A 72,089-nucleotide genomic window follows, 5' to 3' on the forward strand; every position below is an offset into this window, starting at 1 on the left:
ATTTGGTGGGTTTGGGGATTTGGGCCAGCTCAGGTGGCCACCATTCATTGTTCCAGAGGGTATCCTTGCCTTTCCTTAAGATGAGTACTTCTTTCTTGTAAGTGTTGAATTTGAGTCAGTTGTTCTTCATCCAGATGGCCGCATTTTTCATGCATCTTTAGAACTTGTCCTTGGGGGTCGTTGGTCAGGGAGAGGATGAGTTAGGTGTTGTAGGCATAGGAAATGATGTTGAGTTCTTGGCTCTTTAAAATGTTGGCCAGGGGTGTTGTGTATATGTCAAAGAGATTTAGGCGGAAGGATGAGCCTTGAGGTACACTGCAGCTGATGCTCTTGGGGAGTGAGGAGTAAGGACCTTCTGCATCTTCCTGTGAGGTAGGATGCGACCCACTTGAGAGCAGCTCCTTGGATTCTGATCTGGTGGAGTCTGTTGATCAGTGTGTAGTGGTATATGGTGTCGAAAGTTGCTGAGAGTTCGATGAGGATGAGGGCTGCCTGTTTTTCCATGGTCTAGCAGCATCCTGATGTCGTCCATGGATGCGGCTATCTCTGTCTTGGTGCTGTGGTTTGCCCTGAAGTCGGATTGGGAGGATTCCAGAAGGCTGTGGTTCTCTAGATGTCTACTGAGCTGGATGTTGATGACTTTCTCGATGACCTTGACTGGAAAAGAAGCAGGGAGATGGGTTGCTAGTTCTTAGATTCTCCTGGGTCTGTGGATGGTTTCTTCAGCAGCGGCTTCATGTCGGCATGTTTCCATTTCTGGGGAAATTGGGCTGTGGTAATAGAGGAGTTGAGGACCTTGGTGAGTTCTTTTCTTATGGACTGATTGCCGAGATTGAAAGTATGGTGTGGGCAGGGGTCTGCTGGGGCTCCTGAATGGATGACCTCATGATGGCCGCCGTTTCTTTCTCAGTAAAGGTTTTCCATGAGGTTAGCTGGTGTGGGTGTGCATTCGTCGGCGTGATGCGGTTGATACTGTCCTCAGCGGGGGTTGAGGTGTAAAGTCTTGATAAAAAAAGCCTGAGAGGGTGTCGCAGAGAGCTTGCGAGGGTGTGATGTTGTTTTCAGTTGTAGACGAGTTGGTGAACTCCTTGACTGTGTTGAAAAGTTCCTTGCTTTTGTTGGAGCTGCCCTTGTTGCAGGTGGCAAGGGCAGTCTTCTTGGTGTTCTTCAAGAGGTGTGGTATATGTTGAAGGCGTCTTTAAGGTGTTTTAGGTCCTCAAGGGTCTTGCTGGTGGGCGATCTTCTTTCCTTCTGTCTGCAGTCATGCTTCTGGTCTTTCAGTTCTGCCATGAACCGGATGGGGTGTTGTGTTTGTTTCTTGGGGTTGGTGGGTTTCTTGGGTGCGACTTTGTCAGCGTTTGCACCTCTGCACTCTGCCCCTCACTCTCTTCGCTATTGCTCTCAAGTTTCCTAAAATACCTCAGCTCCTCCTCACTCATTGAGGAGTTGTAGTCCACACCAATGACCTTGCAGCCGTGGTGCGAGGACCAAATGATGAAGGATGTCACCTTCGGGTGAGTGAGGGCTCCCTTTCTGAAAGAGGTTCTCTCCTGCACAACAGTTAAAACACCCACACTGCCACAAGATTGTGGACAGTTACTCTCTGTGTCCAAGGTTGGCCAATCTTTCTAGGAAGTCAGCTTTGTTGTCATCGTCGGTGTTCTCAAGGTGGAAGTTGAGGTCTCCTAGGAAGATGTACAGATTTGAGTCGATGGTGATAGGGGCGATGAAGTTGGGGATAGCGTTACAGAAGGCAGTGTGGGGTCCTGGAGGCCTGTAGGCGAGGGTGCCTCTGACTGTGGTTTTGCTGTTTGCTCTGAGTTGGAAGTTTTGGTGCTCCATGAAGGAGGTGGAGCCGTCTGCGGTGGTAGAGCATTCAAAGGTCCTCTTTGTAGATTATGGCGATGCCGCTGATGTTTATGTTGGATTGGTCCCAGTGTAGACGAGTTGGTGAACTCCTTGACTGTGTTGAAAAGTTCCTTGCTTTTGTTGGAGCTGCCCTTGTTGCAGGTGGCTAGGGCAGTCTTCTTGGTGTTCTTCAAGAGGTGTGGTATATGTTGAAGGCGTCTTTAAGGTGTTTTAGGTCCTCAAGGGTCTTGCTGGTGGGCGATCTTCTTTCCTTCTGTCTGCAGTCATGCTTCTGGTCTTTCAGTTCTGCCATGAACCGGATGGGGTGTTGTGTTTGTTTCTTGGGGTTGGTGGGTTTCTTGGGTGCGACTTTGTCAGCGTTTGCACCTCTGCACTCTGCCCCTCACTCTCTTCGCTATTGCTCTCAAGTTTCCTAAAATACCTCAGCTCCTCCTCACTCATTGAGGAGTTGTAGTCCACACCAATGACCTTGCAGCCGTGGTGCGAGGACCAAATGATGCAAGATGTCACCTTCGGGTGAGTGAGGGCTCCCTTTCTGAAAGAGGTTCTCTCCTGCACAACAGTTACAACACCCACACTGCCACAAGATTGTGGACAGTTACTCTCTGTGTCCAAGGTTGGCCAATTTTTCTAGGAAGTCAGCTTTGTTGTCATCGTCGGTGTTCTCAAGGTGGAAGTTGAGGTCTCCTAGGAAGATGTACAGATTTGAGTCGATGGTGATAGGGGCGATGAAGTTGGGGATAGCGTTACAGAAGGCAGTGTGGGGTCCAGGAGGCCTGTAGGCGAGGGTGCCTCTGACTGTGGTTTTGCTGTTTGCTCTGAGTTGGAAGTTTTGGTGCTCCATGAAGGAGGTGGAGCCGTCTGCGGTGGTAGAGCATTCAAAGGTCCTCTTTGTAGATTATGGCGATGCCTCTGATGTTTATGTTGGATTGGTCCCAGTGTGCAATTTTGTATCCAATGGGGGTAGCTGTGGCGATGTTCGGAGTGATGAAGATGGCGCCTGGGGGTGCGGGTCGTGATGGTGTCCCAGATTTCTGTAGCATTTTTTCCGAGTGAGCATGTGCTGTTTAGCAAGAAGTCGATCTTTCCAGAGGTGTTGGCTCTGTCCTTTTTGGATGGTGTTTGTGACATGGTGTGGTTGATGGGCTTGGCATGGGTGGTATCCTCAGTGATGCCGGTGAAGTGGCAGTTCTGGTAGGAAAAAGGGCGTTCGGTGGTCCTGGGGAGGCATGGGTGCAGTTGTTGTTGTCCTGGAGTCCGAGGTTCATGGCTCAAAGTCCATCTGAGGTGAAGCGGTGGTGGTCTGTGGGGGTAAGGTTTCTAGTGCTAGGCATGATCCTTGCACGTGTGCGGCGAACCCTCTGCATGAGTCCATTGCATGGTCGTTTTGTGGTCTTCATGATAGATGGAATCAGGGCTCTAGGGGGAGTAAGGGAGTTGCGGTGGACCTCTGCGGGAGGTACATGGCATAGCGGAGGGAGGGGCAGGAGGAGAGAGTTAGGGGTACTATTGGGACTTGGGGTCGGATGAAGGGGGCACCGATTGTTGTTCAGTGCAGTGGAGGAAAAAGGCAGGGCTGGGGATTGCAGGCAGCGGGTTGCTGAGAAAACCAGTGCCAGACAGGCAGAGAGTCAGATACTGGGTGCAGAAAAGATGGGAAGGCAAGGAAAATTACCTGGAAATTACAGTGAAAGTGGGCTGGCCAAGCCCAGCTGGGTCACCCCTCTTTCTGATCCTAGGGCTCCAACTGGACAAAGTCACATAACTGCTAGAGTTAGGACTCCCATTAGACCAGGTCACCTATCTGCTAGGATTAAGGCTTGACCAGGTCATCTGATTGTTAGGGCTAAGACTCCCTTTAGATTCAAGGGCTAAGGTTCTCATTGTACCAGGACACTTGACTTATATAGTAAGGGCTTCCATTTGACCCAGAAGTTGGGTTTCTATTGGACTAGGTCACCTGATTGGACCTAAATCAGATGGCAACTAGGGCTTATCCTCTTACTTAAACAGAAACTTTAGGGTGTCCAGCCTGGACATCTAGGAAAAAAGAAATAGGTTAAGGGCACTGCTTGCATGGGGGTTATAAGAGACTTGAAAGGTTCTGTTTCGCCCTCTCCAGACCTCAGGTAAACAGATGTCCACCATTACAGGGGATAGATGTTACAGGCTATAGAAAACTCGTAGTCCTGGGTATAATCCAATGACACTTGCCAGGAGGAACTTAAAGATTTGTGCAATGTGTGAGTACATGATCACTAGATTCTTAGGTGACTCTTCCCCCTCCGACCTCTTGCCTTTCCATTCAGCCCACTATGCAGCCCTGCAGCTGCACCACAGCTGCTACCTACAAACAGCATACCCAACCATACCCACCTTTCCAACCTCTGGGTACTCTAACCCACAAGACCAACTTCCAATTATACCTCAGGTTACATTGAGAGCAGCACCCCATTGACCCCCTAGCCAATCTCTCTCGGCCTCCATTCTCTCCTACAGCCAGCCGCTTATCTTTGAGACATTCTCATGACAAGAGGAAAAAGACCTATCAGCTAAGCTGCCCCCACTGCAGTGTGAATTCCATGTGCAAGAGCCATCTGAATATATTTGACCTACTATCAGAAACGGCACAGAACAAACTCCCATCAAAGAAACATCGCTCAGCAAATATTCATCACCTACATGACATGAAGTAATCACACTTGAATATGGCCTCTTCATAAATCATATTGGTAAGATTGAAAGAGCCTAGCTGTGATCCACAAGAAATTCCTACAAATATGTTGTATTGAAGGCTTCACCATGAACAACTGTGAATCACTGCTGGTAAGACGTGGCCCCCCTCCACAATGTGCTTGTTCCTTCTTCTTGATCTACAGATTACCTCTGAGCAACAAAAGGTTTGCGGACATCTTACTAGACACAGTGACTAAAACCCTACTAAGCTATTCCAGAATATATGTCCCACAAAACCTCAACAGTTGGGTAGATCAGAAGGATTTAACAACAGCAGCTGACATTTTTTCCAAAATGTAGGCCTTCAACCTCATGCAAATTGTATTGGCGCCAACTCTCTCTGCCAGTCACTTAATGGACATCATATTTGCCCCCAGGACATTCCTCAATCATTGGCAACTCATGAGTCATCTGGCATAACCCCCACATCATTACCTTCATAATTCACATAGATATTTATAGCAACACCCGAATACAACAGCACATATAAATAACAACTCCACATATAGATGATGAAATGATGAAAAAAATTGGCTCTCCTAACATTTAACTCTTGTCTCAAAACAACGGCAATCAATATACAACCATTCTGGATCTAGTAGCTCAGTCGACTAATTCCAGGGGCCTGTGTTTGACCTCATGGTCACAGGTTCAAATCCCAGTGGGTCCACTCAGCCTTTCATCCATCTGAGGTCGATAACATGAGTACCATTGAGCTGGGTAACAACGTACATCTGTTATTCAGCGCCAAGATATCTGTAGTGGTGAATGTGCGCTTTACAAATACACATGTTATGTTATGTTACAAGACATACCAACCTTCTAGAACTGAATCTCCACTATATTAGACCGGCACTCAGACACCACTAAAGGTCACTGCCAGGGTTACCCCATGGTGAAGAAGATCAAATGGCTTAATGAAAAGATGAAAAAAACTCAGCATCCTACAATGCGAAAGAAAGGGATGAAAATTACACACTCCTATTGGTACTCTATAACAGAACCTACGGAGCAGCCACCATAAACATATTACATTACTCCACATTAATAATTGAAGCTGATTGCCCATCAAAGGAACTCCACAAGATTTTAACAGAATTCTTCAAGCCGGAGTGCAAGATCACAGATAGCCCATGATCAGAAGACTTCTGCAACAAACTCTCCATAAACCTAATTTAAAAAATTTAAATCATATCAAAAGTCCATAAGAATAAAACTGCTAATGCTCATCCTACACATGATAGCATCACCATTAAGAAGGACACCGCCAATCTCCCGTTTTTCGCCACCTTTTATGGCATCTATGAAAAACAATTCTACAGCATTATTATAACAAGCAAGTCATCAGAGTCAACTTCAGACTCAACCCACCAAAAAACGTAAAACATTTCATTCGCACAACCTGTGCAGGAGAAGTAGCTAGAAGCATACTAAACAAATCATTTGAACTAGGCTATGTCCCACCTGAGCTAAATGCCTCTTACAATAGTCCACTCTTCAAGGACAAGAATCTTGACCCATAAAATCCAGCAAACTACAGGCCAATCTCCATTGGCTCATTCATCGGTAAACTATATGAGAAAAAACTATTTTTACTCTCTCTAATTTTACTGAGGAAAATAACTCAATGTCAGATCCCCTTCTGGAATCAGACCAGGTAGAAGCATGGAGTCAGCTACGATATCGATATGAGATAATCTAAAACTCACATTTGACAAGAGTGAAGTGACTGACTATTGCTTCTTGGCTGATCTGCAGCATTAAATACTGTTCATCAACAGAAACTAAAACAGATGCTATCATCTTGGAGTATGCTAATCTTTCTTACAATGGATTGACTCCTATTTTGAAGATAGAGAGAGCTTGATTTTTCTGCTACCTTTTATATCCACCTAACACCCAACCCTATGGCAACCTTTGGTGGTCATTCATCTCTCCTCTCCTACTCAACATCTACGTTATCCCTTTATGGGACCTCATCAAACTGTTTAACCTTACATTTTACAACTATGCAGATGATATGCAAATCTTTCGATTTAAGCCAGCAGATCTCTACAAGCCAACATTTGGTGATTGCCTCTGTCCCTTAGAAGCATGAATGCTGATTAATCATTTAAAGCTCAACACTGCAAAGAAAGAGATCATGGCATGTTGACAATGGCACAAACACCAGCCTACAGACCTAATGGCCCATGGAACTAAATGCACTGCTAGCTACATCAATAGAAGTGAGAAACCTAGCAGGAATAATGGAATCAGATCTATCCCAGATAACTCATGCAAGTCATGTACAAAGGAGCACTTACTACGCAATGAAAATGCTGCAACACATCTTCCTGCATCTTATAAACCAGAAAAAAACCACAACCTATCCTTTCTCTTGTGAACTTCAAGAAAGAATCAACTTTTTGCCTTCGCCTTTCTGTTTTCTGAAATAATTGTTGTTGGCTTTTAGGACTCTGGCACTTAACCACTGCTAATGTGTTTTACTCTCTACTTTGAGCATGATAGAACTGGCTTACACCCAACTGGCGTACTTAATTTACTTGTGAGTCCCATAGTAAAGAGGCACTGCATGTACAGAGAGCCTGTAAATGAATTGCTGATAGTGGGCCTGCAGCACTTATTGTGCCAGTCATTTAAGTAGCCATTTAAACATGTTTCAAGGCTGTCATTGCAACCTGTGTGTGCAGTTTTAAAATGCCTTGTAGACCACACAAAATAAACCTTCTGTCAGGCCCAAACCTTCCTTTTTAATACATATAAGTCACCTCCAGGATAGGCCCTCAACAGCCCAGATGGCAGGGTGCAATGTATTTAAAAAGTTGGACATGTACTTTTAAGTTTGACATGTACTGGTAGTGAAAATCTCTTAAATTTGTTTTCACTACTGCAAGGCCTACCTCACCCACAGTATAAAACTGGGGTACTTGTGTTACAATTAATAAGATGTAACTTCCAATTGTCAGCAGGTGACAAGTTGAGTTGTATTTTTGCTTTTATTTAATTATTAAAATGTACTCTATTTTTCTAATTTAGTGTGGGTTTTTTCTTGTGTTGTGTTTTCATTTTATTTCTGTTTGAAATATTGCATAAATACTTTACTCATTACCTCTAAGTTAAGCTTGACTGCTCTGTGCCAAGCTACCAGAGGGTTGAGCACAGGTTAATTTGAGGTTTGCTTGTAACTTCACCCTGACAAGGATTATGGTTTCTGTTTGAAAATGGTGTCACCCACCTCAACCAGTAACCACATTTCCAACAACTATGATAACAGTTTATTCCTTCGACCCTTTTTTTCATTAAAAGCAAAATTCTTAAATTCATAATGCGCAGTAAGACTCCACCTTCAACTTCAGCTCTGATAATGCACGACTCCAGTCCTCCAAACATCGTGATCTGTGGATAGATCATCAATGTTCAAAGCATTTGCATCATCCCCAGAGCGTTGCAAGGAATATGACTGCCATAAATGCATATTACATTTAAATAAAACAAAGAAACGCTCCAGGCTAGCACTGCAGATTGTCATACCGCCTTAAAATGAAAAATCCATAGGAGGATCCACTCTCTCAGTGCAAGCTGCCAATCACTGGAATGTCAGTCAAGATTAGAAGCATCCAGGAGAATTTAAAAATCATTCAGGAGAGAGGACAATTGATGATTGTTCCCCAGATGATTACATCAACCACTGATCCTGGGATATAACCCAGCATGATAATCCTCTTGGCAGTATAAGCATGGTCCATAGCTATGCAACAGTCCCAACCAGCACACCACGCAAGAAGGCAGACAGCGGTACTCAGCCCAAACTGGGATGTTTCATTCAACATTGAGCTCAATATCCAGATGCAATTTAATAACCACCACATTCCAACCAATAGATATGCCTCTGCAATCAATAGTAGAAGTACTCCTTGTCAACCGTAGCACCCTTTCACTTTTCAAAGATATATTGAAGAAGTCCTGCCTACGGCCTATCTCTAGCGACAAGACAGAGTACAGTAACTGTAGCATTGTGATGGTGCTACCAGTATCTATTAAATAAAACCCATGTCACCATACAATATCACATACCAACTCCCCATCTGATCCCTCAACTGCAATGGGGCAAACATATAATGTAAAACAGAATATGTTGAAACTTGCTGACAATTGGGTGGAACCGATAAAGGCCATATCAGGTTGCTAAATCAACCTCAGAGAGATCTGCTAAGACCAAAGAGTTATGCCTCAAATTGCTGGTCACAGAAGGACTCCAACATAGTCTACTCTGTGGGTCCCCAATATTCACACAGTCGGAGTAACAACATCCTATAATGACAAAAAGGTGGATGATAACGCAATGCATCTAGGCACATGTCTTCACTTAGCTCATCATATTGGCATTCATTTAAGGTTGTAACACCTTCCATTCAGTTAGATCTCTGATTCCATCTCACATTTTATTTACACTTGTTACCTCTCACGGATAAGATCTATAACACATCCTCCTGCCACAGCCGACACAGGAAATCAGACTGAGAGCATAAAGATAAGCTACTAACATGATAAAGGGACCTAGAGAGCTAACCAGAGCTGCCAGAATAACACATATTTTAGACATATCTGTCTATCTCTCAAATTTCTTCATCCATCCTACCGATGAGCGCTTCAACCAATAACAGTTAACCACACCTCCATGGTTATCATGCACAGCATGGAAACAATCCCCACATAGGCTCAAGCAAAGACGACAATCTTCAAGGCACACATCCACATTGTGTAGTGTGCTACCCAAGTGGTTAAGAGCTTCATTGCTCCAGAGAGGAGTAGTTAGCGCTATGCAAATGCTGTAATAGGACGCAGTACAGCAGAAGCACATAAACATTCTTGTTACACATTATGGCCTCCAGAAACCTCCTTTGATAATACTATGGTGAAAGGTACTTGTACCAGGCACTGGCTCAATTTACTGCTAAGGAAACAAATAGCGGGGGTCAGGATCGTTTTTGATCCCGGCATGTGTTTCACTTTACTGCTCTGTTCAGGAAGATTTTTGCAGTCAATCAGGGCTGTTTTAAGGATTTTGGGGGCCCTGGGCCAAATGTATTTTGGTGGCCTCTCTTCACAACAGCTTTGAATTTATGATTCAGTTTAAGCTCTTTCATGCCCTCTTTGGCCAGGTCACTGACAATGTACAGACAGGTGCAGTAGTTTAAATTCTAAAGGTATTTACATCTAATAATCAGAGATAGTGACAGGTGTTTACAATATTACAACACAGTAGCAGATCACTAATGTTACTGCAAATAATCTCTGAAACACCCTCCCATTTCTCAAATGTGAGGTCCTATTGTCATCTAAAATAAAGTTTTTTTATAGATGTTGCATGAAACAAACACATTTCTCTGCAAAATGTCTGTAATAGACTCTCACATCACCCACATTAAAATACATTAAAGTAAAATGGTATACAATCTGTTTAAGAATTATTCAAGGTCAACAGGGCAAGACGTTCAGCAGAACAGACCTGGCTCTATCAGCCCAAACCCCCCCCCCCCCCCCCAATGGCTGCCCATCCCTTAGAACGTCTCTGGTTTCAATTCTGCTTTGAAGTGGATGTTAGAGTCTAGCGAAACAAAATCCAGCAAATAAAATCGATTGCATTCATTTTTCATTTCCATGAAGTTGGCAGGAGAAAGCCAGCATTGTTTCCAGAAGTTTTCTTTTAGAGCAATGGACCTGAACAGAGCTCGCTAGGATTAGGCCTATCCCGAGCAGATGCTTTGAAGAAATCCTGGCCAGCTGTGTTAACACATTTAATCCCTTTCTGCAGAATGTGCTGCAAATCCCATTCTAGGGCTTCGTGTACAGTGATTAAAAATAATAGAACTTGTTACATTGCGGCGGAAGCCGTAATGTAGTCAACTAGGTACAAATGAAAAAAAATATGCCCGCCCGCCTATTCCCGTTTGCGTGCCACCACATAGACACAGAGAAACAAGTGCTGAACATATTAATCCATCTCTGATATGTCCTAGTAATTAATTCTCAAAATCCAATTAAGAAAATTATTGTCATGTGCAACTGGAATGTGTCCTATTCTAAGAGTCCTCTCATTATTTGAGTACTGCGGTTTGTGCACACTCTGACAATAGATGGCATTTTATACTTTCGCTGTCAAGTGGTTTAAACCCTTTCTTCCTCCTTGGAGGTGTTGTTCACTCAGATAGGAAGGGAATTGAAAACCTTCCTGCTTCAGAGGACTGTCGTGGGGTTCCGAATTCACTGGGAAAGGACTGATGTAACAACATACCCTATATATTAAGCCCCCTCATCCCTAATCCACTTCTGCAAATTCCTGCTATCCAGTGCTTAATTTGTGCCGGTGGTTGCATGTGATGGGCATCAGGAATCATTTTAAGACTTTCACAGAGAGCAACAGGGAGAAAGGGAGAAAATAAAGAAAACGGAGGAAGTGAAGGGAATTAGCAACAAGGAGAGAAATCGAAAATCAAAAAGAACCTGCAAGGGTTTAATAAAGAGACAGGTGACCTATTAACAAAATCATTTTTAGCCAAAGCGACACCTCGACTATTCCTACCAGGAGCTGACAGAGAGATTCCTGGTGGGCTTCTTTCCCAGGAGTGCGGGGAAGCCTGCAGTAGTACATTCCATTCAAGGGGTGGTAAGTTGGGATTCAAAGATGCTGTTTGACTTCTAAGTTTGAGAACGCCCACATCATATACATTTTCTAGACATTCACAAACTTCGATCTGATCACGTCCCACTCTAGGAAAGATCAGGAATTTCATCTATGCTCAAACTAGGTGTTAATGTCCCACCAGGATAGGAAGGGGCATGCATTACCCCCAGATTTGCTGGGACCTAGGAGAAGAGCTTTCTCCACGAGGAAAAATGTTTTCCAAGTGGACAAAAAAGTAATCGTGCATTTTCACTGGAGGCTCAACTTTTCCTGTGCATAATTGTATGCTACTTATAAGTCAACATGGGGAGATTTAAGGCATTAGCCATGCCTTAAGACATTTTCAGTTGTATGTCTGTAATCCTGTGCCTGGTGTAAATTTCCAGGCATGTTAACTTATGTGTAGGTTACGTTGGTCTCTTGCTGTCGCCATTAACATTAAATCAGTTTTAAAAACTGAGAATTCGTCTGTTTAATTGCCTTCAGTGCTAAGCTGCATAAGCTATCCTACCTAAACTACATTTAAAGGCACAGTTACAAACCTTTTGCCCTGGGTTTGTGTCAAAGAAGTTACGCAAACCTGCGCAAAATGTTTTCGTTAGATTTACTTTCCAGCACAAAACTTGTTTTGCGATGAAAAGAGAGTAAAATAAAGCTGCACAAAGTGCTGATCTGCATTTCTATGCCTCAGAGGGGTATTACGCGGGTGGCAGATAGGCATCCCCATTCTACCACCCTTGATTTTTTTATGTAAAACCCTATCTACTAACAAAAGTTGACTGGGTTTTGTGCAAAAAAATAATGCCACTTTGAAACAGCCATTAAAAGGAGAAATACTTTTATGTCTCCTTTTTTGTGACTTTGCAGGTGTATTGCACTGTACAATGCACATGCAAAGTAGGAAATGTTTTATAGTGTGTCTAGACATAGCATTTTGTGCTGAAAGGGTACCTTTCCAGTACAAAACCTATGCAAGACTTGTGCAGACACCCTTGCACAATGGTGCAATGGTGAGTGCATGGCACCCTTCAGCCTGATTGTGCGCTGGAGATAGAGCAAGTGGAGCATAACTCTGAAGATATGATGCTTTCTTCCTCTCTCCCTATCACACAGCCCAGCAACTTTGGGTGCTGCACTATGTTGTATGGCAGTGTCATAATTCTGGCACAAAGTGTTTTATGGGAGTGTTAGACCTGGCACCTTGGCGTGGGTCTCCCTTCCATTTTTGCTGTTGCCTTATGTGCTTTTGCTGGTGTTAGATGCTCAGGGCACTGTGCCACTGCTGTCCAGTGCCACAGTGCAAGTGCTCCCTATGGTAAATTGATGTATGAATTTGTGATTCCATGATTGGTTGATTTGGTTTACCTGTCAGACCCTAGTACAGTGCACCAGGAATACCCAGGGCTTGTAAATTTAAATGCTGCTGGTGGGCTTGCAGCACTGGTTGTGTCACCCACATAAGCAGCCTGTAAAAGTGTGTCTAAGGTCTGCCATTGCAGAGCCTGCATGCAGTCGGGTACTGTCATGCTGACTGGGCAAGTGCACCCACTTGCCAGTCCCTAAACCTTCCCTTTTCTTCATATCAGACACCCCTATGGTAGGCCCTAGGGCAGGGTGCATTGTAAGGATAAGGAAGAACATGCCCTGGTGTGTGTGGCATTGTTCTAATAGTGAATTACAGCCATTTTAATTTTTCACTATTGCAAGGCTACCTGTTCTCCATAGGCCAGAATGGGCAGTTTGGTTATTACATTTTATAATCCTAACTGACTCAGGGAACATGGTAGAAATTCGAATTTAGTATGCCTGAACTCAGAATGATAAAATACATCTTTTAGTGAAGTTGGTTTTAACATTCTGTGTTTGAAAATACCACTTTTAGAAAGTAGGCATTTTCTTGTCTAACCATTCAAACCTGCCTCTGCTAGGCTGTGTATTCCTTGTCTGGAGTTTGAGTGACAGGGCTGGGGAATTCCAGGAGACAAGGTGAGGTGGCCCAGTGGTGAATAGAGAGATCTGCATCTAGATGGGTGGGAGGAGTAGCACCTGGGACCTTCCCTCCACAATGCTGGCTCCACCTCCTGTGGTGCGTCTGATGTCTCTGCCCTGCACTCTGAAAGGAAAGAAGGAGTCAGGTAAACAAAGTGCTCCAGGGCTGACCAGAACCGGTTTGAACAAGGCAAAGGCTCCTCTGCCCTCAGAGGACAAAGAATTTTGGGGTATAAATATTGGGACCCTGATCCCAAGAATTTTGATCACTTTGGGAGAACAAGAAGAAACCTCTGCTGAGGAAAGGAACCAAGAAGAAACTGAGGAGAGACTATCCCTGAAACTGGGGGATTGGCCTGCAGGGGTTGCCTACTGCCAAATAGAGGAGAAAGGAACTTTGTGTGTACTTTTGCTCAACTTGTGAAGGATCTCCAAGGGCTCAGAAAAGAGCTTGCCTCCTGCTGAAGTCTCAGGGACAACAGACTTCACCCCCCAGCTCCCCAGAGTTCTTTGGAAGTGCCTGCTGCTGTTTTGGGCCTTCTGATGGACTGCGTGTCACAAGGAGATGGAAGCATGACTCAAGAAGGAGAAGCATGCCGCCCTCGGAGCCGCTGTCGTCGCATCGCGTAAAGTGGTGTCGCCACTGCATTTGTCGCATCGAGCGGAAGCGTCTCGCATCATCGAAGAAGTGTCTCGCAAAGCCCAAGGAGCGTGTCGCCATTGCAGCCATCGTAGCTGACGCATTGCACCGCATCAAGAGAAGAGTCTTGTATTGAGGAATAAGCGTGTCGCCATCGCAGCCATCGTAGCTGACGCATTGCACCGCATCAAGAAAAGCGCCTCGCATCCACGGAGAAGCGTGCCGCCGTCAGAGCTGTTGTCGTCGCATCGCGTAAAGTGTGTCGCCGCTGCAAGCTATCGCATCGAGCGGAAGCATTTTGCAATGTCGGAGAAGAGTGTCACCGCCAAAGCCGCTGTCGTTGCATCGCATAGAGTGGTGTCGCTGCTGCAGCTGACGCATCAAATCGATTCTTCTTGCAACAACGGAGAAGCGTGCCACTTCTGGAAGATCTTCACGTCTTTATTTCTTTGCACCAAAATCTTCAACGCATCAACATTGTTGCAACACTTTCGTTGCAACGATGTCGCATCTAAAAGGTACATTGACTTAAAGTGTTGCATTTAAGAACTAAAGAGAACTAAGCTAAATTCCACCATCTTAAATAACAGTATTGGGGATTTTTGTTGTTTATGGTCTTGTGGTAAATCTATATAAAGAATATTTATTTTTGATATAAAACCTGTGTGGTGTCCATCTGTAGTGTTGTCACTTGATTACTGTATGTGTTCACAAATGCTTTACACACTGACTCTGAGATAAGCCTGTCTGCTCATGCCAAGCTACCAAGGGGGTGAGCAGGGGTTATTTTAGGAGTGTACCCCCTTACCCTAACTAGAGGAGAGGGTCCCTATTTGTTACAAGTGCATACCTTTGCCAACTAGAGACCCCCAAGTCTAACAGGGAGAAAACAGTAGGTTAATACTGATAAAAACTGCATAATTGTTGCAACAAACATTGGGTAATAATCACAAAGAATTGGCGTAGGGCAGCGCCACAAGTCATTTTGCAGCGCTTGCCATACGCCACTTCAAAGGGACAGAAATGCACCGTGTTTACAACATACAATGCATTCTGCAGCACAGGTGGACAGAGAAATCTAACCATTTATCATTACGCCTGCTCTGGGGAGGCGTATGTTTTTGGCGCTGCCCAAGATTCATGCTATGGGGGTCATTACGATGGCGGAAGGACCGCTACCGCCAGCCATGCAGTGGCAGCCCTTACGCCATTGGACCACGTTTTGCCCACTGCCACACTTCGATGGCGGGGGACCTAGACTGCGACCGTGGCAGACGCAAAGACCGTCTGCCACGGAACCGCCACAGGCAATTGTTCCAATTGCCTGGCAGAGCGGTCTGCATCCATTAAATGGTGGCGGTGCCTAGCAGGCACTGTCCATCAAATTAGGATGCTGTCTTCAGCCAGCCTTTCCGTGGCAGTTAAACCGCCAATGAAAGGCTGGTGGAGATTGGCTTTGGGGGCCCGTTGCGGGCCCCCTTGTGTCTGGGGGTGGTGTTTGTGCACTGGGGGGTACCCATGGTACCCCTACATTTCACTGCACTAAGTGGCAGGCACTGTGTGGTGCCTGCCACGTAGTGCAGTGAAATGCACAACATGCATTTTGAACATCACGGCGGGTGCTGCAGTCAGCAGTACCCGCCGCAATGTTAAAGTGCAAAATGTTGCCGTCATGGTGGCAGTCGCATCCTAATTGGGTATGTGTGACCGTCGCATGTATTGTGGACGGTCCCGGTCACCACCGTCCGCCATCGTAATCGGCTCCTATGTTGTAAATTTGGAGCAATGTCAAAATCAATGGGTGTTGCATGGGAACACCTACAGCAACACCCATGGCACGCCTCCCTGCCGCAATGTAAGGCAATGCAGCAGCTTGCGCTTGCTGACCTTACACCTTATCTACAAGGCCATGAAAAGACACACAGGGTGGCTTTGGTTGACCTTGTAGATATGGGCCTGCACTGTGCACCACCGGAGAATCAAAAAAATTGATGCTACGGTGGCTGGCGAAAGGGCCTTGTAAATTTGGCCCATTGTTTGCCTTGGTAGTCACTGACATGTTGGACCATCGGCCATATTATGCAATTGCACCATTGTTAGTCCTGTCAGCCTTAGGGTGGTCTGCCCCCAAACATTTTGCCTGTTTGGCTTCAATTTTGCTGATCTTTTTTCGTTATTTTAGAACTCTGAGCATTTACCACTGCTAACCAGCTCTAAACTGCATGTGTTTTCTCCCGAAATGTGGTTTGATTGACTGATCCACAAATGGCATATTTAACCTACTTATAAGTCTCTAGCAAAAGTGCACAATTTGTGCTCAGGGCCTGTAGGTTAAATACTACTAGTGGGCCTGTAGCACTGACTGTGCCACCCGCTTAAGTAGCCCTTTAAAACATGTCTAAGGCCTGCCACTTCAGGGCCTGTATGTGCAATTTACCCTGCCATGTAGACTTGGCATTTAAAAACCCTTGTAAAGCCTTAAACCCCCCCATTTTTTGCTGACTGATACTGGTAGTAACTGACTCTGACTGTGCCCTGGGCTTTGCTAACTAGGTCCAGGACTAGTGCTATGTTTAAGCACATACATGTAATAGGGTACTCTAGGTATTAGGGCATTACAATTGGTATTAGGGTATTACACTAGGTATTAGGGTATTAAATTTGCCCAACAGACCCTGTAAGTCCCTAATATATAGTAGGGCAAGGGGGTTTAATCTACCTATAATACTGTACTAGATAATAGGCCGTGGAGGTTTAAAAGTCCAACAGATGTTATTCACTTTGCGTGTGTGGACTGCTGACGGTCTGGCTGTCATTTTAAAAGCAGCTTTACCTTGCAGAACAGCTTTTAAAAGTACATTAATTGCAAAATCAACTTTGGAGCTTTGGGCACTGTAAAGTGCTACCCTACACTAGTTTTACATATCAGGTACCCACAAGCTCTTCCCTAGGTGTCTCAGTGGTGGGGGTAATGTAACTAAAAGCAGGGTCCTTACAAAAGAGGGTTTTTAAACCCTGATGAGGGTAAACTGCCCGTTATTTTTCCTCAGTGTAGTAAATTCCCTGCAAACTCTACTTTGGTGCTGTGAGATCTGTGAAGTATTAATCTACCTTATGTTTGCCAATTAGACACCCCCCAAGGTCTCCCCTAGGTGGTGAAGAGGTTGGGGGTCATGTAACTATAAGCAGGGCCTTATAAAGGAGGTAGGGAATAAAATATCATTCAAAGACTTAGATGAATGGAATGGGTGAATCTAACAAATTGCTGTTTGAATTTATCATAACTTGTACAAAAAATAAATTATAAGACTTTCTTGTCTGCAAGCCAAAACCAGCCTTCCTGCAGTGTCCCCTGAGTGATCAGCTCTAACAGGATTAGCCAGGCTTCATTGATTAGGTGATAAGTGGCCTGGGTGAGCAGAGGTTATCTGATGACTTCTGCTCTGCAGTAGCACAGAAATGTCAGTGCAGGTGGGTGGGCCATAAATCATGTGAGCAAGGGGAGATTATGGAAATGAGCCACACTCTGAGTTTGATTTGGAAAGGTCTTACGCCTCTGCTGAGATTTCACCTATATTGGACTTTGAAATAATAGTGCTTCCTGGGACAAGATTATGCCACACTGTGGAGGAAGTGGTCATGTGTTTGGTAGGCCCCCCCTGTGTTCCATTGGTCAAGGGCGCCCCCTGTTTGATGCCCAGAAACCAAGAATAAATATGTGAAAGCTGCATACCCTCTCAGTTCTGATGCCAGTAACTACTACAGAAAGGAGTACTTTCCTGTTGGAATCTGTTGCCAGTATTCTAAATTACTGCGCCTGCTGCACCCTCTGGTACTACAGCACTGGGGACTTTGCCTTGCAAGAAGAAGTAAGGAGTTGACTCCCTGCAAGTTACAGGTTAACAGAGCTTGCCTGCATGATCTCCAGCAAGAGTCCCTCTCCTGGAGTGCGTCCAGTGGACTTTTGAAGGATTTGGCAAGGTGCATTGTGGGAAATGCAATCCACACCTCCCAAGGACCATCTAGGAGATTCCCTTGCATTTGTGTTCTGGGCACTTGGAACCTACAAGCAGACCTTCTGGAAGGACTTCCAGGCGTTTGGAGAAGTTTGTAGAAGTTTGGTGAAAAGGCTCCATAAAGTGACCGACACGACCGCAAGAGTCAAGCCAACTACCTTCAACTGCGACTCAGCCAGGATTTCAGGTTCGTCCCGCTGAAAGCCTGTGAGCTCCAGACTTCTAGGATTTGACCGGGGCCTCACAGAAAGTCAAGCCAGTGAAACCACTTCAAATCTATCCTGCTGTAGAGGGTTTGGTGCATCGGAAGAAAAAGCTCCAGAAAAGTTTCCAAGTGTGAAGGTAATATCTTTACCGTGGCTTCACGCTTAGTGTAGTCGACAAGGGCTCCATCGCGGTCGGCCTGAAACTTTGACCTGGTACCGGTCAAGCATGACTATATGTCCTAATTTGGCTCTATTGGTTTCTAAGCAGTAGACAGTGTTACCTCTTTACAAATTCATATCTCCAGTTCCCTACATTGGATTTTTGTTGTTGTGGTGTCATTTGAAACATACAATTATTTCCTAGTCTTTTAACTTGGTATGAGATTTTTATTTTGTTCCATGTCTTACTTATTTGCTGTATTGGTGTTTTCAAACGATTTACATGCCTGTCTCCTAGGTTAAGTCTTATTGCTTGGTGTCAGCTGACAAGTGTTGAGCAAGGGACTAATTTACAGAGACCGTTTCCATGGCCCAGTACCATGTCAGTGGCCTTGTTACTGGTGGAAGGTGCATACTATCAACCACCTTCCAACAACCGTTATCTCTTAACTGGGTTTAGGTTAAATCATGTGCAGCTTTTACTTTGTGCTCCCGGGGTCAGGGCTGGTGTTTTGTAAACTATTGCTATTTGTCTTCCACTGAAGACACATTGCACTGTATCCTATTTTGTAGATGTATGCCCCCTTTGTAGTAAATGCATTCTCCCCTTCGCTTAAAAATATGAATTTCAAACAAGCAAGACTGGCCCTGGTTTCTTTGCAAATGTTACCCTCTCATATTTGTTTCTCTATTGCTGTTTTTTTAAGCGGTGCTATTAGTTCGAAGTCTGTTTGGGTCATTTAATTAATTTTAATTTTTTATTGATCTGTACATGTTTGTTCCTCCTCGCTTGTTGGGAGTCTGTATTATTTTGCTATGAATGAAATGTGAATTGCTTATGAGTTCTAGTATTTTTTTTAATTTATTTGTGTTTTGCTGCTCGTTCTTTTATGGTTTTACGCTAAACCGAAATAAAGAATTAGACTGACTGACCAACTGCAAATGTCATTGCCGTGTTCAAGGGGTATTGATGGTTTTGTATTTTTAGACTCACAAGCACGCAGTTTATTACTGGACACACAGATAACAGCTAACAGAAAGAGGATACGTTTCAGGGAGTTAGTTGCCCTCTGTGAGGCTGCCTCTAGTTGTGGTTCCAGCTGTTATTCTCACAAACAACCCGTTCACTAGTAGGTATACTATATTGTCAACCATGTACTTCGTATATATTTGTAAATGTATGCACAGAATTTAGAAGTGCAAGTTAAGGGTGTTTTACTTTTAAAAGTAAGAGCACTGCCATGATTTATTGAGTGTTGTTATGGACTTTACTGAGTTCTGTCATTCCTGCTCTCATCACAGCTCTGAGGGAGCTTTGGACTGCTCTGCTCTCGCCACTTTCAGAATCAATTGATAAAGGGGTACACTTGGTTTTCAATTTGGGGTGACAATAGTACAGGTACCCCTGGGCAGCAGTGGTAAACTGCCTAAAGAATACAACTGAGGCGGAGTAACCCGTGGATATCACATGCCCCCCCTAATCAATGTTTGGGTTCACGTTACACCATTCCTGTCATCCATACTTTGATCAAAAGCTGAATAATGTGCAGCCATTGTTTTTTTTTTTTTTTGGGGAGCTGCACATTTCACACGACCACCGTATTAGAAGTTTTATGTTACACAAAATGTATGCACATCGTCTACTAGCTGATCCCTGTCATGTCATGTACATAATTTAAATCAGTTATTGAATTGCTTTGGTATTGTTTTATTGTGAATTGCTTCCTATGCCTGGACTCAGTAAGTCGGGCTGTATTTGCATCCCCTCTCTTCCCATTGTCCAATCCAACCTTTAAATCAGCCAGGCTGTCATTGCAATGTATTGGTACATCGGCCACTGCCGCCTGAGTCTACAGCTCTGGAAGTTGTCATGCTTCCCAGGCACCAATACTTTCTTTCAGCTACGTCTGCGCAAGAGTAGACAGAAAGAGAAAATGTATTTGAAGAGGAAAAAAAAGCCTGTCTAATTTCAAAATGTGGGTGCTTCAAGAAGTGCCTGCTACTTGCAGAAAACGAATGTGCCTCAGATTCAAACTGTCCATAAACATGCGAATTAAGGAACACGCCATTTAGCATGCCAAAGAGGCAACCTCTGACAGAAATGGAGACAAGCAATATCTGTTTTTCTTACCTAACTACGGCAGTTGGAGGAATTTCATTAGGCCTGGGCTAAATTTCCGTTAATTTGACATTTTCGCGTTCCGCGGAGAGCGCGAAAATGTCAAAATTTGCGCATTCCGCAGCTTAGCGATAATTTGTTTCTTGCTCGCGCTGTAAAATAATACATTCTTGCGCGCGCGCGATCGCCTTACCTGAATCCCCGCGTTCGCCGACAAGTTTTCCCGATCCGGTCGCGTTCTCCACGAGATTCTTGGATTGTTGGTAGCCATTTGCGCTGTCTCGCGACAGTTCGCGCCCGCAGTAATGTCATTGGTCGCGCGATCACGTCTTTCTTCTCGCGATCATGCACCGCGAGAAGAGTGAAAACAAGATGGCCGCGCCCGCGAGCAACCGCATGGGTAAGTTGGCGAGCCGCGACCACGCAGAAAATACCGTGAACGGGCGGGAAAAAAACTTCCGCATCTTTGCGATATTTCCGCGTGTTTGCGGAGATTTTTAACATTTTCGCGATAATTTGCGAAAGTCACTTTCGCAAATTCCTCCCACCCCTAAATTTCATAGTATCTTTTAGGCCATGTTTTTTCACCCAGATGCGCAACGTATGATAATGACTGATAATAGAGATTCCTTTCAAGCAAAAATACACATATCTAATACTGATGCTATCCATCCAGAGTGCAGGAAAAGGCGACAACGGGCAAGATACTAACACCTGTCCTGTCCTGTAGGTTTGGTAAGAAGCATAGCAGGCGGTGGAGTGTAACCTGAATTTATCTCTTTTCACAGTAGAAATTGTGCAGCCGGTTTCTTCCTTCTCTCTGGGAGTGTAGTAAAATTAATTTTATTTGCTTGTTTTATCATTTAAACTGCCTCCATAGTTGTCACCTGAGACCAATAAAAGGTTCCCCTCCCACAAAACAGAAAACAGTCTTAAACTAAATACAAAAATAACAAATAAAATAAAACACTTATTTTATCAAAATAAATCAGTACAATGTACTATCTTATTCTTAGCTAAATGTTCATTGGAATGCAAAGTTTGCCCATTGTGCTGTGCTTTTACAGATTTCACAAATGCTTTTTACTATATTGATAGATCTGTTTTATGGTCCAAATCAAGCATATCCCTTTTAACAACATCCTATCAAATAAACCTATAAATACATGTCAGACAGGGTTGCATATTGGCATTTACACTTACACTTGGCACCTTGCCCACCTACACTTTTTAATATATAGTTCAACGATATAAATATTGTATTACTCCAGGCAAGGACTTTTCCATCAACTCTAGGCATGCTGAATATCAGGGCCTCATATAATGCTGAGGATATTTTATTGCGCTGGCATCCAAAGCTTGTTGAATGTGCTATCAATTTATGTTTGCACAAATGTTCTAAATAAGAATAAATATAACAAAGTCAAATTTTTCGGCTTCCTGCATCTATATTGCTGAGTGAACAATGCCTCAGTTAGAGACATCTAAAAGGCTAGTACAAGTAGCTTCCAAAACAGAAGAAAGGAAGATTTTCTTTTTTCTGCATTCTTGTAATTTTTGTTTACCAATATTATGGTGAACTCCAACACTTTATTAGTTATTATCATAATTCCAATTATTAGTTTCCTGGGCCATAGATGTTCCACACGCAGAGTGTAAAGATGTGTGCAGTCAAGTTTAATGTATAAGTAGGCCTCATTTGTATATAACGTGCACAGCTTGTTTGGAAAATCCCTGCCAGTTACCTCGCACCATCTATGAAACTATCTACATACCTTGTATGCTTTACTTAATGCTTAATAATGACAGGCATTCTGTTATTAAGAAATTATAATTTATTCATTATCCAATTGTAGCGTTTACTACACTACATCAATGTATTTAGATACACTAGATGTATGGAATATTTAAATGGAAAGGCTCTAGGAGCATAAAACTTGGATCAATGATTTTTGAACAGGCGGGCTCGGCATCGAGCCTGCCGCCATTATGGCGGTCACGCCGATCCCCCGATAGTCAGGGAGGGAGGGGTCTGCCGCGCACAATAGTGACGCGGCCCCCGACCTCCACAAGGGGTCACCCAATCCGCATGCGTTGCGGCCTGAACCGGAAGCACTTCAAGTGCTTCCGGGTCAGGTGGCGTCCTCGCAACATAAGGAGTAGACCGGTCTAAACTGGTCTGCCCCATCTCCGGCAATAAAAGGGGCAGCGGAGCAGAGAGGCTTTCTCTTCGCTCCACTGCCCCTTTTGCTAGACACAACACCTTTTTTGTCTGGTCTGGGCCGGGGAGGCCCGTTTAACTTTTTGTTTTCTTTTTCAGGTAGCGTGGAAGGTGGTGTGTAGGAGAAGAGGAGCGGTTTTGTTTTTTCTCTCCCTGCAGGTTTGGCTGATCGTTGTTGTGGCAGCGGGCGGTGCAAGAGCAGCAGGAGAAGAGACGCCAGCTGAGCGTCAGCAGGACGGAATCAGCTGTTTCACAAGGAAGTGCGGGCGGCGGCCCAGACTGCAATGGCCATGGAGCCTGCATCATCAAGGAGCGCTACGCTGGGTACCGGAGCCGCCCAGGATCCTCTCGCAACGCGGTGGAGTGTATCGGTGGTCAGCGGGAACCCAGTAGAGTGCGCATTGGATGCTGCCTGAAATAAGCGGTATTGTAAGTGGAAGGCACGTTTCATTTATTTACGTTTGGGTGGCATTTGCGCACTTTAAGCAATTCGGGTAGCGCTGAGTGAAATATCGGGCATCACGGTTTAGCGGGGGCGTCAGCTGTGTTTTTGTGTGAGCTCCCGGGGCGCGATCGGTTAGCGCAGGGTGATTTAAAAAGCGGTACTTTCCCTGAGCATCAGCTGTGTGGGTGTGACGATCGCATTGGGAGCAGTTAGGTCACGGGCACAGCAGCCGGGAGAGGTTGTTTGGCGTTGTTTTGGGGGTGTACATTGGGTTTCTGAGGGGAGCTGGGAAGAGCTTCAATCAATCAATCATCAATCATAGGCATTTATAAAGCGCACTACTCACCCGGAGGGTCTCAAGGCGCTGGGGGGGGGGGTCCGCTACTGCTCGAACAACCAGGTCTTGAGCTTCTTCCTGAAGGAGAGGTGGTCTTGGGTCAGGCGTAGTTCGGTGGGGAGGGCGTTCCAAGTCTTGGCGGCCAGGTGGGAGAAGGATCTACCTCCTGTTGTCGCTCTGTGGATGCGGGGGATGGCTGCGAGGGCGAGACTGGTCGAGCGGAGGTGGTGTTTGGGAGCGTAGAAGTTGAGGCGGCTGTTGAGGTAGGTCGGGCCTTGGTTGTGTAGGGCTTTGTGTGCGTGGGTGAGGAGCCGGAAGGTGATTCTTTTGTTGATCGGGAGCCAGTGCAGGTCTCTCAGGTGTCTGGAGATGTGAGATCGTCTGGGGACGTCGAGGATGAGTCTCGCCGAGGCGTTCTGGATCCGCTGGAGTCTCTTCTGGAGCTTGGCGGTGGTACCGGCGTAGAGTGCGTTGCCGTAGTCCAGTCGACTGGTGACAAGGGCCTGGGTGACTGTTTTCCTGGTCTCGGTGGGGATCCACCGGAAGATCTTACGTAGCATGCGCAGGATGTTGAAACAGGACGAGGAGACGGCGTTGACTTGTCTGGTCATGGAGAGGGAGGAGTCCAGGATGAAGCCCAGGTTGCGTGCGTGGTCTGTTGGTTTGAGTGCGTTGCCCAGGGCGGGGGGCCACCAGGAGTCGTCCCAGGCGGAGGGTGAGGAGCCCAGGATGAGGACTTCCGTCTTGTCTGTGTTCAGTTTCAGGCGGCTGGTCGTCATCCACTCGGCCACGTTTTTCATCCCTTCGTGTAGGTTGGCTCTGGCGGTGGCGGGGTCGTTGGTCAGGGAGAGGATCAGCTGGGTGTCATCGGCGTAGGAGATGATGTTCAGGTTGTGTTGGCGTGCGATGGCCGCAAGGGGGCTCATGTAGACATTGAAGAGGGTGGGGCTGAGCGAGGAGCCCTGAGGGACGCCGCAGGTGACTTCCGTGGCTTCTGATCTGAACGGGGGCAGGCGGACTCTCTGTGTCCTTCCGGTGAGGAAGGAGATGATCCATTCCAGTGCCTTCTCCTTGATCCCGACGTTGCTGAGGCACTGCACTAGGGTGCGGTGGCAGACAGTGTCGAATGCCGTGGAGAGGTCCAGGAGGATGAGGGCCGCTGTTTCTCCGTTGTCCAGCAGGGTTCGGATGTCGTCTGTGGCAGCGATGAGGGCGGTCTCGGTGCTGTGGTTGGCCCGGAAGCCTGACTGGGAAGGGTCGAGGGAACCAGTCGTCTCGAGGAAGGCTGCCAGTTGCTTGTTGATGGTCTTCTCGATGACTTTGGCTGGAAACGGGAGGAGCGAGATGGGGCGGTAGTTCTTGAGTTCGGTGGGGTCCGCCGTTGGTTTCTTTAGTAGAGCGCTGAGTTCGGCGTGCTTCCAGCTCTCAGGGAAGGTGGCGGTGTTGAGGGAGGTGTTGATGATGTCCCGCAGGTGGGGTGCGATGACAGCGTCGGCCTTGTTGAAGATGTGGTGAGGGCAGGGGTCGGTTGGGGAACCGGAGTGGATGGAGTTCATCGTGCTGATGGTGTCTTCGAGGTTGATCGGTGTCCAGGCGTTGAGGGTGGTGGTGGGGGGCGTTGGTTTGGTCGTGGGGAGCGTTGGTTGTGTTCTGAAGCTGTTGTGTATGTCAGCGATCTTGTTGTGGAAGTAGGAGGCGAGGGAGTTGCAGAGGTCTTGCGATGGGGTGATGTCGTTGGTTCCGGCGTTGGGGTTGGAGAGCTCTCTGACGATGTTGAAGAGTTCCTTGCTGTTGTGTGCGTTGTTGTCCAACCGGTCCTTGAATGCTGTTTTCTTGGTGGCGTGGATCAGTTGATGGTGCCTTCGGGTGGCGAGCTTGAGGGTAGTCATGTTGTCCGGCGTTGGGTCTCTTCTCCATGCTTTCTCGAGGGCTCGGCAGTTCTTCTTGGAGCTCTTGAGTTCGTCGGTGAACCAAGGGGCCTTCTTGCTTCCGGGTCTGCTGGGTGGGGTCCTCAGAGGGGCGAGCTCGTCCGCGCAGGTGGAGATCCATTTCGTGAGGTTGTCGGCGGCTTGGCTGGGGTTCGGTGAGCTGGCGGGAGGGTGCTGGCTCAGGGATGTGGTGAGTTGTTCGGCTGTGATCTTGTTCCAGCTTCTTCGTGCGGCCTGTTGCTGGTGGTGGTGGACCGTGGTTCTTTTGAAGGTGAAGTGGATGCAGCTGTGGTCCGTCCAGTGGAGTCCAGTGGCGTGGCTGAAGGAGATGTCTTTGCTGGACGAGAAGATGGCGTCGAGTGTGTGTCCGGCGAGGTGGGTGGGGGTGGTCACCAGCTGCTTGAGTCCGAGGGTGGCGAGGTTGTCAAGCAGGGTGGTGGTGTTGCGGTCGTTGTTGTTCTCCAGGTGGAAGTCCCCGAGGAGGATGTAGTCGGCCGAGGGGAGGGCGTGCGGGCTGATGAAGTCGGCGATGTCTTCGCTGAATTGAGTGCGTGGTCCCGGGGGTCGGTAGATCAGGGTGCCTCTGAGGGTGGTCTTGGGGTCGGTGTGGATCTGGAAGTGCAGGTGTTCGGCGGATGTCAGGGTGTTGTCGGCGTTGGTCGAGATACGGATGGTGTCTCTGTGGATGATGGTGATGCCTCCTCCAGTCTGGTTGTCGCGGTCTCTCCGGATGATCTTGTAGCCCTCTGGGACGGCGATGGCGATGTCGGGCGCTGAGGAGTCGTTCATCCAGGTTTCCGTGAGGAAGGCAACGTCAGGAGCTGTGGTGTCGAGGAGGTTCCAGAGTTGAACGGCGTGTCTGTGGACGGAGCGGGTGTTGAGCAGGATGCACTTGAGGTGGTTGCTGCTGGTGTTTGGCTTGGCGGGTGCTGGTGGGCGGCAGGTCCGGATGCAGGTGAACTTGCAGGTGAGGCAGCTGAAGGGTCCGTGGGTGCGTCTCGGGGTGGCTCGGTAGCACCCGGGGGTTCGGCCGGTGTTGAGTGCGTCGAGGGTGGCGGCATCGTAAGTCCGGCGGGTGGGCTGGGGTCTGCGGAGGCCAGGGGTCCTGGCACTGGGCGCGGTCCAGGTGCGGACGGGCGCAGACGGGCTTACCTTTGGCGCACCTTCGGCGCTCATTCGGTGCTCCCGCTGCGCGCGTCCGCTGCGCGGTCGCTCTGGGGGCGTCATAAGAGGGGAGCCGGGAGGGAGGGTCTGTGGGGAGGAGCTTGTTTTTCTCCCCTTTTTCCCTTCCTGATTGTGCTACAGGTATCAAGAGAGACACAGGAAAGGAGGAACCCAGACAACGGTTGGCTGTTTTGCGATAAAGGCATTGATGGCAGGACTTGTTGGGGGGCAGCACCGGCAAGCTGCATTACCATCGCCTCCAGGGGCCACGCGGGTTGGAGTTTCACTCACCTGTCCCACTAGATTAGCTGGTGGGAAGTGGCTCCGGTTGCGTGGGTGCAGGGCTGGCTGGTGGCTGCTACACTGCCAGGTAAGGGTTTGGGTATCCCAAACCAAGGGTCAGAGGGTTTGACCGTTGAGGTTCAGTTGAGGTCTTGGGGGCGTGTTTAAAGCAAAAAATGGTCCATAAGGCAAAGCGAGGTGAACAGCGCTCTCGCATGGAGGCGTTTATGGAAAGAATGTTGCAGGAAATGGCAGTGATGGGGCGAGCAATCACAGAGCTACGGGAGAAGACTGAGGGGCTTGATGGGGCATCAGGGAGCAGGCCCAGGCGACGGATAGTTCCCCCTAAGCCTTACTCGCGGCCATTGGCCAAGAGGAAGAGAGCCAAGAAGGGGAGGGGTGGGGCAGAGGGTCATGGACAGGGGGGATACCCCCTCAATCAGTGGCACCTGCAGCAATTATGCCAAGGGTGCCATCACCTGTGCCATCCCCGGAACCGGCGGCACCTACCCCAATACTACCTAGTGGGCCGTCACCTGTGCCATCCCCGGCGCCTGCTAATAGTAATACGTCACCACAGCCCTCTCCTGTCCCTCAAGGGGTAAACCAGAGTGGGTCAACTCAGCCCAACTAGAGATGGTGGCCAATTTGGCGGCATTACTGCCATGGTTAGAAAAAGTGGGGAACTGGTCTCCTGCTGCGGGAATGTCTGGGAGTGAAGGGGATGCGACAGAGAAGGTCAGGAAAATAATTGCGGAGCTCACCAAGGCTAAGCCAAGTGAAGGGCCGGCAGCACCGGCGGAGGGCGGAGTTCCAGGGTGTACAACCCCAGTGGGAAGTGGCAGAGTTCATCCACCTATACCCTTGCCCACGGATCCAGGATCATCACAGTCAGAGGATGCAACCCCAATAGGTAATTCAAAGTCCTTACTACCACTGGGTTTGGGGGAAATAAGGTCATCCAGGGAACACTTGGGGAGGCATCTTTCACAAGAACAAAGGAAAAAATCTGGAAGAGTGCATATGTTAACATATTCTCGCTGTTGAGAGATGAAGCTGAAAGGGAGGAGGACAAGAAAAAGAAAGAATGGACTCCTCCAAGGCAATGGACCAACATATTGTTAAAATACAGGGTGGAAGAAAACCTGGTGAACTGGATAAGTGGTTTTTCGACTTATATGGCAGTTATGTGTGAGCGTTTTCCAGAGCGTGGTTCTGAGATGGCATGTTACCAGAACAGGAACGATTGCGCCCATGATAAATATTGGGGAAAAAGGTGGAAAGGCTATGACAAAGAGTTTAGGAGAGCTAAGGCTTCAGATTCCTCCTTGTGTTGGAACAGGCAGGACATGATCAATCACCTGAACTACTTCCAGGCCCCTCAGGAAAACGCAAGGGGAAACTCGCAAGACACATTTCGGGGGCAGTCCTTTCTCCCAAGCCCACAGGCGCAGACAGGGGGGGGAAGAAGGGGGGACCTGTTGTGATTTCAACAGACGCACATGTAACAGGCCGGTACGAACATGTAAATTCAGACATGCATGTGCTTTCTGTGACAACTTCTCCCACTCTGAAACAAAATGTTTTAAAAAGACAAGAGAGAAAGGGGGCAGGAAGTAGGACTGAAAGCATGTCCCTTAACAAGGCCGGATCTCCCCTGATAATGAGTGCCTTGAAACCCTGGCTAAGCAAATACCACTGTTCAGACATGGCAAAAACCCTTAGAGAAGGTTTCATTGAGGGTTTCAGGATCCCCGCGCCTGGGTACACAGGGGTGTCATACTGCAGGAACCAAGTATCAGTTAGGGACAACGAGGGAGTGGCAGCTTCAAAAATTGTGAAAGAAGTAAGGCTGGGGAGGGTGGCTGGCCATTCAAAGACCCATCAATGCACAATTTTGTCTGTTCCCCATTAGGGGTGGTTCCCAAAAAGAACAGGCAGAGTACAGGTTGATTCATAATCTCTCGGCCCCCAGGGGTCAGTCCCTGAATGATGCCATTGACGGTGCCTTATGCAGCGTCATGTACTCCTCTTTTGACCAAGCAGTGGAGATCCTCAGGGAGTTGGGACCGGGCGCTCTATTGGCTAAATCTGACATTGAATCTGCTTTCCGTTTGTTGCTAGTTCACCCTTTGAACTTCCATCTGTTAGGTTTTTAATTCAGAGGAGAGTACTATGTAGACAAGTGCATGCCCATGGGCCGCTCAGTGTCATGTGCATACGTTTAAAAGTTTAGTACCTTTTTGGAGTGGGTCTTCAAGCAAACAACGGGTCACACCAAGGTGCTGCACTACCTAGATGATTTTTTGTTCCTGGGCCCACCAGACTCTAACACCTGCAGAGGGGCATTGCTACAGTTTTGTGCACTCATGCAGGAACTAGGGGTACCGCTAGCATAGGACAAAGTGGTGGGGCCCAGCACAACATTAGAATTTCTGGGTATAGAATTGGATTCAATACAAGGGGTGTCACGGTTGCCAGTGGGAAAGGTGGAGGCATTTTTGAAAGCATTACAACTTTGCTTGGGAAAGGAGAAGATCACTCTACACCAACTGCAGCAAGTGGTGGGTCAGTTGAATTTTGCTCTCAGAATAATACCCATGGCACGCCTGTTCTCACGCACCATCGCACAGGCAATGTCAGGACTGCAGCAGTAACACCACCACACCAGGCTCACCAGCGAGGCCAAACAGGACATGCAAATATGGCAGGCATTCCTGCGCAACTTCAATTGAAGGGTGGTGTGGCCCAGCCCCATCAGGTCTAGCCCAGAGATGGGGCTAATGATGGATGAAGCTGGGAGCGAGGGGTTTGGTGCCATCCTGGGTTCAGCAAGGGTGGCGCAGCAGTGGTCAAACTGGTGGGTAGAGGAGGGGTTAACAACCAAATACGTTTTCTATAATTATTTCCCATCCTGGTGGCACTGGCAGTCTAGGCTGAACAATTGAGAAACCAAAGTGTTGTATTCTGGTCAGACAATATGGCAGTAGTACAGTGCATTAATACCCAGACGGCAAACTGTAGCATGATATTGCGACTACGGAAGGAAATAATACTGCAATGCATGAAAACCATTGTTTAGGGTTAAACATGTACCAGGGGTGCTCAACAATGCAGCTGATGCCTTATCTAATTTTAAGATGCAGGCATTCAGGTCCCACCACCCAGACGCAGCGGCAATGCCAACACCCTTCCCAGGGCAACTTTGGCAGCTTGGTGCCCCCATTTACCGGACCTCATGGCAGCTAGCATAGCACCCAGGACCAGGAAGGCATATGAAGAGGCGTTTTGGGCATACTGCCACTATTTGGGGGACCATTGGGAGCAAAAGTGCCAGGAGACTGGATCCTTGGTTTCATATTTAAGGGCCATGAGGGAGGAGCAGCTAGGCGTCATGTTGCAGCCATATCCTTTTTTGCTAAATTAAAAGGGGGGGGGGGTCAATCCAACAGATACCTTTATAGTGCACCAAGCCCTTAAAGGATGGCAGCATTTGCAGGGGGGCCAACCCGATGAGAGAAGGCCAATAGGAATTCACATTCTGGCCAGCTTAATGGAGGCCTTAGAACACGTCTGTAATTCCCCAGGGGAGGCAACTGTGTTCCAAGCAGCGTTCTGCTTAGCTTTCCAAAGGGCTTTCAGGGTGGGGGAACTGGTTGCAAGGAACAAAAGGGATTGGCAGGGGGGTTTGCAGATGGGACATGTCAAAGTGGGGGAGGAGTCAGTTATGATATCAATCCCCAGATCAAAAACTGATCAGGAGGGCAGGGGGGAAGGCATAATACTACACAGGTCTAGGGTTAGACCCTGCAGCCCAGTTTCCAGGCTGGAGGCATTCATGGCACAAAGATCAAGGGCTGTGGGGGGGTGTTTTCTCATTCATGCCAATGGGACTCCTTACACCAATTTTCAGTTCAAGAGGGTTTTGGGGCTAGCTATGGAGAAGGCCAACATGGATCCAGCAGCATTTGCCAGAGGGCTTAGTGGGACTGAGGTCCAAAGGATAGGAAAATGGTCATCAAACTGTTATAAACGTTACGTGCACTTACATTTGCTGTGATCAAGTACAGAGTGGTCAGCTGAGGGTTGTTTTTTCGCCTGCTTTGAATTTTGCAGTTTCTTCAACCTGCAACACAGGGAAGGAGCGTGCAGTGGGTCATCATAAGGCACAGGCAGTGCCATCCTGCCATGCAGGAGGCCAACAATCAGCACCACGGAAGCGCACGCCACAGGCAATGCCATCCTGCCATGCAGGAAGCCAACGATCATCAGTACAAGAACGCACATCACGCATCATGGCGCAAGCTTACGTCTGGGTCCAAGAGGAATGGGATGTCTGGATCATCGGGCATTCGAATTTTCCCGCCTAACACATTTCTTTACAGGTGCATTCAAGGCTAGGGCACGACAAGCGGGGCGAATCTGATATTTTATGGGCAGGGTGGTCTGAGCATTAAGCATTTCAGGGATCTAATGGAGCGCGCACTGCGTAACAGCAAAAGGCCCCCTTCGGTCTGTATTTTACACTTTGGGGGTAATGACCTGGTGCACATGACGCGTAGGGCGGTTGGGGAGGACCTGCTCACTGAGTTGGGATGGCTGGCGAGGAGATGCCCCGATGCAATTATAGTCTGGTCTCACATGATCCCGAGGTTCCAGTGGAGAGGGGGGGAGTCAGTACAGCTGTGGAATCACTCGGTAAAGAGGATCAACAACAAGATGGAAAAGCTGTGCAGGACCCCCAAGCTGAGATCAAAAGGACATGGGTACATACGGGGCGACCAGTTCTTTTTGCGCAATAGGTTTCACCTATCAGCTAGAGGGCACCAGGCTTTCATGGAGGACATATTAGCATGGCTAGAAGGTGCAAGGTGCAGGGCATGACCTTCGGGCTGAGCAGAGGGGAGGCCAGATAGTCAGTCAACTATGCTGGCCTGTGGCGGTGAGGTCATGATTGGTGAGCATAGTCCGCGGTCTCTCTCATAGAACTCCAAGGGGCAGTTTCAGCCGGTAGGTTGCATGGGTGCGGGGGCCAGGGAGCCACGCTTCCAGTCGGCCTGGTGGCCACCCCCGCATGCACATGTGCTCAAGGGTGCAAGAACGCATAATTGCAGGGTCCCGTCATGGAGTTGAGGGTCTGGGCATAGGGGGGGCCCGGGGGAGGTATCGCTACGGTAAGCTGGACCCCCTTCACAACATCGCTCCGATAGGAGGCAGGGAAGATTAGATTTAAATCTGGGGCTGCCAGTCATTGACCTTGCCGTAGGCTCTAACAGGGTTATGCAGAAAGTAAATCATGTACAGCAATTAGTATAAGATAGGAATGGATATGTATTAGAGGCAGTTAGTCAATGAACACCATGTACCTATCTATGTATTGGGCTTTCTGCGTATTGTATATAATGTAAATAATCATCATTTTTTAATGTTATTAATTTTTTAATAAATACAGCCAGGGTCTACAACCCCTATTCCAAAGAAGTAGTGGTGTCTGAATTGTGTGACGATTGGGGAGAAGGGAATTGGAGGGTCCCCACCACAAGTTGGGTCTCGGGCAGTTTGCAGGAGGGGGGTTAGGCGGTACCCTTCCATATGCATTGATACGCAGTGCTTCCAATCATTCTGGTTCAGGGTGTCATTCATCAGTGGGTAAGAAGGGTACAGAGTTCCAGGCTTCATTCTTTAGGGTAAATGCATTCTTCCTGTAGGTTGTATGTAAACCCATTTAATCCATGCTCATCTTACCCACACGTTTTACACCTCCTTAGGTCTACTGAGTATATTTATTTCTTCATCAAGTACACAAATAATGCAATTTATTTTAATTATGGTTAAAATGCATCCAATGAAAGAAATTGAAAATCTATGCGCTAACATATGTGAAGCTGATTATAGTGTTTAAATAAATCTAATATATTTTCTCCTGCTATCTTTATCTGTGTTATTATGTGTTCGACACATGAAATATGTTTTGTAACCCTTCAATAAATGAGCGTGGAGGGTTGGTATGTAGCCATGAGTGAGTATGCACTACGTACAGTTTCTGATTCTCGATAGGCACATTGATCCATAAAACTAAATCTAATTTTGACAATATTGCAATAATTCTTTTCCATTAAGATTTGAACACAAGAGTCCGTTCGCATTTGGCCAAGGGAGCGTAGTTATCATTTCTTCTGTTGGCGAGTGTAATTTATAATGCACCACTCAATCAGTTCAATCAGAGTCATTAAATAAACAATTCCTTTTTTGAAGGAAACCACAATCTTCTTTATCCCTTTCAATATGAGAGCTATTTTTCATTGTTTTCTGAAATCTCTGAAATGTTTGTTGGTTGTGACACAGTCAGTTTACAAATATTTTCAGCTGTGTTTGTGTTGCGATCATCATGAAAACTATTTGATTACAAATAAGTGAAGTTTCTAATGGATTTGAACAGTCACTTGCATTTAAAAATAGAGGCTGCTTTTCAACTAAACAATGCCTTGGGTATTGAAGTTCCCATGTACCCTTTGAAATCAAAATTCCTCATTGTATGTACCAACCAAAATCTTTCCCAATAAAACACATAATACATTGAAAACTTATTGTGACAGATCCTTGTATAAGCAATTTTATAGTAGATTTTTCATATTGAGTGTATGGAAATATGTTCTAAAATCAAACTGTACACTGAGTCTTGTTTGCTAAGCATTCATTGATGATTACCTACATCATATATACTGCAACAATGTTTTATATTAAATTTATTAATATATTACATTTTGTATATTCATTATTCATATATTCATATATTTTTAGGTATACTCCTTAAATGTTTTTTATTTAGGTTAAACAACAAATATATGTTCACATTTATTCATGTTGGTATACATTACAATATGGTAAGTAAGTCTGCTTGACTAGATTCATGTTTTTCTGTTTGGATTGGATTCCCTTTTCCAGTGATTGTTCTTTAAATACGGAACAAGATTTCATAGAAGCTGATAACGTCACTTCACGTTTACTGTTTTTAAACAATGGGCATAGTTTCACTGAACATAAGCAAAAAAAGTTCAACATGTTCAGATATATAAACTAAGAATAGATTGTGATGAGAAGGAGAAACTTTAATATAGGCCATACATGGGTGTCATCATCTTCCTTCGTTGAAGGGTATTTATAGGTACAGCTAGCTTTCACCAAATGGACCTATCTTTATACTGAAACAGATGAGATTATTAGACAATGTTACTTTGCTAAACATTTGTTCTATTGTTCAGGAGAGGTATGAGGGTTTGAACCATCCTTTAAACTCAAATGAGTCCCCTTTTTGTTGTTTAGTTTAGGTTAGTTAGCCAAATAAATGTGGGCACGATTGAAGATGTTAGTATAAAGAAAGCTTTATGATATTACACACATGTCACCATATATGTTATTGTTCACTCTTTTGATAAGTATTGTTGCTACTGTTTTGTTTTCTTTTCATTACAGTTACTCTCCATATTGTATGCACTAGGGGAGGACCTTAAATATGGAAATACATTTTTAAAATAGAACCCTGGTTTCCTAATATTTTTGAGTGGACCTTTTATGATTAAAAAGGGTTTGGGTTCCACTAATCATTCCTGTGAGATCTCACAGGATTGATTGTCACCTAGAACCCCAGTAGTGCTGAGTGTGTTGCAGCGTGATTGCAGTTGAGCTGGTTTTCTGTCTCAGGTTGGCACATTGACAAAGTACTTAGTAGAAGGGAATCTAAAAATCCTATTATGAGGCTGTGGTCTGGAAAGAAAATCTAGAAAATGTATCATTACTAAATAGTTCAATTTCAAGCCTATAATGTTCGAATGCATTTTTCCTGTATCTAAAGCAATATCATTCATTTCCTGGTATTGAAAATATTTTTACCATCATCTTTAAATCATTATCTAGTACATTAAATGTGCCTTGTACCTTTTTTGCATTTATTTCGCTAAGATTTTATGGTGCTTCTGCAGAAGATCTATGTGTAAAACCATAACCCTCGGGACAATCAAATCTCACTTCATGTTCGTTGGTTTTCATGGGCATTTAGGAAAAACATGCACATTCATATTTTCATCCAGTGTGTGTGTGTGTGTGTGTGTTATAGTTACCTACTCTTGGCATAATTTACCAGTACTGGAAGTCTCCAGATCAATCATTTGAAAAACTACTTTGAGGCAGGATGTTATCTAAATCATGGTGAAAAGTAAGTGGAAATTCCCCAGTTCTAACTGGTCTGAAAATCTGATGCTCTAATTCCTCCCAAGAGACACTGTGGAGCGAGCAACTCGCATAAATTGGTTGTAGCATGAGTACACAAAATTACAGCAATATGACTTGAGATTATGAATAATTATGCAAGGAACTCAACCCAGATATTAGTGCTAATTTGTTAGTGCAAAATTCACCCTCATGTCTAAAATGCAGCAGAGGATGCATTTTGCACCTAGAAAATAGCACAACAGAGCATGAATAGCGGCAGTCAGCAAACACTTGCACATGCTACGTTAATTGTTTCTGTGATCCCGCCATAGAATTATGGTGCCGAATTGCTCATAATTGAGAGAATGGGCATAAGCATGTGATTTTCAGTACTTTCATGTCAAAAGAGTAATGCAAAACTACAAGAATTACTCAGATTACTCCACGGTAATTAATATTTCACCCAGGCCTAATAGACACTATCTGGCAGTGCATCAGGTATTTTTGTTTGTTTTTCTAATCGTCCTTTGCATTTTATTATAATTGCTTGGCTTCATGACTATTATAGCTGGACTATTTATTTCTAAAATGTATTTTCCTTGCACCATTATTACAATAGAAAACACCATAGTTAACTAAATTGCTAAGTTAATCAATGTTAAAACAAGGCAAATGTCTGTCCCAAGTGGTTTGGTATACTCTCCTATACCACCCTTAAGTCTTCTCTACTCTCCCGACTTTTCATCATATAATAAATTAAGGGAATCATCTCACATTCTGAAAGAACTGTACTTAAATTTTGAGAACTACTAACACAGAAACAGTAACAAATTTGCAATTAACGCACTTTCTGTTTGGAAATGTGGAGCTACTAAAAATGTCACATTATCGTTATTTCTTTCATTGCTTACTGCTTGTTGATCAGTGTTTTGAAGTGGTTCCCCTTTATTCTTATTAGGGGAGTTGGACTGGAATGCATTTTGTAATGTAGTTGTCAGATCCCCAATCAGCTGTGAATCTGAAAGTTGCGCTGGAATGCTGTATAGGATGGTATTAGGTTTTGGAGGGATCAAGATACCACTTAGGTTAACATAAAGAGGTTTTATTGCAACCTTACATCCATACAGGAGTCTTGTATTTAAATGTCCATAAAGGAGTCTCAAAACATAAATGTGCAGCGTCCACTTATGTGGAGTCTTGGCTATTCCTGGTGGTCTCATATTTTCTCTAGCGTCACCGTCGGCCCTGTCAGGAATGAAGTGCTCAAAAAATAAGAAAAAAGAACACAAAAATCATCGCAACTCGCAGTGTTGAGGGAGAGGGAGTGACGGATACAATACACCCATCTTCATTTGAGCAGAAAGGGTGAGAGAGATACCGCCACCGTCAGAGCAAGGAATCCCTGGATTGTCGTGGTGCTCGGGAGAGTTACGGGTATTTCACTGGCTCTTTACCCCGGGGCGCTACTCCCACCCACCAACCACTTCCCAGTAGTCTTGCACGTAACTGTGCAAGCCCTGTCCCTCCAGGGACATGGCTGGGTGATTCACGGGGTCGTTGGCCTCCTGGCTTTCCTCCGTAGCCTTTGCTCTCTGCGTCTGGCGTCCACAGCCCAAGGGTACTTCTGATCCATCTTTGTAGCTGCTGTAGGTCCTCCTGAGTCGCTGTCTTGTTGACCCTGGTATCTCAGCTCCTCTCCTGCACGGTCAATTCCTCAGTGTCTTCTGTCTCCTACGGTGTCGTGCATGCCCAGTGCAAGGTGGCGTGGCTTATGTATCCCATAGCTTCCGGGTTTGAATAATTAAAGGGTCCACATTCTTGGTCCTCTAATACCTCGCCAGCACATTGCATGTCGTACCATGGTCTCGGGGGCTGAAACTAAAGCAGAGGAGTGGGCCAGTGAGGAAAGGTCTCTTTATCGTCCATGGGCTCAGGGATATCGAGAGGCATATCCTGACAGATGGGCTACATGATTAGGTTTATTGTGTCTACTGATACTACTTTTATCTCTTTCTTCCAGGTAACAGTGGTAATATCACCATTCTTGTTCCTTGCATTCCCAGCATGGGTAAAGGATCACAATAGGTTGAACAGAATCCTTCCTTCAATCCCAATCCCGCTACAATAATCTCCCCAATCTTCTGTATCCATGAAGGTGAATTCTGAATCGCAGATATAATGCAAACCCTGCAACAGTGATACATGTCTGATCATGTGGATCCTCCTACAAGCCTATGCAGTCTGGTACATAAATATTAATTCAGAAAAGCATCTCATAAGGAGAGTAGTTTGACAATGCATGTATTTTCACATTATGAATTGGTCTCTGGCACCTAATAGGCTTAAGACACATAATCCCAATTGTCTAATTCCCTTACAGTAAAGGCTTGTTTCAATGTACCATTAGCTCATTCTAGAGACCCATTTGAACTAGGCCTAAAGGGGTGTGAGAATTGGTGAGTTTCCCCCACATTATCAAGCGCCTCAGCTAATGCCTTACAGGTTAAAGTTAGCTCTTTGTCAGAATGACTTGAATTAACCTCTCATTGCTACTACACCTAGCAAATCGTTTATGACTGTACGAACCATAGTCTGGCATTGAGGTCATACACACATAAATTAGGTGCCTGAGTCTACCGTTACTAATATATATTTATACTTTTCAACTGGTTATGTTGGACCAATATCATCCAGTTACACGATTTGGAAAGGCTATGAGTTTTCTTCAATGGACCAAGTAGGGGGTCTAATTATTGCAGGATGTTTTACTTTATGAATATTTCAAATTGTAACACATAATATTTATTTTTATTTGGCCTTATTGACCATCAGTAATTCAATCTGGAAGACTAATTCAGGATATTATTACTTTAGGTATGATTGCAGTAGGGAGACCATCTTGTCCCAAGGAGTAATTGTACTTCTCTGGAAAGCCGAAGGCAGGGTTTTCTGTTGTGACATGATTTGACTTATTTAAGTAAATCCGGGTCATTTTTGGTTGTCGACTGTGTCATTGCAGTTACTTTACAAACCTGCACTTTTACTGCAAATGTAATTGCCTAATCTGCAGCAGAATTACACAAGGTATGTGCATACCCTAATTGACTACGTTCTATTCGGATCACCTGATTAAAGATGTTATCTCTCATTTATAAATGTACTCTAGTAATCATATCTCCCTGTAATTCTAGGAGTAGCTATGTATGCTCTTGTTTCCAGTTCTCTCCAGAAAATGTAGTTAGATGATAAGGTATTTAAAACTCTCAATATAATGTTCCAAATATGTTTTGAGAACATTCAAGAGTCCCATTAATGCTTGTAATTCTCAGTGGAAATTTGGGTGTTCCACATTTTTCTAAAAACCCAGGCATGAGTCATTTTCTATTACTGGACAGCACATATCCTCGAAAAATTATATTTAAAAAGTGTGTATTGGATTTTTTGAAATTCAATTGTTATCTTGCTTCTGCTGGTACAGTAATTCATTTGTCTACATGTTGTTAATTTTCTTCCAAATCATAATCTTTGATGTAAATGTCATTGACACAGGAAACTACACTTAAATCACATTAAAGTATTTCATTTATTCTTGCTGAAAACATTCCAAGACTACTCTTATATCCCTAAGGAAGTCGTGCAAAGCTGAATTGAACTCTTCCCATAGAATAGGAGGTTACATAATATAAATTTGAAGCTAAATGTTGTGTAACAAATCCATTTGCTATATCCAATGTGGTTTTGTATGTTTTTTGTGAATTAGTTGTCTCATTAGACCTATACTATGTGCATTTTGTACTCTATCAGACTCATGCATCAACCCAAAATCCAGTCGGTAAAATACCGATTCGGTAATAGCTCCCGGTAATAAGTAAAAAATACCCAATCCCAATGCATCAACCCAAAAACAGAAATCGCTATTTAAGGAATCCTTAAATAGCGATTCTTTAAATAGGGATTCCTTAAATAGCGATTGCATTTAAGGAATCCCAAAGTGAGATTCCTTAAATGCAATGCATCAAAGTTAAAAAATTAGCGATTTCGCTAATAGGGGGAGCAAATTACCATGAAGATGAACTGCATGGTAATTTGCAAAAACTTTGAAAAATGCACTTTTGTGCATTTTTCAAAGTTTCATGTTGCGCACACACATGCCCTTAGAGCATGTGTGTGTGCAACATATGTGCACATATCATTTTCAGGGGTGCAACAGGGTGTCCTTTTGACACCCTGGCACCCTTGAAAGTGCTCCCGCTATTAGCGATTCGGTAATACCGAATCGCTAATACAGACTGGCTTTACATTCATTCCTATGGGCCTCCAAGCCCATAGGAATGAATGGGTAGGTATTCCTTATTACCGATTCGGTATTACCGATTCGGTAATAAGGAATATTAAGGAATCGCTATTTGAATAGCGATTCCTACATGCATAGCCTTTTGCTATTCCTTATTAGCGATTCCTTATTTTTCGCTAATAAGGAATCGCAAATGGCATTGTTGATGCATAGGCCCCTATATGTTTTGCAATGTGAACTTAAATTGTGATAATGTAACACAATTCTCCAAGAATTACCGAGTTTCAAAAACCAGATGAAAAGGGTGTTCATTATTGATGAACATGGGATCACAAACCCTTGAAATTGTAATTCACTTGCAATTTGCTCACAATCCGTTTTTGCTTCTGGCAGAACTACATATTGTTTTTAAAGTTGTGGTCATCTCTTACAAGAAATACATGGAGTATTGCTCCTATCCTGCTTGATATTTGTATAAAGCAAGAGCTAATTTTAATGCCCATTTAGTAGCAGCCTGATCCTTAATGCTTGGTTGGAAAATAGTCCGATTATATCTTCCTCAATGATAACTTGTGGGAATCAATCCTCTTCAGTTTAATTATATTCTAAGAATCAATCAAATGTCTCTAAAATATAATTGAAATCATTACTTCAATATTTCTTTCAGTTTGTATATTACCTTTAAATATCACATCTGATTTTTTTAAAAGTCCATCTGTTGCTTCTATTTGTATGTAGTTCTTAGACTCCTCTACGATCAGGAGGGGCTGAGTCTGGTATGGCCACCATCCAAGTTTCACCCCTAAATAGAACTCTATTTCTATGAGACATCCTATTTTCCCGCAGCAGCTATTCCCTTCTTCTGAAATGGTAGCTTTGATGGTTCTTGTCTCCTGCTGTCTCCTCTTTCCTGTCAATAAATTGGCCCTTTATCAGGCCCTGTTGAAGAGCGTGGGCATTTACTGAACTCCATTTTCTTATATCCATGATTTAGTGAAGATTAAAAAATATCTCCCTGGAGATGATTGATATCTCTCTAGAACTTTTATTTCTCTCATATCTCTCAGTTTATTTTCTCCCTGCTCTTTAACTTTTTAATAACATTACGATTTCTTTTTAAATGCACCCGCGACTTTGTATTGTTCTTTTGTCCCTAATATTGTTGCATCTCTTGTTTTCTTTATTTCACCAAATTCTCATTCTCTATCTTTGTTTTTATTCGATATTTCCATGGACTTACCAAAAGGTATCTCTCCCCATAGAAACAAATACATGAGAAACTATTGTTGGTAACTCCAGAAGCATATGTTTGGCGAATAGCTAATAATGGTGCATCACTTTTATTTACAATATCAATCTCAACAATTTTGTCTATATCTCCTATAACTTTCATCCATAAATCCACAGAAGGTGAAGCTCCATGCTCCTCCTCTAATTATTTCAGTTCTTCTTGAAGTTCTGCATTTGAGGGCATACCATGTGTTGTTGTGTAGAGAGTTGCAAACACACTTCTCCATAACTGACACTGTTGCACATTCGGCATCATACTTATTGGCAAACCCATATTTAATATGTTCAATATTTACCCTGTTGAGTGGAATGGCAATAACTGCCTCTACTTGGTATGCTGCCTTTGGTAATCAAAATGGTATCCCATTCTGAGTGGTTGGGAAATTCCTACTAATAGCGGTTTTTATCTTTGGATTAACGGTTATAGCTTATGCTTATCTAGATGTTTGCACAGCTCATTTCATGTCAGTACCTTGATACTGTACTTCAAATTGCCTCAATTGTTTATATATGCTTTCAATCCCAAGAAGCATTTCTACAAAAGAGAGATGATCATGGTCTCAATGTGGTGTGTATGTCGCTAATACTGGGCAAGTTTATCCAGCATTGTATGCGGTCCCAAATATTCTCATTGGACTACATGTGGAAATCTCCCTAAAATCAATGTTAAATGCACAATGAATGTTAAAGGAACTTCAATATTCAAACATGAGCCATGTTGAGATGGAATGTCCATCTTACTATACTTTGTGAATAGTCCAACTACATTTGCAGCTTCTAATTAAAACCAGGAATAGACCCCCTAGTGTACAGTAGGTTATGTGGGTCTGTTCCGCCCACTAGCACTACTTCTCCTCCATTTAATGGGAAGCCACTAGCCATCAAATGAACAGTAAGTGCAGGAAGGACAGTCTTTAGAATCTCTACTTCTTCTAACTCAGTTCCTTCTGGTTCTCCTGTGATTGTTCACAAAGATTCAAATTTGGTACTTAAGATTGGGGCTAATCATTTTCCAGTTATTAAACTCTAACCAAACCTCAGCTGGAGTAGGTGATGCCTCTCCAAATTCTGAGGAGGACCACTAAACACCTCAGGATATCTCCATTTAATTGTATGCATCAACTACTTCAGGCCCCCAGGTCTTTAAACGATCCTTAAAGTTTGAGCCATTCAGCTGAATGCCATGTCATGAACCCCCTAAATATGTGGCACACTTAGATTTCCTCAGCACCAAGGGGTAATTGATTAACACCTTCCCCCTTCAGAAAAAAGAAAAACAGGCAGGTGTCTCTCATGCTTCACTATAATGAGTTAAACCCATCTAGATTCAGGATGTGAGTGAGACAACCCTCCCAACGATACTCTTATATAGAGAGCTATTTGTAGTTCCACTGACCCTAACCCTGGCCCCTGAAAATAGTGTATATATAGATAAATTGATGGGAATAATGACTGGTTACTCACTATGTACAATAAGCACACAAACATTTTTATTACTTCAGCGGCCGTCATACAAAATAAAATTATTATTTGAAAACCCCAAAACATTTTATATTGCACATTTCTACTATCTAAAGTTACTATGCTTAACCCTACCTATCATTATACCTATATTATTGCCAGCCTCCCAATTATATTTTTGACCGAATTGTTACACCATCTTTTTCTATATTATCAGATAGCAGTTCTCTGGCATTCTCCCCAAGCAATCAGTCTTTGTGCCAGTCTCACCAGCGGCGTCACTATGGGGGTGCGGGGGGTGTGGACCGCACCGGGTGACACCCTCACATGGGGTGACACCAACAGGGCCGGTGTGTGCAGAGCAACCTAACCTTTCAAGAGGGGGAGGTGCCTTGTGCCTGTGCGCAGTGCACGCTGTCTCCTCCTCCGCCACGTCTGCGTGCCTCTCTAGGCTCGGGTGCAGGCGGCTGATGTCATTCCCGCATTCGCATTGGGCCCTAAAAGTGCGCGTGACTGGTCTGCAGCAGCAAGCATCACAAGTGACGAGGAGGAGCAGAGGCACTGTCTTGACCACCCGTTTCTGGGCCGCCATAATTTAATTTTATTCCTAGGCTAGCCGCCGACGTAGCCCCCCCTGTCTGCCACCAACACAGCTGGTGAGTTTCTCCGGCACCAATTGAATATTGGTCATGGGTGGTGGTCAAGCGGTTATGCTGTCGTGCTGTGTTGTTGCGAGTGAGTGACTTTTGTGACTTCTTGAGCAGGGCACAGGGCAGAGGGCGGAGGCAGTGCGGAGCAAGGTGGCCTGCCTCTGATCACTGATGACGTCTTCTACGAGTTGTGGGCCCATCTTTTCAGCTGTCGGGAGGCCTGAGAAGTAGGGGAGGGGATGTGGCACTATGGCCAGAGCTGCTGAATTTGGAACTGGGGAACCAGGTTCAGGCTTAATAACCAGTCCGCCAGACCACTCTCCTGAGAGAGCACTATCTCATGCTAGACCTTAGAAGGCTTCGCAAGACATTAGAAGCCCCAGTGTCGTAGCACCAGCAGGTGGGCCCTAGCATGACAAGTGTAGGTTAACCTTCAAGGCTTGTCCACCACTATTCATACTGAAGTTCACCTCCAGTCTTGAGGGCAGGCCTATGAAGCAGCACACCCTAGAACAACAGTGGCCCTGTCACTGAGATCACAGGACCCATGAAAAGGGCCAGCTCTAGGGCGCTGCAACCGGTGTGACCGCACCAGGTGCTGACTTTAGGTGGAGGCATCATTTTTGCAAGTATATTTTTGTTTTAAAAGCGCTTGCTGCCTCCTTCCTGGCCTCCAGCAATTTTCGGTAACAATAAAAATGTCATGATGACTCTGGTGATTAATGTTCTTCGTAGAGAGAAATCGGAATTTTGTCTAATGGAAGATTTGACTAATGGAAAGGTAGCTCAGAGGGTGAATGTACCTGCTGCAAAGAACATGTACCCGGCAGATCACAAAGTGCACATAATGTAAATAGGCCAGTGGGCTTCTGCTTTTGTCAGAGAGATCCCTTTGTTACTTGCAGTTTATAAGTTACAATCCTAACATAGAACAGTGAGCTATTAACTGTCATCTACTCCGCAGCAACACAAATCACATTTTTATTAACTTTTGATACGTTTGAGCTACAAACAATTTATTAGTTTAAATGGTCAGATCATGCTGCAGATCTTGCATTATGAGGCAAATATGGCAGAGCCATTATTATTTAGAAAACATTTGCAAACTAGGATTTTTAGCCATTCATGTTTGAACTGCTGTTGTGGAAACGGGAGAAGTGCTGATGACAGAAACTCCATGGCTCAGAGACAAATGGCTTGTGCTTTTTATCGTATTTGGGGACATTCTGTGATTAGAAGTATATCCCACTTTGTGAATACATTTTACTGTCAATAACTCATTATAACCTTAAATAATCATGTGTATCCATTGGTTGATAAAACTGGGCAGTGAAACCAAACAAATAAAAAAAATGGGGATGTTTGCGCATTCTGGCCACACCTCTGGCTCCGCACACTGATCCAATCCTTGGGTTATTCCCGCCCTCTGATTATCCGCCCACAGTTTCCCTACTTTTTTCCCCCACTTCGACCACTGATATATCGTGTTGCCGGATAGTAGGAACACCACACCAGTACAAACTACCATACCTATGATATTATAAATTCCAATAAACTGTTGACTAGCAGGTAGCCCACTGTACAACCTGATTAATGAGTCATTATCACACTGTTGTTAACAGGCACAGGGATCTCTGTCTGCAGAGGCACGGCTGGGTGCTCACTGTCTACACAGATTTGGGTGGTAGAAGGGTAAATTGGTTATATTTAAATTCATGTTTCATGCTCGACATTTCATTTTTTAGTGTTCTCTGTAGGAATGTCCGTGATTTATGACTGTGTGCTCTATAAGGTAATCATTTACTATGCTTTAAAAGTTAATACAATCTAATATGTAATGAAAAATGCTTTCTTTTGGCCTTTCTGTCTCCCAAATTTTCTTGGGGGGGGGAGAAGATCAACCCCCCAAACTCCCCCTAGTAGTGGTTGCTCACTGCGCTTGCTCACTACACACCGTGTGGGGGCTGGTCTCACTTTTACTTTGTTCTCTCTGATTCACTACTTGTGTCTATTTTTGGTGCTCTCTGAAAGAATGTCTATGGGTACATATGACTGGGTGGGTAACCTGAAGTTCTTTAAGGTCATCATCTACTATTTACTGTGCTTTGAAAGTTGATACAATTTGAATATGTAATGAAAAATGTGCTGTAAAATTCACTATCATGTGACCTGGCAGCCATCTGTAATTTGAAGACGACACAAGGGGTGAATCTGTGGCGCTATCATTTTTCAGACCATTTACTTCTGTCACTCCCATCAGAGTACAGTAAGTGGGGCGGGGGCTATATTTGGCTGCCCTTTATTGGGCATTTATGTGCTATTGAACTGAGACCTTTATTTGGAATAGCTTGTAGGAGCACCTCCACCCGGATGGCCAAGCCTTGGTGGGAGGCTCAACTACGGTGTCATTGTCACACGACTCCACCATGGTGGAGAGCTGCCTGGCAGAAATGGATCCACCAGTTAAATCTGGTTAAACCGCCAGGCACACCCTGAAATGAGGGAGAAGCCGGACACGGAGCAGAGGAGGTCCATGCGGTAAGTCGTGAGGGGGTGACACCATGAGTTACCCGCACCGGGTGACACCAACCCTAGTGACGCCACTGAGTCTCACCCTAATTTATAGGTCCCTTTTTACCTTAATCCTCAATAATTTTGTATGGAGAGCGATGGGGACATTTTGTTAGCAGTTTCTTGAATATATTTTCCAGTGTGAACAATGCCTCAGTTAAAACATGCGTCCTTCCACATTAGTGGTCGACCTTGCAGTGTTGACTAGTGCACAGAACTTTCTAAACAGCAGAATTGAAGATTTTTTCTTTTCTGCTTTCTTGTTATATTTGTCAGTGTGACTAATGTAATTCAGTTTATGAAATAGTATTGTGCTCTCACATACTCTGTTAGCTATTTTCACTGGTCCAAATCTTATTTTCACAGGCAATAACCATTTATCATACACACTCTAAAGAATTAGTGCGGTGATGTGTAATTATTTTATTTAAATCAATTGAAATCAAAACAATTACTACCTATCTATCTCTCTCTCTCTCTATCTCTCTATCTATCTATCTATCTATCTATCTATCTATCTATCTATCTATCTATCTATCTATCTATCTATCTATCTATCTATCTATCTATCTGTCTGTCTGTCTGTCTGTCTGTCTGTCTGTCTGTCTGTCTGTCTGTCTGTCTGTCTGTCTGTCTATCTATCTATCTATCTATCTATCTATCTATCTATCTATCTATCTATCTATCTATCTATCTATCTATCTATCTAACTATCTATCTATCTATCTACCTAAAACATACGTAAAAGTTCTGCGTTATTTATATGACATTTATATTTCATGGACAGGGAGCCTGAATTACGGAAAGCACAAGGCAAAAATATGCATGCAAGAGGGTAAGCTGTTAGTTGAAACTATCCTGCTGGTTGAACCAACCCTTTTTGGATTCATGGGCCCCTCTTTTAGAAAAGAATGCAGTAAAACCAGATGAAGAGAACTGTAGGGAAATATAGAATGATCGATGTCATACGAGAGAAGGTATTTCAAGTTAAACAACTTGCTGGAGGAACACATGGCAGCTCCCCAGTCGATCTCAACCTCATAGCTATTCAGGGCACGTACTGACTACCAAAGACATCAGTGGTATAGGCAAGGCCTTGTCAGCCGTGCATACCTGCTAGGACTATATTATAGTTGCATTATTTAGGAATATACTATTAGTCCTTTTGTCTATTATTCACAAACACTTTATTTGTCCCCTAAACAACTTAAGTGCTGCACTTTTACTCACTAATACTAGTCTCCATGCCACTGGAATCAAGCTATCCTGGCTGAAGAGGGGTGAAACCCTGAAACCGGTCCTAGGATGCTTGGTTCCAGTCCAGGGAGGACCTAGCTTGGCAGTTCGGGCTGGGCTGTTCCCATGAGGCGCAGGGTCAAGATTGATTTGCATATGACTGGGTTCAAACTGGAATGGCATGGTGAGCAAAAAAACGATGGATTTAGGCCCAAATCTCTGTACTGGGGTGAATGTATGACACTGTTCTGCATTCTGTCCATCAACTCTTGTTTTTGAAGATGTCAAATCAATCATGAGTGAATTGTAAGTTGCGATAGCCATAGATATGAGGCATTAACTTATTTTTTACAGGTGCAGCCAATACCGATGTAGAAAACAACATGAGAAGAAGCAATGTGCACACAAACATGCCCCATTGAGACAGCACATGAAGGTCTGAGCCTGTCTCTGGTATAACTGCTCCACCGGATGTGTCAGCAACATCCCTGGAAAGGAAATCCACAGAGGATCAGCTAGCATCTCCCTAGGACCCCAATCAAGAAGACATTATTGTTTACCCAGCATATGATGACAATTTCTAAGAGACTGAGGCCAATCCTATGGAGAAAAATCATGCAAAGAAAGTGTATGGAAATGAGGTACACATCTCATCAGGAACACACAATTTCAAGCAAAGATGCTCAGCCTATTGAATAAAGGTTTCAAGTCGTACACTGCACTGATGAGAAATTTCATGGGGGGAATAAAGACAGAAATAAAAGACTATGCACTGCTATTGATCGAATAGTTAGGGCTCCAGAGATATCTTGCATCCATTTGGAACACAACAAACGTCAGCATGAATTTATGCAGGCATTGATCATGAAATAGTGCAGAAGTGATGCTCAGGCAGTTCGCACAATACATGGCATGTTCAGTAAAATGCATGTGGATGAGGACTCATCAGCTACTGACTCCTCATCCGTAGATCAAATGATTTTTCTTAAAGCTCCAGTTCTAAATGACTCACGTCTGAATAACACACAACCCATATGCCAGTAAAAAAGTAGTAACATTTATTAGGTCATCACATTTTCTTTAAAAGGTTTTGGGTGTTCTACTAAAGCATTATGCTCATGATATAGATTTATTTACACTTTATTGACTTTTTGCACATCTTTGTAAGCAGTGACTTTATTTTTTGTTATTCTTAATATGTGAATAAAAGAAAACTATTTGTTGAAAAACAAGCGATTATTTCTTAAACACACATCTTAACTAAATAAAGAAATGAGCCACACATGCAGTTTTTCTTATGTGTCTGGTTCAATTAATAGGAATGTTACCCTTGCACACGAAAGTTTGACTAGTCCAACCATACAGATATTGTTGTATAACAGTAACTGAAAAAGTTTTCAATACTTCTGTACATTCTCTGTGCCATCCATCCATGTCCAATTACACTCTGCCATCACCACCTTCAATGACTTTGACCGGTGGTTTCTCCATTATGAGAGGCAAGATGCATTTGGTTGCCAGTGTTCAACATGCAGCACATGCAATATGGTACATGCAATCTGCAATATGGCACATGTTTTCCACAAAGTACTCAAGTTCCCTTTCTGAAACATGCAAACACCAGAATTGACGTTTCATCAGTCCAAAAGTCCTTTCAGTGTTCTTAATTGTTTTTATATAAGCTGTGCTATAATTCTCATTTGCATTGTTATGTTGATAGAGTAAAGATTCAACAGCCATGATTTTAATAGTTTATCACCAAAACCTGAATGGAAAAGACAGGTAATAATGAATAATTGTAGGAAATGTGTTCTGTTATGTTATGTTAAAATTTCTTATAAAGTGCTTGTACACCGATTGGTTTCTTGGCGCTGGACTTAGAAATTTTGCTGGGACCTCATGTGTTTAGTTGTCAACAAATCTAGTTATAAGCTTTGGTAAATAGCCAAGTCTTAAGAAGTCTACGGAATCTAACGAATTCAGTACAGGTTCTTATATTTGAAAGGAGAGTGTTCCAGAAGCTCGGGCCGATACTGCAAACCTCCAACCACCTATTCGTTTCCGTTTGTAGGAAGGAATGGTTAGAAGGTTCTTGTTTGCAGAGTGTAAGCTCCGTGCAGGTAGGTATCTCTGGACAAGTCTGGATATAAATTTTGGGCTAGCACCATGCAAGGTTTTAAAAATAAGGCAACCAACTTTAAACGCACATCTTTACGGGATGGGAAGCCAATGTAGCTCTTTCATCGTGGGAGAGATGTGTTCCCATCTGGGTTGTTAGGATATCAACCTTGCTGCCTGGTTCGGAACCAACTGCAGTCTTTTGGTGAGATAGAGCAAAATGCCAAAGTAGAGAGAATTGGCATAATCTAGGTGTGATATCACCATGGCTAGCTAGGACCACCTGTATGAAGGCTTTCCGAGTGAGTAATCTCCTAATCTTCCTTATCTTCCTCAGCTGAAAGAAACAGGTGGAGGTCACTGCTCCTATCCGAGAGATTTCATAGTGAGATCACTATTGATGATCACTCCCAGACTTTTTGCTGAGGAAGAAGGGTTAGGTGGGGAACCTAGTTCACTCGGCCAGAACTGTGCGTTCCATGGGTTCAGAGGACCACCTATCAGAATCACTTCTGTTTTATCTGGGTTTGATTTTAACAGGTTGTTATTCATCCAGTCAAAGATGTGTAACATCCTTGCCTGGAATTCAGATATTGAATCAGGTGAATTATCGATTGAAAACACCAGTTCCAGATCATCTGCATAATTATACGTGCGTACCTTCCTAGTTTTCAGGGAATAAAGTAAGGGAAGAAAGTAGAGATTGAATAAATGAGGGGACAATGAGGAGCCCTGCGGTACTCCACATGTCGTTGCCATTTTAGGTGCAGAAAACTGGGAGAGACGCACTAACTGAGTACGTTCCTCGAGAAATGACTCAGGGCGGGAGCGGTGAAACCCTAGTCAATTAGCAAGCACAATCCCTATTGAGGTACAAGCAAACCCCATATTAACCTGTGCTCAACCCTCTGGCAGCTTGGGATAGAGCAGTCAGACTTAACTCAGAGGCAAAGCGTAAAGCATATTTGCAAATAAAGTGAAAATACATCACAAGAAATATCCCACACCAATTTAGAAAGATAGAGCACATTTTAATAAATAAATCAAGACTAAAACAGCAAACGTACAATCAGTAGAACCGGAGATATGCAGGTTTAAATATATCAGTAAAAATAGCACCAAAAACTACAAAGTGGCAACTGTGGATATCTGGCTGTACCAGACCAGGTCAAAGTCACAATTTCAAGCCCATCACAATGGAGTGTGGGTCGGTGACAAGGACACAGTGAGGCACCCTGAACAGGAGAAACTTAAATCCTGGTTGCAGAGTGTTGCGAGTTCCCGTGCAGAGGATTCATTGCACAGACGGGGCGATGCCTCAGGTTTGAAGAGCTGTAGTGCAAGGTCCTACATCATCATTATGGATTCTTTCAATGAGAGATTGAGATGTAAAGTCCTGCATGAGGACGCATCCTGCAGCTGAGGTGATCCATGGATTTCGAGGAGCTGCGAGGCAGCAATGCAAGAACCTGCGTCATTGTTGAGGCTGCCATCAATGAGAGGTTTGCAATGTGAGGGCCTGCATCAGGGATGCGTCGCACAGGAGTGCTTCTGATGCAGGCTACGAGGTTGATGCAGAGTTCTTGCACTGGGAGAATCCTTGCAGCAGAGGCAATGTGTCAGTTCTGCTTGGGTATGTGCCGCGCAGCAGATAAGATGTGTCAGTTCTGCTGTATCCACAGATGGGCTGGCAGATCTCCTTCAGAACCCACTTTCATGGGTCCAGGACTGGGGTGGCACCATTTGGCAGGGTAGGACACACATATGGTAGAGTTCAGGTGCTGGGTGCAAGATTGTTGAAGCTTCTGTCTCTGTGGGTCTCGTCAGGAGATCAGCCAGCTAGCCTTCGGTGTCACCCTGGGGTCTTGGGTCAACAGATGCAGGTAGAGTCTTTCTCACCAAAGGCAAGAGAGAAGCAGGTTAGCAGAGCAGGGCAACATTTCTTCAGAGCAACAGTCCAGCATGGTTGCAGCCCTTTCAACAGCACAACAGTCCTGAAGTGTGCTGAAGAGTTGGTGTTTGAGGATCAATATTTATACCAGGTGCCTCCATTGAAGTGGGGGACCTTCTAGAGGTTTCCCTTTGAAGTGATCAGGTTTCCTGCCTCCACTGCCCTTGCTCCAGACTAACTTCAGGGAGTTTGCTGCCCTTTGTGTGGAGGCAGGACACAGCCGATTCAAGTGTAAGTAAGGCTGTGCCCAGCTCCGCCCTCCCATTCTGCCAGTGATGACTCATCCAGGCACATATAAGTTCTCTATTGTGTGTGGTTGTCTAAAATGAATACCAAAAGCCCTATTGTCAGCTACACCATGCCAAGTGACCCAGATATATGCTACAGGCAGGCACTAAATCACAAGGGTAGGAAAATTCCAGATTTCTAAAAGCGTCATTTTCTAAATTGCAATCAAAATCCTGAATTCTCAGAGAACTTCTCATTACAATTTCAATCATGAGCCGGTTACCTGCTCCTATTCAGACTTTCTCACTTATTAAATGTTATAAGGTAACTCCAATGTTATTCTATGGTTTTTCACTAGCAGGCCATGTAATACTTAAAAGTACATGTCAACATTTAAATATACTGTACCCATCCCTCTGGGATGTCGAGGTCCTACAAGAGGGGTGTCTTTTTGTGTTTTAAAAAGGAAGTTTTGAGTCTGGCAAAAGGTTTACTTTGCATGGTGGACATGGCAGTTTAAAACTGCATTAGAAAAAGAGAGGGATATAGGGCGCTTATAGGTCCAGCATACAGGCCCCAGAGGATCAGGCAAGCAGAAGAGGTATGCAGTTCCTGTGAGGGGGAGGTTTGGGGGGTAGAGGCTCAGATGGTCTAACACCTTCACCCTTTAGTGGTGAGAGGGTGTCTCCCAATTTGGAAAATGGGACCCTCACACACCTGGTTGGGTGTCATAGTTCATCATAGGGCATGCTCCTCGTCAGGCAGGCATGCAATGCCTGACAGGCACCCTATGGGGGGCTCTTTATCAGAGATCTTTTTATCTCAAGCAATAAGGTGGAGTGTGGGTGTAGGGCCTTGAAGTGTAGATGTGAATAGGATGTGAATGTGTGAAGGGATAGTGTGGGAAAGACAAAAATGAGGCACTGTAGAGCTCCAAAATCAATTTAATCAACGAGGCCACTGGTCCCAATTAAAAATAGCAATGGTGTGTCACCACTAAAATAATTATCAGTAGTGTCTACAAAGTAGGTGTCAACATGTGTCAGGGGGGTCACGTGGCAATTCTTCAGAACCAAAACTGTATCTGCACTATCAACACAGTGGTTGGTTCAGTATTAGTTTCAGGTGTGAACCAAGCACTCAAACACAACCTAGCATTGAGGTACCTTATTGGTGGACCAACTGGTTGTGAGCGAAAACTTAGCTCTGTTGAGGTACAGGCAGAGGGTACGTTAAGACTACCCTCTGCCTTTACCGAGCAGGTGGAGTGAGGGGTTGGCCCCGGGCGAAGTGGCACCGACTGAACTGATGTTAATAGAACTTAGCAGCCTTTGTTAGTTCAGACAAATATAACCCATTTCACTTTCTAGTACATCTGCTGATGTACATATATATACATATATATGTATATATATTTTGTTATTGATTGCCTTTCAACTGGGTAAGATCCACCAGAGCACACCTTTCAGATCGATGAGCAAAGAGGTGAAAATGGTTAGTATAATCAGATAGGCCCCAAGTGGGAGATTCGCACAGAACTTGATGACATGCAAGAAAGCTGGTTACATGATCCGTGGCCACAGCAGTGACTCAGGTGTGTCCTTGTAGGTTTAAGGCAACAATACTTTTCCTGATAAGAGAAATTTGGAACCCTGAAAAGTTTGGGTCATGTGCTCTATATCCAATTCTGTCCGCCCTTTCAACAAGAGGTCACCATACACAATTCTTAATTGGTTGCGTTTAAAACATTGATATATGTATTCATCATTCGTACTGCTGTTTTCTTATGCCTTTCTTTTTAACGATGTTCATGAGGCTTTTCACGGGCCCACAAAGAATCTGTAATGTAACCGCTGTGTGAAGGGAACTTATTCTGAATTATTTACCTCAGTTTCATTATTTCCTGCTTGTCCCTGTGTTACAAAGCATCTCACTTATGTACAAGAAACAACACGTAATGAGAAAGAGTAGCTATGTCAGCACTATTATAATCAATAACTTTCCCTACAATGTCCTATGCAACCATTTTTTAGTGGCTAGGATGGCCAAGTTGGCCACTTTTCCAGGTCCAGGTGGCACAGCGGTGGGCGGATCAATGAACACATATTTAGCCCTGTTCACCATTACTAATCTGATGGCTCCTCAAGAGGATACCTCACTTTTGGTTGGACAAGCGTAAGAGGCTTTGTGCAATTTGCAATTAACTCATGTATCTAGTTGTATCAAAATTACATTCAGTTATTTGTTTTAAGAACTCTTCTAACTCAGTTGTATCAAAGTCCCGCTCAAAGTCTCCATCAAGATAGCGATCTATATCCTGCATTTCCTTGTCTGTATTGTCCATTAATTCTTTCTCTGTCTGTGTGTCATGTTGTGTTAATTCTCTTGTCCACAACTCCTGAGGAGGTGCAGTTACAGTTCTATCATGGGGATGAAAATTAGCATTGTCACTATTGTTATGGTGTCCATGAGGTCACTACATTACTATAATACTCGGATATTGATGACAATGTCCTTTTCTGAATGCTGCAGTTTCACAATCACTCGGTCTTAGATGTGTATAGTTCCCATAGGAATTCATCTAATTACCCATGGGATCTACTCCTGTCATGTTGATGTATGTTGTCTGGAGACCTCAAGGTGATGTACAGTAAATCAATACCTAGGAGTTCAAGAATTTCTCATATTGATTGGTTATTAGACAGTATTGGTGCACTGCTTGGGTCAGAGCCATTGGAGAAGGTGACAATATGGCCATTATAAGATGGATAACTAATTTGGGGATCTGCTGCGATTGATCACTTTGCTGGCTGTTTGAGACATTTGCCTAGCTCAATTAATCTTTACCGTTACTTTGTCTACATCGAAAGTAATGGTATCTTCACTGAATCCAAAGATATCACATTGATCTTTCAAAAAACTCCTCTTCAGCAATCCCAACTTGTATGGATGTTTGGTTTTCTTGTAGGGCTCTGATACCTGTGCCAATGTCTCCGTTATATTAGTGTCTAATAGTGCTACCAATATGGATGATGGTATTATCTTCAGATAGGATGTGTATATTCAGTCCTGATGGTTAGTGAATTTAATATATATAGGTGTGATAAGCTGTATTTGCTCTGGCCCCCTCCATCTTAAATAAGACACATCCAAAAAGTATTCTGTGTAGTGTCATCAGAAGTGCTTAATTGTGGCATAATTAATTTGGCTCTGTGCTATTATGGTTTCCAGTTTAACTAATATGCTGGTCACAGCTTAAGTTTTCTCAGAAACCCTTACATTTGAATAAGGAGGTTACTCTGCGTAAAGCATCAATATTTACTCTGTTAAGGGATCTTCCAGCTCCTTGAGCCAAATGTTCAGGTCCATGTGTGTAATTTTCTCTTTCTTTACAACCCTTCTGGTGAATTTTTCTACTGTGATATTCTTTGGTAGGGTAACATTCTGCTCAACATTAATCCTTACTGGGTCAATATACATTTTGCCTATGTTGTTTTCGTGTTTGACCCAGACTCTGTCATCTATCATAGACAGTATATCTGGTAGTATAGTCTGTAATCCTGATCTGACAAGAACATGTAATCAAACAATTCAACCCCACCTTTTTCCTCCAAGACACTTCAGTCAGGTATGTCCTAACAAATGACATACACATTTGTCTATCATTAGGAATAAGTGTTTTTTTGTTTATTGGGCATATAGTATGCTTAAGTGGGGCGAACATGGGGCTGTTCACTAGAACGTTAGTGAACCCCGCACATTGTTTGCTATTTCCTGAGAATGGAATTTGTGCCTTTGGTTCTTGCTAAAGGAATTTAACATATGTACCTACAACCTTTCCTTGTCCATATGGACCTGTGTCGTCTACTGAAATCACTGTCCATTGTGCTCTCAGGCAACCCTATAGAAAACTGTATTCAATGTATCCTGTCTTGTCAAACATTCACCAATCATATTCAATTAATATCATCTGTGTCAGAGGTATTCTAGTGTTAAAAATAATTCTGTGACTGTTGTATGTCTAACTGATGAATATTCTGTCTCTGTTCATCTGCTCTATTTTGGCCTCCTCTATTTACATTTCTCACTCATTATCTGAATGTTTTAGGACTATTGCGCCTCTATTGGTTAGTGACCCCCATAATTAATATACCAATGTTGTGTAGGTTGGAAGCAGCATTGTAGTTCGTGCTCTGTCAGGGGAAGGAATTGACCATGACTTCCGTTGTCCACTTCTCCCTATGTATCCTCAAGCTCCAAATCCCTTACCTCTGACAGGTGGGTCAGCCTATTGCCTTAGTGCCCTTGTTTTACCTCTATGTATTTCTCAATTCTTTTTATATGGCTATATCTTTCTGTTTATTCCCTATTTCACTGTAGATCCACCCATCTCCTTCTTCTGGTGTACTTTTCCCATGAATGCAACTCATCCCATATGAACAACCTATTCTTCTTCCCTTTCTACTCACTTGCTCTCATGCATTCTTCAAAATAATCTGGTTTCTTTTCTCTCTAATGTCCCACCAATGGGGAACTGCCATGTTAGATGTTTGGCTGTGAGGCTGACATATTCCTGCAAGTACAGCCCTGTATCACAAACCCTTTTCCACCTCATAACATAGCATACTGGTGAGCCTAGTGGTGTTTGGCACTGAGTGGTCTAGTGTCCTACACTCTTTACAACATTTAGATATGCAACAGAAATATCTCATTTTACTTTTATATTTAAGTTGAAATGTGATTGCACTCTCATAAAATGACATACTTTTAATCTACATGAGTCCCGCTACTATTCCACCTTGGGCTTACAACACGCATTAGTGTATCCTTGTACCATTCCTTGCAATTGTTTTCTATTCCCTTTATCCCTAATGGATATAGCTTCCTCATGCATTCAAGAGGGGACCCATTTCTAAAATGAATTCTCTATCATTGCCCAGTCTCGTTCAAGTCCACTAAGATTATACTTTCAATATGAAACTGGGTAATGCTTCAATCTAGGTCTTCCAGTGTCCAGCACTGGGTAATCTGCAATATACACTATGGAGCCGATATGTTGCTGTCAGAAAAAACATCGTAATATGCCGGTTGGATTTCTTTCTGACTGCCTCATTACGATGGAGGCGGTCGGCAATGAATCAGAACGTTCATTCCAACTTGCTTCCGATGGGATCAGAGAGCCCGTCCACCAGTCGGAATGCGGCCAGTAATCCCAAGGGTGGCTCTATCTGCCCCTGAGATTACAATGTTGGGTTTTGGCAGATTTTCTGTGCCGGCCTTTACAACACAGAAAGGCTGTCAGAACTCGACTTTGGGGCCCCCAGCTTGGCCCTCTTGGGTGCATGGCTTCCGGTTGGAGGCCGAGGGGGCACTGTTGAAGCCTGAACCCCATGGCAGGCACCTTGCCTGCCTTGGGTGCAGGGATGAACTGCACCTCCTATTTTACAATGGGAGTAGGCATTCTATCCAGTTTATGGCCAGAATACATGCTCCCATTGCAAATCATAGTAATGTGACCCAACAGTGCTCGGTTGCATCCCAATTAGTTGGTCGGGCAGAGGAATCTCCGCCCGACATCATAATCAAGGTCAAAGTCTTTATTTTCTGGTCTAACCCAGGTAATGCCTCATCTCATATTTTTCTAGAATAAGAGGAATCCCCAAAATATAAAACATTTTATCATCAGATCTAACCCAGGTTATGCTGCATCTCATATTTTTCTAGAATATGAGGAATTCACAATATATACAGCATTTATCAACGTGTCTAACCCAGGTTATGCCTCATCTCATATTTTTCTAGAAAATGAGGAATCCACAAAATATAAAAACATCACTGTCCTGTTTTCTAGACAAAAACATGTCACATAATCAAAGACGTACATAGTCAGAGTATGAATAGACAGACTTTAGTCATACAAGGTGTCTGCTTACCTTGATTTATGTTCACTTCTATTCAAATCAAAGACACAGGTCTGCGGCAACAGAAAATAGGTTCACTTAGAATATGGCTGGGAGACAGTCAGCTCTGTAGGACTGACGATTGTGTCAATTTGCTGCATGCAGGCAGATTCTTATATACTCACAACTGATTCTGACTTCATACATATCATCTTAAAAAGCAATAACAAGTTGTGGAACATTATGAGTTAATGATATATTTCTATGTAAACACTACACCACCACCACTTGAACTAGTGTTAGCTCCTCTCGGTTCCCCTTACATTAATCCTAAACGAGCTTTTGTTATGTTTCATACAGGTACCTCAATATAGGCTCAGGTAATAACCAAACCTTTCACCTATATTTCCCTGCCATTACACTATATAACAGTTCTTGGTACTGACCTTTTGCCTAGTTACGGCACTGCTTACAGGACATGGGGGTTTCCCTGAAAACTAGCCTCATTCCTTATACATGAGGATTCTTGGAATCTCAGCAGGACTACCATCTCCTGCAGAATAACTATGTAATAGGGTCATTCCTTCTGTCATCTTTGTCCGACATAACACAGCAATGTAGATCCCCTGAGGGTAACACTTTGAGTATATAAACACCATATCTTTGCTGAGGCTGGGGGAGAGGAGAAAAAGGACTTCCATGCTGGACACACTGACGCAAGACGCTGAGGTTCTTGCACTCAGACACTCCAGCTCGCAGTTGTTGGACATCCCTCGCCGGGTGTCCATCTCGAGACCAAGACGTGGTTGCACTTCAGGTAATGGGTTTGACTTTATCCTCGAGGGATTCATGGCTTTACACCGACATACATGCTAGGTACACTTAGGTACATCCAGTTAGGGTTACATCATAGTAGTACGCATTATTACTGTCATGTATTTTTATATCTGCCTGTATTCATTGTGTTGGCACTATGGTAGGAATCTACCATCCTTTTACTCTGTTGGTGATTAAAATCATTTCTGTTTGTTTCTGTCTTATGGTTGTTTCAGCACACCTATTTTACACTAGAATGGCGCTGGTTCAATAAATGCTTATTGAAAACGTCCCCACCGTTCATTCTGTGTATCTCTCTGAGACAAAGTGAGCATGAGTGGCTGAGCAAAAAGTATTGCACTGTCTCCACAATCCCTGATTGGACAGAGTTGTTATGTTCGATAGTTGCCAAGAACTGTTCTCTCCGTGGTAAGAGGGGTTTTTCGTGGTACTGTGAGCTAGCTGGTATGCAGGCAAACATACCCGGAGGGGCTGTCCAGAATCAGTCTGGACACCAATCCCACAGTCTATGCTCTCTAAACACACAGATCCTATATAGGTTTATAGGAAGTACACAACACTTTGATGAAACATTGTCTTCCACCTCTCCTTCCCACATGTGTGTATGTTCTTCTGACCTCAGGTTTTCTTATCTTGCTTTCTATTCTATAGATTATAGCTACCTTTGACCACACATTTTCAGAACCAGTACAGTGCACTGTGATCGGGAATTCTTCAAGGCTTTGTTAGTCGTGTTTTCCTATTTAATTAAACTTGCCGATGATGGGCTCAATTCACAAAATTAATCTTAGACAAAATCCTAACTTTACTACTTTTGGTATTCACAAAGGGCATTTAGGAGTAGTAAAGTTAGGATTTCATCTTAGTTACACTTATGTTTTGGCCTTAAGTTTAACTTAAAACCAAAACTTAGGTTTAAGTGAGACAACGTTTTTGTCTTAAGTTTAAGTTTTGGTCTTAAGTTTAACTTTAGACCAAAACGAAAGTTTAACTGAGACAACGTTTTGGTCTTAAGTTTAACTGAAGACCAAAACTTAAGTTGAACTGAGACAAAATCCTAACTTTACTACTCCTAAATGCCCTTTGTGAATACCAAAAGTCGTAAAGTTAGGATTTTGTCTTAGTTACACTTAAGTTTTGGCCTTAAGTTTAACTTAAAACCAAAACTTAGGTTTAACTGAGACAACGTTTTGGTCTTAAGTTTAAGTTTTGGTCTTAAGTTTAACTTAAGACCAAAACTTAAGTTTAACTGAGACAACGTTTTGGTCTTAAGTTTATCTGAAGACCAAAACTTAAGTTTAACTGAGACAAAATCCTAACTTTACTACTCCTAAATGCCCTTTGTGAATACCAAAAGTCGTAAAGTTAGGATATTGTCTCAGTTAAACTTAGGTTTTGGTCTTAAGTTTAAGACCAAAACTTAAGTTTAACTAAGAAAAGTCCTAACTTTACTACTCCTAAATGCCCTTTGTGAATACCGAAAGTCGATAAGTTAGGATTTTGTCTCAGATTACTTTTGTGAATCTGGCCCCTCGTGTTTTGCTCTCCCCTGAACACTCCCCTTTACTCTGTGTCCTTGTACAACCTGGGTTTGCATTTGTTCTTTCATTACTTACAGTTATAGGAGCTTTATGCTGGCAGCAGTAGTGGTGTCCTTGTATTTTATATGTTCTTTCACACATCAAAAGAGTATACCATTTTTAAATTGCAAAACATTTGTTCCCTTGCTTTTGGAGGGATGATCTGCATGTGCACCCAATCAATATCACAAACCATATTTGGGAATGAAGCAGGCACATAGAAACCAGTTTTGAGAGCAGTCAACTCTTCTGTGCTTTTAGGAAATCAGAGATAGTAGGACAGGTCCTGTAACATAACTCTGAAGACTTGCTTGAAGATTGTGGCTGAGAAATTTCAGCAGACAAAGCAACAGTCCTTTGACAGGAGTAGGTTCAGTAAAGACGACCTATGGTAACACTGATGTGTGGATACTTGCACCTAGCTTCAAATTTGCTTTGTTGTGATCCAGAAAGAGTGCTAAGGACTACTTTTCCAATCAGTCTAGTCTTTATTAGTCATAATGAACATATCCACTGTACTTCTAAAAATATGTTCCTTCCTCCTACTCTGTTGTATTGCAGGTCCAGGCTGCTGCTCTTCAGCAAGTTGTTATATACATGGTTTTGTACAGCGTTTTGTACCTATCACTCCAGTAACTTAAATAATCCATAAAATAATAATGACTGAGGTACAAAAAAGCTGCTGGTCCACAAAATATTATTTACAATTACCATAGTAACAGACTGCAGATTCAGAATTCAGCAGCCCTTTCATGAAAAGAATGTTACATAAAGGGACGGATTTATCAACACTGTGCCCCTGTGCAGTCACCAAAAGTGACACAAACCAGACCAAAGTGTAGATTTACTATTTAGTTTCTAGTGAAAAACACTATTTGATTTGGAAAGCTGCTTAAAAGTAACCTAAAGCAGTGATATGTTCTGCTTTGCTTCACTTAACTTCAAGGGGGAGGGCCTGCTCAATGGCATTCCCATGCAACCACGCATGGTTTTTGACACAACATCCTATTTGTAGACAGGGATTTGCACCCAAAAATATTCATCCCTGAGGCAGGTGCAAAGTAGGTAGAAATGGGGTTTTTTCTCAAACGTTGCATGTATGCTACACTTTGCACTGTTACACACATACAAAGTTGGAACATTTTATAGGTATGTCAGAGGATAGTATCTTGTACTGGATGCGTGCCTTCCAGTACAAATCCTATACTAGACATGAAGCACACACATTTGCACCATGATGCAAAAGTATGTGCATGGCCAAAGACAGCCTAAATGTGTGTCATTTCTTCAAAAGAGAGCAGCAGTGCAACATCTTCGTAGATATGCTGCGGTCCTTCTCTCTCCCTCTTATTCAATACAGCTCACCAACTTTGGTTGCTGAGCTGCATTGCATTTAATATTCTGGGAAATTTTCCCCAAAGAATCATACGATAATGAATTGTATATGACATAACTTAAGTGTAATTTTCTGTAAACAAACTTATGTAGATGGAGAGCAAGAGAACAAAACATTGTATATTGCTGTAATACTTAAATAAATTGGAGCCTCAGGGGTCGCTTTCCATTCACACAACGTAACTGATATTGAGCTTCAATTCACATAGCTTTTACTGTGAGTAGTTGTGTATTACTAATGGATTAGATGTTACTTGCTTCTGGATTCTGAATTTTCAGGTGTGATATGCACTCATTCACAGAAAAATGGTATGTGAACTACCCCCTTGAGAAACAGAGAAGACCATAAGGAAATGTATAAAATAATATTCCTCTAGTTCCATGCAAAATTAACAGTTTTATTGTTTTGTAGGGTAATAATATTTTAAATGATACTTGTGTACAAAACACAACCTTACTCCATGTCATTATGGAAAATGTTTCCAATGGTGGACCTTTCAAAGGCAATTAATTGCTATTAGACATGTTAGTTCGGAATCCTTTTCTTCTTCCAGATGACACGGAGCTGCTCCAATCTATGGCATCCTTAAACCTTTCAATGACTTCAGCGATCCACTAGCAGCCAAGTTTTTTAAAGATCTCAATTCGGCCATTCTCCCACTTTGATCCCGGATCATTCAAGAATCTCTCTTACATGGGAGGATTCCAGACTGCCTCAAGATGGGTCAAGTCACTCCCATCCCAAAGAAGCCCAATGCCCACTTGACTGATCTAGCTAAATTGCTTGAGAAATGTGTCCACACTCACCTATGCAACCAAATAGAGAAATTTCAGCTCATTTACCTATACCAATCGGGCTTCAGAGTGGGGCACTAAACTGAAACAGCTCTGACTCACATTGGAGATGAGGCCTTGAGATCCCTAGATCAAAATAGCCCTTGTCTTTCTGATCCTTCGTGACCTGTCCTCAGCTTTTGACACCATCAAACACAAAAACCTGATTGATCTTCTTCAATATAGGATATCATTATTGGCCCCTGTCTTAAATTGGTTTGCCTCATTATTACAGAACCGCACCCAAAGAATCAAAGTTAACCAATCCCTTGCAACCAGTACCCGGGTCACTATTGGAGTACCTCAAGGCTCCACTCTTTCGCCCACCCTTTTCAACCTATTCACGGAACTGCTCTCTGATATTTTGAACCACTCTAACATTCACTACCATATGTATGCTGATGACACACAAATGTATTTGAAGATCTCCTCTCCAGATGACATAAAAACTCTAAATGATGCACTCCTAAAAACTCAACAATGGCTATCTCATAACCACCTACTGTTAAATACTCTCAAAACAGAATTCCTTTTGATTGCCCACGCAACCACTCTGCTCCTACCATTGACAGGCTCAAACAACTTAATGCTCTTAACTGCACCCCCTCATGTTGTTGACTCTGCTAAAACATCAGGCATAACCCTGGACAAATACCTTCATATGCCAGACCACATCAGTTCAACCATTAAGGGAGCCAAACTTCAGCTCAATACCCTTAGGAAAATCAAGTCATTCCTTCCACCCGAGGACATCCAGCCAGCGGTTCAATCCTTAGTTATTTCATGCTTGGAATATGGGTTGGTGACCCTAGCTGGGCTACCTAAAGCTAGTTTGGCTCCACTCAGAGCCACTCTGAATGCTTCGGCCAGACTCATCACAGGCTCCAGAAATTTTGATCACATATCGCCAGATCTTATTCAATTAAACTGGCTGACCATTGAAGCTAGGATCCAGTTCAATATAGCTTACCTGACGCACAAAGCTATTCATTACAACCGCGTTTACCTGGCAAAAAAACTTGAGCTATGTTGCTCGATTCAGAACTTAAGAAGCTCTGGTCTTGCTCCAAGAACTTGGAACACTCTTCAAACTTAGATCAGACCCAGCCCATCTACTGCCTCTTTCAAAAAACATGTCAAATGGCTACTCATGAATGACCATCTACAGCGTAAGCCCTGTTACCATCTCAATCTACTTCTGTATCCTGTTCTGATACTCTTACATACCATTTTGTTCAAATTGTATTATGTTTCTTCTCACGTGTCAGTTTGATTTCTTGCTCTGCTGAAACTTTACAGGTCACACTAGATTGGCTGAATCCTCGTGGCCCCCCTTTGACCTTGTATGTGCCTTCCTTGGACTTTGTGATGATTAAGTTACTTCTTTTGTTACTTCTATGACACTTTGTACAGCGCTCTGATACCCGGGTGGGTCATGTTCGCGCTTTACAAAACTTTTCAAATAAATAAATAAATAAAGATAGTTTAATGTGGTCAATGGGTGCAAACATAGGGCCCGATTCACAGAACTAACTTAAGACAAAATCCTAAACTTACTACCATTTTGGTATTCACAGAAGGCACTTACTCATTTCGGTATTCACAGAAGTTAGGAGTCCTAACTTTAGGACTCCTAAATGCCTTCTGTGAATACCGAAACTCTTAAAACTAGGATTTTTCTCAGTTTAGGAGTAGAAAAGTTAGGACTCCAAACTTTAGGACTCCTAAATGCCTTCTGTGAATACTGAAAGTCTTAAAATAAGGATTTTTCTCAGTTTAGTAGTAGTAAAGTTAGGACTCCTAACTTTAGGACTCCTAAATGCCTTCTGTGAATACCTAAAGTCGTAAAGGTAGGATTTTTCTCAGTTTAGGAGTAGTAAAGTTAGGAGTCCTAACTTTACTACTCCTAAACTGAGAAAAATCTTAATTTCAAGACTTTCAGTATTCACAGAAGGCATTTAGGAGTCCTAAAGTTAGGACTCCTAACTTCTGTGAATATCGAAATGAGTAAGTGCCTTCTGTGAATACCAAAATGAGTAAGTGCCTTCTGTGAATACCAAACTGGTAGTAAGTTTAGGATTTTGTCTTAAGTTAGTTCTGTGAATCAGGCCCTAAGACTAGAATACCCAGAATGCTTTAGGTTAAACACTTTCTTTAATGACATGGAGTGAGGTGGTGAATCTCAATTTTAATTACCGACTTACTCCTATTTTGTGTCATAAATGCTGCAATATTAACTTCATTTAAAATAAAAACCCAGTAGCACATTGAGAATATCAAAAAGGTACATGAATTGGGGTGCCTTTGGCAGACACAGACACTATTACTTAGTAAATATTCCCAATTAAGTAGCCTATTATGTGCCTTTGAGTTAAGGGTAGAAGCCAAGAGATTAGGCAGAAAATTAAAAAAGACCCAACTTTCCCCATAGCGCCTAAGCACAAACGAGCAAAGCAAGCAAATGCTATCATCCATACAAGTTTTCCTGTAGGGGGTATTGGTGCTGAGAACCAGTTTTCAGTCAGTCTACTTAGTGCATTTTACACACACATTTTTAAAGAATTTACCAAAAAAGTAAATTGTCTTCGAGCCAATTCTGGAAGGGGGCTCATGAAATCATACACAAAAATAAAGTACTACAAATGTGCTAAAGCTGACTTACTGCAAAGTGGATTCCTTGCTACCTGTTCCCCTTGTCTCGCCTTACATTTTAATTTCTGCCCTGTTTCTTTTTCTCAGCTCCATATATTTTGTTTTCTTTCCCTCTCTCCCTTTCTTTGCAATTTTCTTTACTTATCCTTCCCTGTGTGTACGATTGCAGCTTTGTTGCCATCACTCGATCCCCACCTCTTAGCTTTGTTATGGCATTTTGGTGAAATTATATTTAAGAGCTTCCTCTGAAATAGCAGACAGTAGGGGTTCATAAAGCAATGATGAACTTTCACTGTAACCCAGCCTGTTGGGTACATTCGGTGCCGAATGTGTGTGTGGACATTGCTAATAATGGTGAAACGGTTACTTAATGTGAAAATTGCTACAAGAAATAGTGATTTCCCATTGTGAAATTCTTGAGGCATGTTTTAGACCCATGGGTTGATTACTGGAGGAAAATCACTCCAGTGAAATTAACATTAGAACAGGGTATTTCCTCAAGGTAATATCCTTTACATATAGATTTGCATGAGCAATTGGCAATTACTCAAAGCTGGTGGTAATTACCATAATAATGGGAATAGCTTGGGCAAAAACCAGAGTAAGTGTAGTTTGACTCACATCCTTACAGGAGCGAGTGCCAAAGAAAAAGGCAGAAGTCCTGGCCATACCTTTGACTCCTTTTCGTTTGGTTTGGCAAGCTCTCTTTGGGGCAGATTTACAAGAAAGTGACGCATCTGTGAAGATGCATCACTTTCCCTGCGCCACTTTGAGAAACCCTTGCGCCACTATGGATGCGCCTTATTTACAATACCGCGCACCATGGCGCAAGGATTGACAGATGCATCAGAAATTCTGACGCATCTGTTGACGCAAAAGTCACGCATTGTCGTATCGCAAGCACGACGCAACTCCAGCAATGCAAGGGGATGGCTATCCTCATTGTGCTGCGTCACTCCTTACGTCTAATTCAAGCAGGCGTAAGAATTTGACGCAGTGGTGTCCTAGAAGTGGTGCAGTGAAATCTTGTAGATTTCACTGCGTCACTTCTACGAGGATTTTTTGCATTGGAACGCCCACCCTGCGTACATTATACCTGACGCAGGTATAATGTGACGCAGGGCTTTACAACGTGACGCATCTCCCTAGATGCGTCACGTTGTAAAGGGGCCGCATTTTTACGCTGCTGCTGCGTCACAAAAAGTGACGCAACTGCTGCGCAAAAATGACGCAAGGGGCTTGTAAATCTGCCCCTTTGAATGTTGGCATTTAATTATTTACTAGACAATAGTTCACACCGATCTAAGTTTGTGAATCTGTGTGCAGAGCTAGTTAACATGGTGAAGTACATTTACAGGCTTGACAGAAGATTATGTGTACATATCCTTTGAACTGTGGCATTTTTAACACTGATCTTATCACAGCTAATGCATAAAAACAGCAAAAATCATAGCCCTATCTTCTACAGGGAGATTTTATGATAACCCCTGCTTTGACAAAGGTTTTCTCTGTTTAACAATGAATGCAAGTATTGGTTTACTTTGATGTGCTGTAATACATCATAGAAAAAAGCTTAATCAGTTTCAGTCTATGGGGACCTTGACCTGCATGTGTGGTTAACCCACTTCGATCTATGGTAGGTTAATAAGGGAATTAAACTGTTTGTTCTATTCTTGGAATAAAGCTTTGTTCTATGCCGCATTCAATGTGTCTGAAAATGAATGAAAGAAGGGACAGTTTTCGGATTACCATTGCAAAGGAAATCACAACAAAACGTGAATAATGCTGGGAACTGCCTTAGGTTATGTGCAATAACCAATTGGGAATTTTCAATGTTTAGTAACATAAATCTTCCTGAACCATTCTTGTTTGTGTACATTAAATGTAATGCTGCAACATGCCTGCCACGTTTATTAATTCCTTCGTAAGAGCCCTAGCAATTTAATTCAGGTGTGCATGACTTGACTGCAAAACGTTAATAGAATCACAGATAGAAATATAATGAGGAGAAATGGATCATTGGATCACAGAATCCATACTGAGTAAAAAAAAACATGCAAAATGGAACTAAACATACTATTATTCCATTTGCAAAACATGGTTGCAAATTGTACATTTTATGAATGAAATAGGATTTTGCAATCTGATCTATGTACTCTTAGGTCGATTCATGAAATAGGGAATAGTATGGGTTCACCAAAGCACCTGCCGAATTAATGATCATTAAGTACTTCATCATTTTTAAACTCTCAATTTTCATTCCAAAATGGAAAAACTTCTCTTTTTTAGAGCAACGTACAGCTTTATAGACAAAAAAACATTTCCCTTTTGGAAAACTCCAAGGGGCTTGGGCAGTGGTTATGTGGACCATTTCCTCCTCTCCATGAGGCTGCCAGTGTGATTCTCAACGGGGAGGGGCTTTTCGCATTTGCAAATCAATTATTGCATCCTTTGAGTAGCCTGTATCTGGTCAATGGTGTGGGACTGGAATTGCAGTTCCAAACCACTGATACGTTCTGAATTGCAAGTTGGAACGCTCACTCCTTTCATAGCACCTCTTTCTAACTGCCATTCAGTATAGATCGGAAAACCCATTTTATGAATTGGAAACATGCTTCTGACTCACAAAATGGGTCTAGCACATTCTAATTGGGCCTCTTGCGGTTGCGATAAAACATAGATTAAATATGAATAAAAATTAAAAGATTAGCATGAATTTGTTTTTAGAAATATTTTTATTTCAATAAATAAAATGCAGAAAAGTTTAGTTTATTATTTTGTTGTGAAATACATTGAACTATACGAATAAAACACACTTCATATTTATAATATTATAAACATTTTATTTTACATTTTTTAATCTAAAATAAAGTTGCATAAAGTATTTTAATATATTTAATAACATAATAAATATTTTCCAGTAACATACACACATATATATATATACATATTTTTAAGTTTTAATAAACAAGCATTTATATATTTAGTTGAAATTCTTTAAGAATACTCTATAATTTCTTATTTTAAAAAAGAATAAAGATAATGTTTTGAATAATGATTTAATGATTGTTATAACTTTGAAGGAATTTAATACATTTTATTAAACTTTTTGAATATTTAATAATGTTTTAAAGGATGTGCATAGTTCCTTTTTTCTGCCATTTTTTTTGTAAATGGATTTGCATCTGTTGCTTCAGTCATTGGAGAGTCATGGTTGAGACATGGTGGATGCGGCCGATGTGATTTGGCTGTCTCGCGACATTTCGCGCCCGCAGTGACGTCATGCGTCGCGCGATCACGTCTTTCTTCTCGCGATCATGCACCGCGAGACAACTGAAAACAAGATAACTGCGCACGCGAGCAACCACATGGGTAAGTTTGCGAGCTGCAACTATGCAGAAAATCTCGCGAACATGCGGGAAAAAAACTTCCGCATCTTCGCGATATTTCCACGTGTTTGCAATAATTTTTAACATTTTCGCGATAATTTGAGAAAGTGGATTTCGCAAATTCCGCCCACCCCTAGTATTAACCCCAGAATTGTAGAGCAACTGGTATTACCAATTGACTTTCATTGCATTTCTGCCTTCCAAATGAAAGACAATGTGTAAAAAAGAACTCACTTTGAAAAATTGCCTATAATTCTCATGCACGTATGGGTTACTCACAATTTCGGAAATGTGCAAATATCTACTGTTTGTAAACTCTATATTTTGTTCCAACTTCCGAAATACATAGTTGTCTTTCATACCGATTTTTCCATGTATATATTTTCCCAAATTAATTGCTATATACGTGGTAAATAATAAAAAAACATTGCAAGACGCTGCTCAGTTATTGGCTCTGGTTTGTCGGTTTCTTGGTAAACCTACAAGTACTATATATCCCCACAACCAGGTAGGTCCAGCGGATGTAACGGTATATTGCTTTTGAACTGTTGTCATAATTAATCAATTTTTCCTATATTCAACTGTTAGTTTCTATAAAGAAACCTTGAATGATCTGTACAAATGACCCCTTGCTGAATTCAGCATTTTGTCTACTTTTCTAAAATGTATAGCTTTCCAGGATCCATTCTTGCTTTCATACCCATTTCTACCACTAACTGGAAGAAGGTTGAAAGCGCAAAAAATAGCAAAAATAGGCTATGTCCCAATAAAATGCCAAAACTGTGTAAAAAATGTTGGGTTTCTAACAAAAGTCTGTCAATCCCTAAAAGCTGGGAAAAGGGTGATTTCAACCTCACAAACCCTTTGTTGATACCATTTGCAGGGGAAAAAAACAGACGCTTTCATTTGCAGCACTTTTTCCAATTTTTCCAAAGAAAACCAAGATTTAGCTGTATTTTGGCTAATTTCTGGGTCCCCTCCAGGGGAATCTACAAACCGTGGGTACTTTTAAAATTCCCATGATGTTGGAAGAAAAGGACGCACATTTGGTGTGAATACCTTATGTGGTCAAAATGTTCCAGGGGCCTAAGCTCCAACTACCCGAAATAGCAAAAAAAAAGGCTTAGCACAGGGGGGGGGGGAAAGGCCTAGCAACAAAGGGGTTAAGGTTGTATTTTTCATTTGAAAATAGTAACTCTAATGAACATGTGAGTAGGGGTGTTGCAATGTAAGCTATTATTGGTACAAGTTTATTTTGGAGTTCTTTTTTGATTAAAGTGGATGATTTAGACAAATAGTTTCAGGTAGGCGGTCCCCACAAGTGTGATGAATTGTGATTGTGCATTTCTTTGGTTCTTTTATAGATTTTCAGTTGTAGACTTCCAGAGAAAGATTGAGCTTGTGTAATTTCTTTGAAGATTTGGGGGCATATTATCAAGAACGGTGGTAAATTTATCACCGCTTTAATGGCAGGAAACTGCTGCTAAAACGGCGATAATGGGCTTGATAATATGCCCTTCAGAATTCCAATAGAAGCCCAGGTTCACACCAGAACATGGGCTTCTATTGGAATTCTCAAGGGCATATTATCAAGACCATTATTGCCGCTTGAGCGGCAGTTTCCTGCCGCTAAAGTGGCGATAATTTTAACGCCGTTCTTGATAATATGTCCCTTGCAGTTTTTTCAAAGTCTCCACAAAAAATAGAAGGTAGGATGGAGTTTTCCATTCTTTCAAAGAAAAGTGTTATGACAACCTTCTACGGCATTGTTCGTTTTTGCATGCCCTTACTAAGCAGGTTGTGCAACAGTTCCACTATTCATTATTGTATTGTGGTTAAGGAAAGTGGTTTATTAGTAGATGGAGGTATAAATCTTCATCTAGTAATAATATTCCAATCACTAATAATGTCCAGTCAAGTCTCAAAAAATGAATTTTTGCTAAACCCTTGGTAGCTTGACCAATGAACAGTCAGGCTTAACTTCGGAGACAGGTGTGTAAAGCATTTCTAATCAACAAATCAGTAAATATGAAAAAATTACAATACAATAAAAATCTAACACCAATTTATAAAAAGAGAGAATATATTTTTCTTTAACATGACACCACAACAACAAAAATACAACGTAGGGTACAAGAGATATGAAATTGTACAGATTAAATTAAAACATGTGTATTCTAGTAACAAACAGCTTTAGTGCCACTCGCAGCTATCTGGTTGTGCTGGACCGTGAAAAAGTCTAAGTTTTGGGCCAATCATGATGGAGCACAGGTAAGATCATTCAAGATTTTACCTTTAGCCTTAGTCACTTTTTGTATTGCTTTTCTCTTGACAATGAGCCCTCTGGCTCCTCCAATCCAGAGATGGCTTTTATGACGGCAGACTACTGTAGAGCGGTGCCTCATTGAACCCCTGGAAGTCTTTTTCCTTGGTGTCAATGGCGAGGTGCTCTGGAGATTTCAGTGTGACAAACCAATGCAGTCAGGCCACTTCTCGAGTCGATGACGGCGGCTTGACTGTTGATGTCGAGCCGGTCTTCTTCTGGAGCTTTTTACCAAAACTTTGCAAAAAGTTCCCAAACTTTCAGAATTTCTTCTGAGTTGTGTACTTTATGTAGAAAAGTGTCCAGCAAAACAGCACCAGCCAAGGGTTAGGAAGATCTGGATTACCTCTTGGGGTCTGGGACTCAATCTCCTACAATGCACCTGGTCAGGAAAGGAAAATCCAGTTGTAGCTGGTCAACTGGAGTAATCCTCTCTTTGGATGTTGCAGGTTGCTTCTTTCAGCACTTTTCTACTTGTTGTTGCTCAGGGAGTCCACTACTTTTCCTTCAATCTGGCACAGTTCTTCTTTTGTGGAGCCCTGAGAGTGCAGTAGGTGCAGCCCTTTTGTGTGCAAGCCTTCTGTGGTGCAGTGCATGCGTCCAGCAGGGCAGTCGTTCTTCAGATGTTTCAGGCAGGGATATGAGGTGCTCTCGCAGCACTGCCATTTTTATCCTCCATTCTGGGCTGGCAAGAGGGTGGACACCAACAAATTGAGGAAAGGTTGCCTCCCTCTGCTATGACCACGTCCTGTGAAGTGTGACATATGTTTGACCAAGAATGCAATGTTCTCCAAAAATCAAAAAAGAAAAATTCTCTCTTTGGAATGTGTTTTTGACTAAACCAAACCACAGGTGTTCCTAGCAATTCACAACACTCCTCTTCCAGACCCTTTCCCAATCTAATTAGGGGAGCTTTCTTATGGCTGGGGGCTGGCTTTGCTCTTGGGACATCAGTTCTCCTGCCTTTGAAGTCCAGCCTATCTCCCCAGCCCCCTTCACCTCCCTGGCTTCATCAGGAAGAAAATCTCCTCCCACCAAATGGCTGTATGGTTTCATCCCCAGGCCTCTTCACACCCACACAAGGAGAAGTTTAGCTCAGGCTGTTAAAGGCTGGCCAATCAGAAAAGGCTGCTACAGGGTCGTTTTAGGTAAGCTTCAGAATAGTACGTATTAAAACCACTTTTCCTGTAATAATTTTAAGATATCGGACCTTGCAAAGTTGTTGGATTTATTGTAACCATTACTTTGATTTTGAATCAATTGCTAGCTAACTCCAATCAAAAGTTAGTTTTGTTTCAGTTTAAGTTTAATACAGCCTACCCATGTTAGCCTACAGGGTTAGCAGAATTACAAAAGGGAAAAATTACTTTTGCTGTTTTTCCCTATCAGGCATATAATACATCTTTTATATTGTCCTTGCTTTTTTATAACAATGCACCCTACCCTTGGGGCACGTAGGGTATACCATAGGGGGTGACTTCTATGTAATAATAAGGAAATTGTGGACTTTAGCAGCGCTCTCAATTCCATACATTCTGTGATTTTGAACAAATCACTTAATTTCCCTGCGTCTAAAAATGAATGTGTCTATCTGTAATGCAGCTAATGCTGATGCAAGTGCTCTGATACCTCAGGGTCGAGATTGTGCTATTGAAAACTGCACAAAAAAATGTCTGTTACCTCTCTTGGACATTACGTATTTTGCTGGTGCCATATGCTGCATACTTTTGCAAGGCTCTTGTCTTGTGTTTTCACATCTTCTTTTCATTTTTCTTGCTTGGTGGTTTCTGTTGAAGAATAAATATTGTTTAGTTAATTATTTGTGATGTGCAGTGGTTTCCCTTTTGAAAAAAGTTTTTTAAAATTAATTTCATAGATTTCTTTTACATTTTTATCAAAGGTTCTGTTACTCTATGCTGTGTTACTTAGATAAAAGTAGCAAATCCACTTCATTCATAAATGCGTAGCTTTTAGAAATGTTGTATCTGTCTCACAGGCTTGTGAAATTTCTGCAGCAGGTTGAGGATTGTTTTCAATGCAGAAGGATGTTGTATGGATTGTGGCTGCCAGCAAGTTTTAGATAGCTGTTTGCTGGAGTCTTGCGCAATAATGCGTCTTCTGTTGAGAATGACAAATAAATGTCATTTTCACTTATGTTGGAATTACATTTATTCAAGATAAAGACTCATAATTTTCTTCTAATTAGAAAGCCCTTTGGTGACGCCTATCTCCAGCTTGGACAGGCATGTCTAGTCAGGACAGTGATATGCTCAGGTGTGTCGAGAATATGGTGAAGGTTTCTACATTTTGTTACATTCTACCAGTTTGTGGTATAAAAAATGTATGTGTTTCTGTTTAACATGTGTCATTGGA

The sequence above is a fragment of the Triturus cristatus genome, chromosome 5_1 (assembly GCF_964204655.1).
Source record: "Triturus cristatus chromosome 5_1, aTriCri1.1, whole genome shotgun sequence".
In the NCBI taxonomy this organism is placed as follows: Eukaryota; Metazoa; Chordata; class Amphibia; order Caudata; family Salamandridae; genus Triturus; species Triturus cristatus.